Raw genomic sequence first — 72,089 nt, forward strand, 5'->3', positions numbered from 1 at the left:
AATTGGAACTTGATCATTTTGCTCATCTTCACTTTCTTCTCTGTCATTCACAACCAAAGCACTTGAACCATAAACAACATGACCATGGTGTGCTTTCAATGAATTCCTTTGCATCATTTCAATTCATAAGTTTTAAAATTCCATATAGAACTTCTAAAGTTATTCTACTTAAATCTCTTCCTTCTCTAATAGCTGATATTTTCTGTTCAAGATGGTCAGGAAGAGCTAGCAGGAACTTTAGGTTTACCTCCTCAGCTTCATAATATTTATCATGTAGCTGCAAGTAATTTATCAATTTATTGAACCTTTTAAAAACTTCAGTGATTCTTTCTTTTGGTTTAGCCATAAACCCCTCATACTGAGAAACCAGAATCCTCCTTTGATTTGATCTAACCTCCTCTCTTCCTTCACATAAGATCTCTATTTTCTCCCAGATCTATTTTGTTGTGTGACAGTTGACAATGTTGTTGTACATTACATTGTCAAGTGACTCTATTAAGATCAACTACAAGCCACTATCTAGAGAGACTTTTTATTTTTCAATTTCATTATATTCATTAAGCTCCTCTTGCATTGCTGTAACCCATTCAGTATCTTGAAGAGCTTCTTCCACCTTCTTGGGTTTAGTTTGAGATAGAAAAGAATGGTAGAGACATTCATTTTGAGTTGTTTTTCTTGTTCTTACACCACTATCAGGATTTTCAATGATTAAGTCAGGTGTTTGTGACTTAGACAATTTTCTTGCAGATGGTAGTTGACTCCTTGAAAAAGAACCTCCCCCTTGATCCATGAACTCTCTGTTATTTCTTTGACTAGTACCATTATCATGTCCTGATACTGTCCCTGAATCAGTGTTCTCAATTTCATCAGTATTTGACTTATCAGAATTTGACGAATGAGAGTTTGATGATTTATTTACTGATGTTTCTTGAGTTGAATCACTTGTAGTAGTCTCTAGATTAGAATCATGTTGCTCCCCCTCAACATATGCTTCAGTATGTGAAGAATTTCCACTGTCATGTGGATCATCAGAGCTTGATATGATATCAGGATTTGTTAGTAAATCCGGATTTAACAGTTCAGCATAGGGTACTTCATTTTCAAATCTCAACTTGTCATGGTCATCTGCATCTTCTAGACCTGTAATCTTCTTATCATCAAAAGATACATGTATGGATTCCATGACTATTCTTGTTCTCATATTGTAAACTCTGAAGGCTTTTGTAGACAATGGATATCCCACAAAAATGCCTTTATCAGAATTTAGATCAAATTTATTAAGCTGCCCAAAATGAGTTTTGAGAACAAAACACTTGCAACCAAAAATCTGAGAGTATTTCAAATTTGACTTATTTCCCTTCACAATCTCAAATGGAGTTTTTTCATGTCTGTTGATCAATGTTTCATTTTGTGTGAAGCTAGCAGTTTGCACAGCCTCAGCCTAGAAGTAGGCAGGCAATCTTGATTCCTCTAGCATTGTTCTTGCAGCTTCTATGAGAGTTCTATTCTTTCTTTCAACAACTCCATTTTATTGTTGGAGTTCCAGGAGAAGAAAATTCTTGTTTTATCCTCTTCACTTTGCATAACTCTTCCATAGAATTGTTCTTGAATTCAGTTCCATTATCTTTTCTAATTATCTTCACTTTGTATATTGATCCTTTTTCCAGCTCTCTCATATGATCAAAAAGAATGGATGAAGATTCATCCTTGGTGTGTAGAAAATATACCCATGTGTATCTTGTATATTCATCAACAATTACAAGTGCATACATCTTCTTGGAAATTGACATAAGATCGACTGAACCAAAGAGATCAATACGAAGTAGATGATATGGTTCAAGAATGGAGGATTCAGTTTTACTCTTGAAAGATATTTTCCTTTGCTTGGATTTTTTCCATGAGTCACATAAGCCATCAAGAGTAAACACTATATTGGGAAATCCTCTCACAAGATATTTCTTCACAAGTTCATTGATATTGATGAAGTTGAGGTGAGAAAGTCTTTTATGCCAGTTCCAGATGTCTTCCACAGATGCTCTACTAAGTAGACAAACTTCTGACTCATCAGTGCTTGTGGAGACCATGGCTTCATATAAACTACCATGTCTTATAATAGTCATTGCAATCTTGCCATCAGACTTACTGACAATTTCACAATGTTCCACATAGAAGTTCACATGGTAACCTCTGTCACAAATTTGACTCATACTGATCAGATTATGCTTGAGTCCTGCAACCAGAGCTACATTTTCATTGATGACATTCCCAATTTTGATTTTTCCATATCCAAAGATTTTTCCTAAGTTGCCATCTCCAAGAAAAATAATTGGTCTAGCTTTCTCCTCAAATTCTGATAACAGGGATTTATAACCAGTCATGTGTCCTGAGCATCCACTGTCCAAGACTAGAGAATTTCTCTTGTTACCCTGTTATCGGTATTTGAAATCAGTTAGTGTTTTAAGGACCCATACTTGCTTGGATCTTTTGGCCTTTTTAAGTTTATTAACATATGCAGCAGAAGACTTCATATCAGAGTTTATGTTAACATTCTTACTATCAGTATTTACACATGCAGAAACAGATTTAGCTTTCTTTAAAGAGGGTTTCAGTTCATAATAATCATAATATAAACTGTGATACTCTTTACATGTATAAATAAAATTCCAAACACTATCACAATGAAAAAAAGGAATATGCGATTTATATCTAACTCTTCTATTCATAAACTCTGATTTGGAAGGAACAGTGTTTATCTCTTTATTCTTGCTGCAAGAATTAGCAAGATGATTAGTATTACCACAGTTCAAGCATGTCTTTCTAGGTGCATTGGGAGGAGTTGCATAATTACCACTCTTATTAACACCTACCTTGCCATTTCTATCTTTTCTAGGCTTTTTCTCTTTATTTTTCATGTGTAAATCCTTCAACTTTTGCTTAAGCTGTTTCTGAGTCATTAAACCAATATTTACTGACTTGGTGTGAACTTGTTCACTCTTACCAATAATTAAGTCTGATCTAAGTACTGAGGTTGAACCTACCTCATTAACTAATTTAATAACATCAACATTTCGATTAAACTTAATGGCCTTTAACTGAACCTTGTTCAGTTTGACCTTGGTATAAGTATTTACTGGTTTAGTTTTCTCAGTTTTTTTTCCAATTTTCTTATCAGATGTAGATTTAAATTTCCTGAGTTGTTTTTCCTGAGTTAGTCCAGAGTTTAATAACCTCTCTTTCTTTAGCTAACTCTTTTTCTAGATAAGCAAGTTTTTCTAACAATTTTTCTTACATAAACAGCATTATCTCTTTCTTTTTGAATTTCTAGCATGGAAAGCAACTCAATTTCTAGGTGATCATTCATTTTCTTTAACTCAGAGTTTCCACTCTTGATTCTATTATTCTCTAAGGTTTGATCCTTATAACTAACATGCAGATATTTAAGAAACAGTCTTAATCCATGCATATCATCAGTATCAAAAGCAAGGGTGGTCTGAGGTACCTTTAATTCAGCATTGTCAGCCTCAGTATCAGTATTTGCCATGAGAGCATAATTAACCTCATCATCTAAATCTGATGAATCATCCCAGTTTTTCTTCTTTGTGATCAAGGCTTGATTTTTCTCCGCTTTGGGTTTTCTGCAGTCAGCTTCAAATTTTCCAATACCATCACAGTTGTAGCATCTTTCCTTTGACTTGTTAAGTTTTTCAGACTTTGATTCCTTCCAGTCAGTAGTTCTCCTGTTATTCTTCTTGTCAGAGTTTAAGGAACTCAAACCTTTTTTGGAAAATCTTCTCCCTTTCTTGAAGATCTTGTAGACCATCTTCTTGAAGTTTTTAACCAGTAGAGTAGCCATGTGTTCCATGTCTTTATTGTTGTCATATTCACTATCAGCATCCGATTCATTATCAGTATTTGAGTCATCATCAGAGTTTGATGATTCAGTATCTGACTTTGCAATAATAGCTTTTTCTTTGGAGTAGCCATTTCTCCTAGCTCTATCTTTGGGCTTCTCTTCAACTTTGAGTGCAACTGGTCTAGACCTAAATCCTTTTATCTTGCTTCTTTGCTCCATTTCTAGTTCATGAGTTTTCAATATTCCATAAATCTTATCTAGAGTTGTTTTACCAAGTTCATAGTTATCCCCTATTGATGTGACTTTAAAGTCCCACTTTTCAGGGAGTGCAAGAAGAAACTTCAAGTTTGAGTCCTCTAAATCATATTCTTTGTTGACAAGAGATAAGTCATTCAACAGCTTCTGAAACTTGTCATAGATCTCAGTTAAGGACTCATTGTCTCTTGAGTCAAAGTGCTCATATTCTTGAGTAAGTACTGTTCTCCTGTTCTTCTTGATAGCAGTTGTACCTTGACACTTTATCTCTAAAGCATCCAATATCTCTTTTGATGTTTTACATCCAATAACCCTATTGAACATAACACTATTAAGACTGTTGTGCAAGATGTGTCTGACTTTTGCATCATTCAAAATAGATGAAAGATCTTCAGGAGAATAGTCCATCCTGTCTTTGTCAACCATCTTTTCTGGTTCTCCTGCAACTACCTTCATTGGTTTATGAGGACCATCATAAATCTTTCTTAGATATTCCAGATTTGTGGCTTCCAAGCACATGGCCATCCCGACTTTCCAGATTGGATATTCATGTATCTTCAGGATTAGATCCTTGATGGCTTCATACCTACTAATATTGCTGCTAATCTATGATGTCGCTGGGGGTGGTGGTTGTGGATTCTGTGGTGCTTCTTTGTCTGCCATTAAAGATTAATTTTCAGATCTTAAAATGTTTGTATGTCAACAGTAAGCTATTATACCAATTGTTAGGCCCGTAATGAATGGTAAAGGGGACTGAATACAGTTTATGCAACCAATTTGATAAAGCTTGAACATAATCAACAATTTTATATTAACAGATAAAAAATGACAAAAGTACTCTCTCAAAGGATGAACAATTATCCTTGAGAGCTGCTGGGTTATGCAAATGATATAACAATGTCGCAATGCATATAACATAAACCTAATATGTGCATATAACCTATTAGGTTACGCAAATTTTGTCGGCCCATAAGACCCAATAAATGAAGCCCCGACCCCCGCAGGGGACTTTGGGCCGAAGGGCCACACAATTTCTATTGCCGAAGGCCCAATATTCCATCCTACCATTAAGAATCCACATGGATCAAACCCCCCCTTTCCTCCTCTAATATTCATCCTTATCTTCCCCATAACGGACAAACATTAATTGCAGGTTTGGAGGGTATAAATATCCCAAGAAATGTAAGAAACCACACAACTTGACATATACTTTCACAACATTCTCTCTACATTCTTGTATTTGCAAAAACCTACTTTACATCAAGATTACTGATTCTTACAATAGAGGTGAATCGGAGGTAAAATCCCTCACATTCTCTTCCCTTTCAGGTTAAACCAAAAGGCTATTCTTGACCGGCAAAAGACTATTCTTCAAGCCGACAGAATTTGGGCATAAAATTTGACGCCGTCTGTGAGAATTACGAGAATTTTAACGAGATACCGAGAGAACAACACACCCAATCCATGAATAAACACCACCTGGTTTCACTCCTCATGATGGAGGGCAAACGTTCTCCTTACCTGATACTGATGGAGTCCTCAACTTGACTCCTGAAAAAGATACTTTGTTGCTAAAGATCTGGGCGGACAAATTAGTCGCGGAGAAGGGCAAGGCTAAATAAAGCGAATAGGCAGAAAAGGAGGTGGAGGCCAGGGCAAAATGAAGGGAGGTCGATGCACTGCGATTAAAGGTTGTTTAGCTCTAAAGAGAATATATTGAGTCACAAGAGAAGGCACTTCGTGAAGTGTTACAAGCTGATAGGACAGTGATAGTAACCAGGCCAAGGAAAGATCGAAGGGGTTATGGCAAAGAAGATGAGTTTGACTCTAATTCAAACCCCAAAAGGAAGCAAACGAAGCAACGTTGTTCCTATGATTCGGATGAAGAACTTGATGGTTCCCAAATTAGGGTAACTTGGATCGAGAAAGCCATGTTCGGCGACAGGAGGGTCGACTAGAGCCAATTGTGACGAGGAGATTGAGCAATATCGACCTCCTCCGGGCGAGGAAAGACAATTTCCGAAGATGAGTGAGTTTAACGGAAAAGATGATCCGGAGGATCACTGTGAAAAGTACGAACTGCTGATGATAGGGATGGGTCATAACAACATCATTATCTGTAAAATGTTCAAAACTTACCTGAGAGGATCAACTTCGATATGGTACAAGTCCCTCAAACCAAGGTCCATCGGCTCATACGAAGCTTTGGTCCACTGCAGGAAGAGGGGAAATGAATAACTTGGGGATTACCTTGCTCGATTTAAGGAAGAAGCTGGAATGGTCACTAACTTGGACAAGGTCAAAACAATGGGCTTTCTTATGGTAGGGCTAGACCCCTATAAAGGTAAAAAGCTTCGCTTCTCTCTTTATAATTTCCCCCCCAAACCCCTCAATGATATATGTGAGGGGAGAGAATATCCAGAGGAAAATGGTAAGTACTGGAGGATACAAAGATTTCTGAATGAATTACCGTCCGAATCAAACAGAGAAGTATGACAACTCAAGGTCTGGTGGAGACCGAAGGGATAATAGGAATCAAAGCACAAAGAAATAAAACTCCATCAGAGATATATATGTTGGATTTTAATCGCAGCGGGGGCATGGCAAAACACTTTCGCACATATAAAATCCAAATAAAAGCATACAGATCATGAATAAAAATTCGAGGGATCGAATCTAACCTTTAAAATAATTCGGAGACAACGATCAGAGAATCTTAGCAGTTGCTCCTCAAGTGTGAAGCACTCCACCGGTATCCACCAAGAAAACGATGTTAAGGAGGAGGAAGGAGGTGGAGAGAATTGGGTTTTCCAAACTTTTTGGGTTTTGGGGTTCAGATAAAAATAAGGTCTATAATAGTATATTTATAGGAAAAATTTTCAGCTGAAATTTTCCCATAAATATTATTATTATTATCCCATTTATTATTCTCATTAATAATTAAAACACCTTTTAATTATTAATCTTTTTTGTAAACACTTTAGAAATAATTCTCTCTCTTGATTTAATTTCCAAAAATTAAATCCTTAATTAATAATATTAAGAACTTTTCTTAATTAATTTATAATCAATTAAATCTCATTTAATCAATTATTAAATTTGCCAATTAATTATTTATTTCACAAATAAATAATTATTAGTCATTATTAATTAATTCCTCCACCATTAAATCATTCTCTTTTTATGGTGTGACCCTGTAGGTTCAATATTAAGCCGGTAGTAGAAATAAATAATAATAAAACTATTTTATCATTATTTATATAAATTCTCTAATTTATTAAATATGATTAATTAATTAATCACATTTATTATACATCGTGAGGGATACTTCTCAGCATATCGCGACTATCCGGATAATATGAATTTACTGCTTAGAATACCAAGAACCTATTCAGTGAATAGTTACAGTACAATAAACTCCTTCTACCCTACAATGTCCCGATTAAATACAAGGCATGGATCTCGTGTCAAGCCTATCTAATTTAATCACTTGCTTACCATTTACTATGCGTAGTTCTATGCAAATTAGAAACACCTTTCTAATTTCATTCACTCTGGCCAGAGATTCCTGAACTAGCATAAGTGGATCAGCCTTGAACATTCGCTTCCTTCACTGGAAGGGGTAGATCCTTTATTGATCATACACTATCTTCGTGTACAAATTCCTATACCCAGAAGAGCCCTAATAATTATCTCTGGAGACTAAGAACTAAACCAAAGCATAGTTCAGTGTACACAAGATGACTATGATGACCTCAAGTCTAAGGATACTTGTACAACTATCACTATGTGAACAACTGCTGACACGTGAGTGAACTCCATCAGTTGTTCAGCTGTGCGAGTCATGTTTAGTGAACTTATTCCATAATAAGCACCTACATACTAGCTATAGTGTCACCACACAAATGTCTATGAGAACAGACATCCTTCATAATGAAGCAAGCATAGTATGTACCGATCTCTGCGGATTATTATTTACCAGTTAGTAATCCTACGACCAGGAACTATTTAAGTTTAGAGTTATCATCTTTTAGGTCTCACTATTATGATCTCATCATAATCAATAAAAAGCTTTACTCTAAACTATGGTATATCTTATTTAAACACTTAAAGAGATAGAGCCCGTAACAAAACAAGTCTTTTATTAATATCAATGAAATCAAAACAGATTACACAGGAAGTTATTCCTAAATCCTAATTCATGATTGGACTTAGGACATATTCCTTTCAATCTCCCACTTGTACTAAAGCCAATCACTCTGGTATCTAATACCCATCTTATCTTTATGACGATCAAAGTGACTTTCATAAAGTAGCTTTGTGAGTGGGTCTGCTATGTTGTTATGTGTGTCAACTCTAATTCAATACAATATAAGAAATGTTACCGCGCTCCCACTAACCCTTTTGTAGACGCATGGTTCATCTACGTTTTTGATAAAATCAAACTCTTTGATTGTCTCACCAAAACGGATATTCCATCTACGAGAAGCTTGCTTTAAACCACATATGGTTCACAGTAGCTTACACACTAGGTTTTCATTTCCCTCGGAAAGAAAACCATCTGGCTATATGCCAGATCTCATAGTCGTAGTAAGCAGCAATCGCAAGCAAAATCTGAACTGATTTTAACAGGGCTACAGGTAAAAAGTTTCATCAAAGTCAATCCATTGCCTTTGTTTGAATCCTTTTGCCAAAAGCCTGGCCTTAAAGGTCTCCACCTGGCCATCTGCTATAATCTATCTTTTGTATACCGTATACATAGATTCCATTCTGGATTTCATGGCACTATGCCATTTCTCTGAGTCAACACTACTCATAGCCTCATTATAGGTCACAGGGTCGTCATCATCAATGATCGACAACTCATTGTCATTCTCAATGACAAGGCCATATTACCTCTCAGGTTGGCGAGACACTCTCCCTGATCTATGAATGGGCTGTTCCACAAAAGGTTGTTCAGTCAGAACATGTGTTTCCACATGATCCGTAGTAGTTTGTGCTTCTTGAACTTCATCAAGTTCAATTTTTCTCCCACTGTTTCCTTCAAGGATAAACTCCTTTTCCAAGAAGGTAGCATGTCTGGAGACAAACACCCGATGATCGGTGTAAAAGTAATACCCTAAAATCTCTTTAGGATATCCCACAAAACTACATTTTATGGATCGAGATTCCAGCTTATCTGTGTCAACTTTCTTGACATAAGCTGGACATCCCCAAATCTTAACGTGTTTAAGACTCAGTTTCCTTTCTTTCCATATCTCATACGAAGTTTGAGGAACAGATTTGGAAAGCACCTTATTCAGTAAATATGCTGAGGTTTCCAATGCATAACCCCATAGGAATACTGAAAGATTTGCATAGCTCATCATGGACCGAACTATGTCTAACAAAGTTCGATTTCTCCTTTCAGATACCAATCTGGAGGAGTCCACTGGGAGACTATACCATTTACTTTGAGATAATCTAGAAACACTCCATTAAAGTATTCACCACCTCGATCTAATCGAAGAATTATAATACTATGTTTGGTTTGTTTCTCCACTTCATACTTATATTCTTTGAACCTTTCAAAGGCCTCAGACTTGTGTTTCATCAAACACATATCCGAATCCAGATCTATCATCTATGGAAGTAATGAAGTATGAAAATCCACCCATGGCTTGCGTAGACATTGGTCCACATACATCTGTGTGTACCATTCCTAGCAAATTTGCAGTCCTCTCTCCATGTCTACTAAATGGAGACTGCAATGCCACTATAAAGTGAGATTTTCATCATCCCTTTTCTTTTATTAGTTTGTTCAATCTGAAGTAAATTATGTCACATAAATACAGACCATTATTTAAAGCACCACGTCCATAAAGAATATTATTTCTAAGAATAGAAAATTCATTATTCTCAATAATAAATGAAAATCCAGCCAAGTCTAACATGGAATAATATTCCTCACAATCGAGGGAACAAAATAACAATTATTTAAAACAATAGTCTTGCCCGTAGGCATATGTAAATGAAATGATTCTACATCTTCAGCAGCAACTCTTGCTCCACTTCCCATCAGTAGAATCACCTCTTCTTCCTCAAGAGTCCTACTTCTCCTTGGTCCCTGCAACAAATTGCAGATTTGAGAACCACAGGCGGTATCTAATACCCAAGTAGAAATTTGATTTAATGACATATTCACTTCTATCATGAACATACCTGAATCAGAAGCGGTAGTCTCACTACCCTTCTTCTTCTTCAATTCTGCAAGGTAAACCTTGCAGTTACTCTTCCAGTGCCCCACCTTGTTACAGTGAAAGCAAACAACTTTGCTCTTGGGGTCTTCAGCTTTTGGTGGAACCGGCTTTTCTTCACCTACTTTCTTCTTCTTGGAAGAGTTCCTCTTCCTTTTCTTAGGATTGGAACCTTCACCAATTAGAAGAACAGAACTCTTCTTAGGGGGAAAATTTGATTCCGCAGTCTTCAACATGTTGTGGAGTTCAGGCAGGCTGACATCCAACTTATTCATGTGAAAGTTCACAACAAACTGTGAGAACGAACTCGGAAGCGATTGCAAGACCAAGTCTTGGCTCAGCTCCCCATCCATGGCAAAATCAAGTTGTCCAAGACGTTCAATCAAATTGATCATCTTAAGTACATGGTCATTCACAGATGATCCCTCAGACATCCTACAACCGAACAACTCCTTCGATATCTCATATCGAGCTGTCCTTCCCGCCACATCATACAACTCTTATAGATACATTAGGATAGTGTGAGCATCCATATGCTCATGTTGCTTCTGTAGCTCAATGTTCATTGAAGCTAGCATGATGCATTGAGCAACATTTACATCATATATCCACTTACGATACACAATATGTTCATCATTATGTGCATCACTAGCAGGTTCAGTAGGCTTAGGTGAGTCAATCACGTATTCCAGCTTCTCAATCCTGAGAACGATTCTCAAGTTTCGAAGCCAGTCAGCATAATTAGGACCAGTCAATTTGTGAGCATCCAGTATGCTCCTTAGTGATAGTGCAGAAGACATAATATATATTATAAATCTGTAAATGATAAACACATAACAACACTTAGCAAATATTCGATTTCATTTTAAAACACTATATGAATCGGGTCTTTATTCATTAGTGGCTCCCACTAGTTTATCTAATTTATTCAACCCCCTACGTGAAAAATTAAGCATTCATAATGCTAGTGGGAATAGGGATCCTACATTCCATTACACAACCCCGGCTGTAGCACGAACCGCAATGTAATGTTCAATAGGCAGACAACTCTTGTCAATTACATCTTATGTTATTCCCTAATCAAACTTTAGCCTCTTGAATAATTGAGTCTCGGCTGTGGCACGACAAACTCAATATTCTAAGTCAAGTCTAACCCAACATTTCGTACAGTTGAATCAGTCCCCAAAGGCCCACGGCTGTAGCACGTACCGACCTTTAGATTCTTATTCAATGTACACATCTCTATGTAATAGACAAGTATTTCTTATTTCGAAATCAAAGCCCTCGGCTGTAGCACGAACCAACAATGATTCAAAAATAAGAACTACTTTTCTATCATGTTGGAAGGCTATGACCGACACAAGCCCGTTATATCATTGGCCAATTACTACTTGATATTATTTAATTTTAGAGGGATTATATTACGTTATAATCATAATCATATTATAAAGAAATTCTTCCTTTTAAATTAAATATTTCAGATCAATAATCAATAATCAGATGATTCCCAGATCGGGTGGAGCATTGTCAAGAGGCGTCACTTAATAACCCTTTCTTACAGATAGAAATCTGTTGTTGACAGAATCATCCTTTCTCTCATATCGAAAATTCATATTCAATTACGTGTTTCATAAACACAAGAATCTCATGATTGTATTCATAATATTATTATTAAGGTTATGAAATAATTTCACTATACTAGGTTGTCTAACAAACGCCTTATGTTCATTTAAGTTCACCTAAATCTATCATCGCATGATAAACTAAGCATATAGCACATATATAAACATGAATAAACATCAAGTTAGGCATGTTATATCATCTAGCACATTAGTCTAAGCATTATACATCTCTATGTATCACATGAAGCATTTAAAAGCAATTAAAAACAATTAAAACAGCTTTAAAACACTTCCGGAAATATAAACAGTTCAAAAATTTTATATAAACTAAAATTGATCACTCCATTAGATCCGTCTCGGAAAAACGAATCCAACGGTATATTGCACACCTAAAACGGAGTTACGAAACTCCCAGAAAATCAATTTTAATGTAAACAGTCGGGCTGTAACGCATTACAGGAACGCGTTACAAGCCCTGTAACGCATTCCGGTGATGCGTTACAACCCTTTTAAGACATTAAAAGGTGTAACGCATTCCGTGAATGCGCCACAGGTGTGTAACGCATTCCCGGAATGCGCGACACCCTTTTTTTTATTATTTTATACAGCCGCCTGACATGCTCCCGCACGGAATTCCGTGCGCCTGACATTCTCGATCTCTGTGCAGACAGACAAGGAGTAGACAAACAGCAAAGGCAGATGCATAATACAAACATATATATATATATATATACTATATATACATATATTTATACTTATTAAATTACGAATTTAATTGTAAGAACTTCAAAAATTCATAATAAAAAATCTATACATCCTAAAAATATGAAAAAAATACCCAGACGATCTATAACACTTGTAGAACCCAGATCAACATTCAAAATTATTCTGAGAAACGATTTCTCATCAGACAAAATTAATCCATGATATAACTTGTAAAAATCATAATTAATTCATACAAGCACATAAAATTCTGAAATTTTTACCACAGATCTATATGCATACAACCTATGATCTGATACCATTGTTGGATTTTAATCGCAGCGGGGGCATGGCAAAACACTTTCGCACATATAAAATCCAAATAAAAGCATACAGATCATGAATAAAAATTCGAGGGATCGAATCTAACCTTTAAAATAATTCGGAGACAACGATCAGAGATCCTTAGCAGTTGCTCCTCAAGTGTGAAGCACTCCACCGGTATCCACCAAGAAAACGATGTTAAGGAGGAGGAAGGAGGTGGAGAGAATTGGGTTTTCCAAACTTTTTGGGTTTTGGGGTTCAGATAAAAATAGGGTCTATAATAGTATATTTATAGGCAAAATTTTCAGCTGAAATTTTCCCATAAATATTATTATTATTATCCCATTTATTATTCTCATTAATAATTAAAACACCTTTTAATTATTAATCCTTTTTCTAAACACAGAAATAATTCTCTCTCTTGATTTAATTTCCAAAAATTAAATCCTTAATTAATAATATTAAGAACTTTTCTTAATTAATTTATAATCAATTAAATCTCATTTAATCAATTATTAAATTTGCCAATTAATTATTTATTTCATAAATAAATAATTATTAGCCATTATTAATTAATTCCTCCACCATTAAATCATTCTCTTTTTATGGTGTGACCCTGTAGGTTCAATATTAAGCCGGTAGTAGAAATAAATAATAATAAAACTATTTTATCATTATTTATATAAATTCTCTAATTTATTAAATATGATTAATTAATTAATCACATTTATTCTACATCGTGAGGGATACTTCTCAGCATATCGCGACTATCCGGATAATATGAATTCACTGCTTAGAATACCAAGAACCTATTCAGTGAATAGTTACCGTACAATAAACTCCTTCTACCCTATAATGTCCCGATTAAATACAAGGCATGGATCTCGTGTCAAGCCCATCTAATTTAATCACTTGCTTACCATTTACTATGCGTAGTTCTATGCAAATTAGAAACACCTTTCTAATTTCATTCACTTTGGCCAGAGATTCCTGAACTAGCATAAGTGGATCAGCCTTGAACATTCGCTTCCTTCACTGGAAGGGGTAGATCCTTTATGGATCATACACTATCTTCGTGTACAAATTCCTATACCCAGAAGAGCCCTAATAATTGTCCCTGGAGACTAAGAACTAAACCAAAGCATAGTTCAGTGTACACAAGATGACTATGATGACCTCAAGTCTAAGGATACTTGTACAACTATCACTATGTGAACAACTGCTGACACGTGAGTGAACTCCATCAGTTGTTCATCAGTGCGAGTCATGTTCAGTGAACTTATTCCATAATAAGCACCTACATACTAGCTATAGTGTCACCACACAAATGTCTATGAGAAGAGACATCCTTAATAATGAAGCAAGCATAGTATGTACCGATCTCTGCGGATTATTAATTACCAGTTAGTAATCCTACGACCAGGAACTATTTAAGTTTAGAGTTATCATCTTTTAGGTCTCACTATTATGATCTCATCATAATCCATAAAAAAGCTTTACTCTAAACTATGGTATATCTTATTTAAACACTTAAATAGATAGAGCCCGTAACAAAACAAGTCTTTTATTAATATCAATGAAATCAAAACAGATTACATAGGAAGTTATTCCTAAATCTTAATTCAAGATTGGACTTAGGACATATTCCTTTCAATATATCTATAAAGATGAGAACTATGTGATGCTTCAATAGCACACAGTTGCTTACAAGAGAACTTACAAACTTATAGAGAAATTCTTAACAGATATAGCTTTATCTATCTCTCTGAAAATTATGCTTACTTACTTATTTTTGTTCTACTTGCTACATTTGATTTATATCACCAAGTTACATGACAGTAAGACAAGACAATAAGATAAAACAATATCTAGTATAACCTCATGCTACTTCATTACTCTATTCCAACATCTTTGAATATCTTCATAATTGCATGGAAATGGTAATGCTTCTTTGTTCTCTAAAACCTATAATTAGGCTGCCACATTCGATTTGCAAGCATCTGACGCATGTGACTGTGTTGTCACTGTCAACTGCTATTTTGAATATGATCATCCGTCGGGACTAAGTTGGTCATCCGTCGGGAGCCTTGTTGATTATCCGTCGGTAGTCTTTGTAGATCATCCGTTGGTAGCCTTTCTGTCACTTGACTCCATTTCACTTATATAGAATTACAAGACATCTTATATTTACAATTAGCCAACCTATTCTGTATATCAATCTAGTAGTCAACATGACTTAAAGAATCCTACACTATCTACTCAACTAAAACATTGTTGTTCACAGAAATGTGCTACAATACTTATTGTTACATAAGCTACACTCTCGATGGATGTTCAGTTGTCATCCGTCGGGACTATAAAGTTCATCCGTCAGGACTATATTAGAACATCTGCCGAGCGCTACAAAAACACTAAGTTAAATCTACTAAGGTGTTTTGTTTAACTTATCATCAAGTCCACAATATATTCCTAACAATCTCCCCCAATTTATGTCTACTGGAATTGTATCCATAAATTAAGAGAAACTTGATGATAACAAAACACCCTAAATGTACAGATTGAATAATAGTTAATAAAACTTGTAAGTGCTATAATTTATTGAAAATTGAATAAAGTAAAGTGTACAAAGATTTCTTACAATCATTTTTAAGGTGCTCCTCTAGTCTGAGTAGATTTTTTCTATTTCCTTGATGGTCTTGATTTCTTCCCAAGCTTCCAGTTGTTTTCTTCTATTTGATTTTGGAGTTGTCTGTGAAATTTAAATTCTTCAGCTATTGATAGATCCAACTTTTCTTATATTTCCAAAAGAGTCTCATTCCTTGAGATACTCAATTGGTCATCCAATCTGAAGAATCTTCTAACACCTTTGTTATCCATGAATTCCATCAGCGAGTAAGGCCTCAAGTTTACTGTATTTCCTGTGAAAGGAATGGATAGAGTTCTTGGAAGTGCATTTGAGGCTTTTCTGCTCCTTAGCTTTTCTATCTTCTTTAGAACCAATTTCTTGGATGTCACATTGAATCCGAAATTCTTCTTGAAGGATGAGAAGATCTTTATCAAAATAGAATAACTTTCTTTGAGAATTCTGTAAAGGGGCCATATGATTTCTTTACCACCTTTGTATTTGAATACCAGTCTTTTAGGGAGATGTCTGTGAGCATCAATTCCTCTTACTTCTTCTAGTTCATCCAAGTAGGGATTTATATCTGAAAATTCTTTGATGTTATAGATGTCTAGAAGATCTCCCTTGTTGACAGTTGGTTGAGCTTTTGTTAGGGTTTTGGTTCTGAAACTCACAGGCTTGACCTTCTTGATTGCTCTTGTCTTTGTCTTCTTTAGCTTGTTGAAGATTGATAGATTAAGTTCAGGAAGAGGAAAACTTTACCAGTCTATTGGCTCATCCTTAGGAACTATTGGCTCACCATGAAAGTTCTTTGTAGGATCTACCTTAAATTCATCTCGTTTTTCTAAGGGCTTGGATGTTTGAGTTGTAGCTGTAGACTGGTTGGGAATGTAGTTTTCCATCTTATCATCATTGAAATCCAATATTCTTTTGGAAAGTATATTGTATCTCAACTTCCTTCTCTGTTGAGGATCATTTTGCACTTTTTGATCCTAATATTCAGTTATCATAGGTTGCTTTTCAGAAATCTCAGTTGCAGTTTTCATAGCTTGAAGCTTGGCTACTATAGCAGCTTGCTCTTTCTTCTGTTTGAGCTTCTTAGCCTCTAAAGCAGCTTGCTTCTTTTCTTTCTTGATTCTTTGTTTTTCTTCCTTTTTAGCTTCTGCAAACTGAGGGTGTCCAGCCACCACACAGATTTCTTTCCCATTCCTGTAGATTTTGGCAATTCTTTTCTTTTGTACTGAGCTAGTTGGATCTCTGAAGAATCTGGTCTAACCACCAATCTGGTCCATATAAAGAAAACTATCCAATTCTGAAATAATTCAGTGTAATAAACAATGTAATTTAATAAGCAAGATCATAATCAACAGCGATAAAGCATTGGTATAAAAGCGTAATGCGATTCATGAGTATCACAAGGGTATATCAGGGTATGTATAAGAAACGGTTTTCAGTTTGTAAAAGGATCAGGTATTAGACCAGTAATGATTTTTCAAGGTATAGTTCTTTGATGTTATAAAGAATGGTTGGAGTATAAAAGTTTTTGTATTTTTAAACAATTTTATTCCAGTGTTTGGTGTTTGATAGTTATACATTTGGGGAGTAGTATCATATTTGTGTGGTTTGGTATATGAAAATCAACAAAGGATGGTTTACAAAGAATAAGGCTTATGGCTCAAAGATCAAATGATGTGATTCGGGTTCAAAGTTGCATGGTTCAAGGTACTTTCAATATAAAACAGAACTATTTTGAATACTTAACAATATGTCATGAGAGAATTTAAAAATATTTGCATTATATTTCGAAAAAGGTTTAGTTGTACTTGCCTTACATGGCTTTACAACTATCACTGATTGACTCTGAGCCGACTCTATCGCTCGGGATTTATTGTCTATCCACTAGATCATTCTGGATTCGACCTCAACACTTAAGTCCTTTGATCGGAACCTTACTGAGCTTTTCGACCGACCACCAACTATCTTTCGTCCAATGCCAACTCTCGGGCATTCCGACTAGAACCTACAAGGTCGAAACACCCTAACTTAGACATTCGATTATGCTTGACATATCCTCGCTAACAATCTACCCATGCGTTAACAAAACCCGACTCGTAATATATACATTATTGCAATACAGGTACCAGTTAGGGTTCATGTCCTCAAAAATCGGTTCAGTGTTCGTTTCCATAAAATATGCATATTTGTCCTTTTACGAAATTAGGGTTACTGAGTTTTGGACAGAACATTTACCACAACATACAATCAAGTTCGTATAAAGTATAAGTTTATATATATTCACTCGACGTCACGATAATTACCGGATACGCTCCCGCATTTCTATAGCCCGATTTCCCGGAAATCGGGCAGCGTTTTCTTTGTTTATTAGACTACCCGTTGAAACATCATCATCGACGTCAAAATCAACCAATCAATCCAACAAACAGACAATCAATCCAACTCCACGATCAAAATAATCCCGAAATGTATTATTTAACTACAACTTTTTATTTCGACTACAATAATATACGACTAAATTATTTATTTTAAGATATTAGGACTCAGATAACGGTCATCACGGTCCACCGTCCGCTCATCGAAATTCATCGCGGACGGCGGTAAAATTCATGGGTGCCCGTTTATTTCGGGTTTCCAACGCGAACTTCGCAGATTAATAAATTTTTTTTGCATGTAATTGAATTTTATTTCACGAAAGTTAATCAGTAAATTTTCTACATAATATTGTTAGGGCGAAATCACGCACTAATATTCACGCAAGTATACGCGTTCGCAAGTAATATAGAATACTTTCTAGTTCGTTCCCTCAGAGACTCAGACTAAGTTTTGTCTAATTAAACTCACTCACCAATGTATGACTACTTCTCAATGTTAAGATAATAACACTTAAAATCGTTGATTAAATATTAACTATAATTAACTACTTAAATAACCACTTAACTAACACTTCAACTTATCAATAATAAAACACTCATGAGATCACAACTTCATTATTACTTCCTTCTATAACCATTGTTATTACCTTTAGCATGTAACAGTGATGATATTAATCGAATAATACGAAACTGATAAAAGCCAACTTTTATTGTACTAATACCATTCTACCAAACATCCACAATTAAGATAGAAGTTGAATAGTCATCAATTATGTTGAGTTCCTATATGTCTACAGAAATTGACAACACAACGATTTAAGCACAAGTTATTCCTTTTGATTACATAGGGCAAATAAAACTGTTAGAGTTACCCACTAATCATGCACAACGTACATGAACCTATGCTAGCATGGCAAGTTCTAAATCTCAAGATCCACCGTCGCTTCACAAGAGATTAACACCCTATCTTATATGTTCGCGACGCACATAAGACGAATACGCACAACCAATACTAGATATCATGCAATCATCACACACTAAAGTATTAAACAATTAACTAAAGAATTTCATAATAAATCCGTTGCAACCCCATGATCACGATTAGCCCATAATAGAACTTATCGCCATCATGGGTTCATATGAAATCATGATAATCAACACAAGAAAATAATAACTAACTAATTATATTAAAATAGAGTACGTCACAAGAGTAAATAAGCCAAAGCAAGAAAACTAGCATCCAACGTTACAACGAAACAAGAATAACAAGAATATATGCTTCCTCTTCGCTGCAGTGTGCTAAATCGGTCTTCTTCCTTATCTCCTTCACTTCTTGTGCCAACACAATTTAAAACATAATGTCCTTCTTATTCTCTATGAAAACGTCTCAAATCTACTTATATAATAGTCCCATAAAACTCAGATTACATAGAAGTTGGAAGCCAAACAGAAGTAGAAGTCTAAAATAATTCAGCTTTTGTTGCTGCAATCTCTTAGGAAAAGGTGGTGGAGGATAGAGCTGTTTCTCCCCTATATTAGCCTCAGGCAGAGTGTGTTCAACAGTAGTCTTCTTTGGTTCCGCCGCTTTCTCCTTTTGCTTAGATTCTTCATCTCTAACTTCAGCTTCGACTTCTTTTGCCTTTTCAGCATCAGCTACTTTTCCAGACCTTAAGGTAATAGCCTTGACTTGCTCTTTCGCTTCCTTCCTGCCTGGTACTTCCGTGTCACTGGGAAGAGTGCCAGGTTGATGATTGAGCATTGCATTGGCTAATTGACCGATTTGATTTTCCAAGGTCTTGATAGAAACCGCCTGACTCTTGCACAACAGCTTAAGTTCCTCAAAATCAGCACTAGTAGGTGCAGCTGCACTTCCCTATTGAGGATATGATTGCCTTGTAGCATACTGCTGTGGTTGCTGGAATCCAGGTGGGTTAAACTGTTTACTTACTCCTTGCTGATATGGTGGCTGAATAGCATTCTGATTATTCCCCCAGCTGAAATTTGGATGATTTCTGTTGTTAGGATGATAGGTCGCTGGCACAGGCTGCTGTTGTCGCTGATAATTATTCACATACTGAACAGATTCGTTGACAAGAGAACACTGATCCGTAGCATGAGAACCTGCATAAAGCTCACAAACCATAGCTATTTGATTAACTCCATACGTAGACAAATAATCAACCTTCATTGATAGCGCTTGGAGCTGGGCTGCAATAGCGGTGGCTGCATCAACTTCCAGAATACCTGCTACCTTGCCTGACGTCATCCTCTGAGTTGGGTTTTGATGCTCATTTGCAGCCATTGTCTCTATAAGATTATACGCCTCAATATAGCTTTTAGCCCATAAGGCGCCTCCAGCTGCTGCATCGAGCATGGGCCGAGATTGGGCCCCCAAACCATTATAAAAACCAGTGATTACCATCCAATCCGGCATTCCATGATGTGGACATTTTCTCAACATTTCCTTGTAGCGTTCCCAAGCCTCACACATAGATTCTGTAGGTTGCTGCGCAAACTGAGTAAGAGCACTCCTCATAGCAGCAGTCTTTGCCATTGGATAAAACTTCACCAGAAACTTTTGCGCAAGATCTTGCCACGTAGTGATGGACCCAGCTGGTTCAGAATGTAACCAGTCTTTAGCCTTATCCCTCAGTGAGAATGGGAAAAGCCTCAACTTGATAGCCTCATCAGTCACGCCATTATACTTAAAAGTGCTGCAGATCTCGACAAAATTCCTTATGTGCATGTTGGGGTCTTCAGTTGCCGCTCCTCCAAAAGAAACAGAATTCTGCACCATCTGAATAGTGCCCGGCTTGATTTTAAAGGTGTTAGCTTGAATAGCCGGATGAAGGATGCTTGACTGAATGTCATCAATTTTAGGCCGAGAAAAATCCATAAGAGCTGGATCAGCTTGAACAATACGATCTCTCATGTTTACTGGTTCTTTCTGCTCAGTTCCTGAATCCGAATCCTCAAAATCTAACTTCTCCGGAGTATCAAGAACTTCGTCTTTCTCCTCAGCTGTATCTAAGGTCCTCTTGCGAGCACGAGAACGAGTTTGCATAAACGCTTGCTAAAGTACCTGAAACACAACCGAAAAGAGTAATTAACTACTACGTCCTAATCACTGAGTCCTAATGACCAATGATGGTAAGTACATAAACTAAACAAATACGCCGAGTCCCCGTCAACGGCGCCAAAAACTTGTTAGGGCGAAATCACGCACTAATATTCACGCAAGTATACGCGTTCGCAAGTAATATAAAATACTTTCTAGTTCATTCCCTCAGAGACTCAGACTAAGTTTTGTCTTATTAAACTCACTCACCAATGTATGACTACTTCTCAATGTTAAGATAATAACACTTAAAATCGTTGATTAAATATTAACTATAATTAACTACTTAAATAACCACTTAACTAACACTTCAACTTATCAATAATAAAACACTCATGAGATCACAACTTCATTATTACTTCCTTCTATAACCATTGTTATTACCTTTAGCATGTAACAATGATGATATTAATCGAATAATACGAAACTGATAAAAGCCAACTTTCATTGTACTAATACCATTCTACCAAACATCCACAATTAAGATAGAAGTTGAATAGTCATCAATTATGTTGAGTTCCTATATGTCTACAGAAATTGACAACACAACGATTTAAGCACAAGTTATTCCTTTTGATTACATAGGGCAAATAAAACTGTTAGAGTTACCCACTAATCATGCACAACGTACATGAACCTATGCTAGCATGGCAAGTTCTAAATCTCAAGATCCACCGTCGCTTCACAAGAGATTAACACCCTATCTTATATGTTCGCGACGCACATAAGACGAATACGCACAACCAATACTAGATATCATGCAATCATCACACACTAAAGTATTAAACAATTAACTAAAGAATTTCATAATAAATCCGTTGCAACCCCATGATCACGATTAGCCCATAATAGAACTTATCGCCATCATGGGTTCATATGAAATCATGATAATCAACACAAGAAAATAATAACTAACTAATTATATTAAAACAGAGTACGTCACAAGAGTAAATAAGCCAAAGCAAGAAAACTAGCATCCAACGTTACAACAAAACAAGAATAACAAGAATATATGCTTCCTATTCGCTGCAGTGTGCTAAATCGGTCTTCTTCCTTATCTCCTTCGCTTCTTGCGCCAACACAATTTAAAACATAATCTCCTTCTTATTCTCTATGAAAACGTCTCAAATCTACTTATATAATAGTCCCATAAAACTCAGATTACATAGAAGTTGGAAGCCAAACAGAAGTAGAAGTCTAAAATAATTCAGCTTTTTCCCCGACCCTGCGCGGCCGCTCAGCATTTCTGTGCGGGCGCGCAAGGCTGCTGCGCGGCCGCCCAGCATTGCTGCGCGGGCGCGCAGGACCCTACTGGAAAAATTCCCGGTTTGCTCCGTTTCTTTGCCGTAATCTGCCCGTTCTCTTCCTCTCGCAATGGTGAACACATGCCAAGGCTTATTCTTGATGATTCCTCCTCCGAAATGCAACTAATACCCTGAAATGCATAAACACTAGAAAAATGCATCAAATACACAAAATACTTGATTTCAAGACACCAATTTAAGCCATTTTAAGACGTTCTAAGTGGTATAAAATGCCACTTATCAGATATCCGAAAATCCCATTTTAGGATACGCACAACAGTCCAGAAAAACAATCAGAAAAGCAAAGCAACAGGCCAGAAGTATAAGAACAGGCCGAAAAGCAAGGCCAACCAGAGTTAAATACAAGGTACAATCATAGAACACAATAACCGAACAAAAACCATACCCTCCACTGCGATATACACACACGTGTGTGTATATATATTGCGGAACCACTAACCATGCCGATACTAGGGCGGCAGAACCCACCGGACTACCGCTGACAACGAAACCAAGAAACAGAGGCGGGGGTCGCCGGAAAAGAGAGTACAGCGCCGCCAGTACAAGAAAGAGAAAGGGAGAATTAGAAAGAAATAAGTAGAGAGAGGGAAGACATGAGAGGGATAAAGAAGAGATATTGGGGAAGAAATGAGAACAAGGGAGGGTAGTATAATTTATTATTATTATATATTTTTATTCCTCTACAATCCTGTATTGACACGCGTATATAAAATGTTGTCAAACCTCTTATTTGTGTGCCACGTACTAAAAATTAGTACAGCCTTCCTGTAGCTCGACGCTGATCCGTATATTAATTTAACGACCTAAATTGCGGGTGAAACTAACCTGAAAATTACCAAGATAGTTTTAAAATATCACAAATAATCCCAAGTTATTAAAAATAAATTTTTCATAAATTTTAAGGTATTTTTAAAATGCGACTTATACCCGCATTTGACAACTAACGAACCGAGCTACACTTAGAACAAATGCAGAAAATTACGAAAATAGTTTTGAAATGTTGCAAATATCCCGGAGTTTATAAAAACTTAAATTTTCGAAATTTTAAGATAATTTCTGAAATGCAATTTATACCCGCTTTTTAATAATTAACGAAACAATGCGCCGGTGAAATTAATCCTGAAAATTTCTAAAATAATTTTAAAATTCCCGGAATATTCCAAACATAAATAAATATGAGTTCATAATTTTTGAAGAATTCTAGAATTAAATATGGATTTTATAAATAAAAGTAATCAGAAAATCATTTAAAGATAAATAATCAATAAAATATTGATTTCTCAATTTTATAAAATCCTAAAAATAATTATTGTAATTATAAAATCATAAAAACAATTTTAGAGACACTTCAAATATTTATACAAATAAATTTGCATTAAATCCACTTTAAAAGTGAAACAATTCAATACAATTCCTTAATTAATCACGCGGACAACCCGATACATCATAAATCACACATAGATAATAATCAAACAACACATAGCGGTCAAAACCCATACACATATTTTATTTAATAATTTCCATAATAATCACATATTTAAATAATTCAAAAATACACGAGTCGTTATATCCTTCCCCCTTAAAAAGATTCTGTCCTCAGAATCTGGTCAAATTACACAAGTGAGGATATTTGTCAAGCATATCTGACTCTAGTTTCAAGTAGACTCTTCTACTCGAGGATTTCAAACGTACTTACTATAGATATACACTCATTTCCAATGACTCGCCTTTAACGACCAAGAATTTGGATTGATCACTATATGCAAAACAAACTTGGACAAGAGCCCCATTGGCTCCTGATCAATCACTTAATTCAAATCAAGTACTTATCGCTTTAACTTTAACAGGCCAAACACATTATATGTACACACTGTTGTGACGGTAACATCAACTCATGAACAACTTTATCTATATTTATCAATACCTCGAATGGTTCACTAATTTTAGGACTTAACCTGTCCCTTCTACTTAGACTTATCCAGTTTCTTTCAAGATGAAACTTGTAGTAACACTACTGATCCTATTTCTATACTCTGATTCTCTCTCGATACAATTTTTCCTTCTTTCTTTGTCTACTCCGAGCTGCTTCAATCAATATCCCTACGCTCTTGGTGTGCTGAATTAACTTAGAATTTGACAACTTTCTTTCTCCCATTTTATCTCAATAAAAATGGGGACCTACATTTGCGTTCACATGAAGCTTGATGAAGTGGCATTCCAAAGCTGACATCGATGATAATTGATCATTCCAGTGTTTCCTTATTACTCAACCTCTCAACATATCTTACATTTCCTGAAGCACTTTCGTACTTTGACTCTCCGTTTAAGGATGATAGGCGGTGCTCGTTTTCAACTTGGTTTCTAAACATTTAAACATCTCTTACTCTTTTTCATCAGTTAAGACTGAAAAGTAATCTCATATATTCACGTATTATCACCTTTAAGTATTTGAACTTTAGATTCCACTTTTTCCAATTCGTTTATTAACTCCTCGGTGGTCTTAATTACATCCAATCATTTCTGTCGGCATAAGGCATCTGTTACCATACGGCTTTGCTCAGGTAGTTGTTAATGGATTAATCAGAGTCTTTTATTAACCTATGTTGAAATTTCATCATTAAAGACTCAACGTATAGCTGTTCTCATTCTAATCTTTGGAGGAAAATCCTTGGGCATTTCACGCAGACTTTCTTATTATTTAAGTAGTTGAGGCTGTTATCAATAAATACGGTTTCTTTATCTAAGTACTCCTTATACACCATGATCCTTAATTCCTTATAGTCAACTGATACACTTGTTATTTCACATAATATCACCAGAGCTTGCAATGCTCATAACTCATTTTACTCGTAATCTCTGATAAGTTCTCAAGTCGGATCTTATGTTAAACCCCGAAGCATAACACACTTTTTGAATTAGGTTTCGTAAGTATTCAATTTTTTTATAGGGGTCACTTATTCTTACTCGTTGTTTGTTAAATTCCCGATAATCAGTATATAATCTCATAATTTCATCTGTAATAACCCCCAAAATTTTAAACTTTTTGTAACCCTTGTGAATAGTGTTTTTGCTGAATGAGAAAACTTTTCATGCCACACTATGTAGGGGTTCTGTTATGGATATTCTAAGATTTTATTAGTACTCTATATGGTATATAAGTGTATGTAAAGATCGTCAGAATCCAATTCCGAACACTTTGATTTTTCCCGGAAATCCACTAGATACGGAAAGAATTGAGTATAAGGTAACAGGATAAAAAGGATTTAAATTAAAGGATTATAAGAGAGGATCATAAAAGGAATATAATATATTAAGAAAGGTTAAGGGAACCTAAGTAATAAGATCCCGGGTATGATCCCTCAAACGATAAACGAAAACGAAAGTTAAGCGAACCGTATAACGGATCAGCGGTCATTAGGCAAACAATTAGGAAGTTAATCAAAGGGATTAGAGAGGATGATGTCACCCAACCAATGAGAAGAGGAAAAAGAGGGGAGGATGACATCATGAGCATGACATAAGCATGACATAAGGGAAGGAGATGTGGTTGAATTAAAACCACACAAAGTTTAAGGCTAAAAAGGTAATTAACCAAAACAAAAAAAAAACTACATCCACCAAGCCAAAACAAATCATTTTCACCAAAACAAAATTCTATTTCTCATCACCAAGAACATTGCTCTCGGCTTTTTGCATTTTCAAAGGGAAAATTTTCAAAATCCAAGTTCCAAGCTTCCTAAATTGGTAAGATAATTCCCTAGTATTCCTTATGCATAGTTATGGCTATATTATGAGTTTAAGCATCCCATTCATTCTCTATCTTCTCTAATAAATCAATGAAGAAGACAATGAATAGTGATTTCAAGGTTTTTAACTTGATTTTTCTTGCTTTTCCTTTAAGATCCAAGCATTCCTAAGACTCCTCAAGGCTTCCTAAGGCTTCCTAGCTACTCACACCACTTCAAGGAAGGTATATCATCTCCAAACCCTAGCTTTACTTTGTATATTAGGATGATTTTGGTTGATATGGTATTATAGTAGCTTAGTGATTGTTGGTTTAAGAGTTGGGTTGGAATGGTGGTGAATGGATTGTTGAAATCTTATGATTTGGTTAAAGAATGTAGTATAGTTTAAATTCAAGTTTTAGGATTAAGTAAATTGATTATAATGAGTTGATTTGGGGCTGTTGTAATGTAGTTTGGATGGAGTTTTGATTGGGTTGTGAATTGGGGTTGAATTGTGGTGGATTTGGAATGGTTTAAATTTGGGAAATCGCGTAAACATAGTCGTCCTAATGTCCGATTTACTTTAGACTGCTATTGTTCATAACATTAGGACCCGAGAACTCCCTGCTAGATTTTGACCATTGCCATGTTTAGATAGTTCATGTTACGAGCTTCGTTTTGATATGTAGTTCGTTTGATTCCGATGTACGGTTTAGGAGAAACGACCGTTTTAAGTAACGGCGTTTCGCGAACAAAACATTTCCCCTCTCCTTACTTTGAAACATAGGTTAAAGACCAAAAAGGGTTAATTAATGTATGAAACAATTATGGTAAGAGTGTTAGGCAGTTGGTAAGACACTCGCGAAGGAATCGCCTTAAAACTCATAATGGTTAAATTATTAAAAATGGTGGAGCCGAGGGTACTCGAGTGACTTAAGAGAATCAGTAAGCGCAAAGCGAGCGTTAGAGTCTAAGTTGGTTAATGTATAGATTTACAAGTGACTTTGGTTAAATTAGCAAATTCTTGCGATATATTGTAGCATGTGATATGGTACGTATGCATTCCTGTTTCGTATTCTTGCCATATATATCTGTTGGTTCAGTTGATAATACCTATGCTAGAGAATAGCGGTAATTTGCATATACCCTTAGTATAGGGACCCAAAGGAGAAAACATTTTCTAAAACCGGGAGTCGAGGGTCCCGAGTAGATTTTATATATATATATTTATATATATATGGTTATAGTTTTCAAAACTATTAATCGAATAAGGTTTATTTGATAACTTTATTTTATTTAATGAATATTATTTCGAATATTCATTCGAGGGCTTATGACTCAGCTTATTTATTTATTGAGTATTATTTCGAATATTCATTCGAGGGCTTATGACTCAGCTTATTTTATTTATTGAATATTATTTGAATATTCATTTGAGGATCTATGACTCCGATTATTTGTTGAGATTTATTCTTTATTTTATTAAAGAATAAGGCGTCGATAATCAAACTTATCTTTGGTTATTTAATACTCATTTCAAGTATAAGTTTTACAACATCTACTTCAATTATTTTTATAAAGATTATTCTTTATGGGAATATTGTTTAAATAATAATATTCAGATATTTTTATATATTGGGACTGATTTATTTTATTAAATCAGCATCACTCCGAACATTCTTAAAAATGTTTTGCGAGTCTTCAAAATGATTTTTAAAACTTAGAGCGGATCCCAAAACTCATTTTTTATATTTAAGATCCTCCTTTCGAAGGGGATTTAAATACTCGCTCAAAACCTGAGGGATCCGGCTCTGTGGTGTGTTTTATATTCGCAACAAGGTTGTTGTTTTGATAAATGAATTGATTACTTACCCAACACTCGGGAAGTAAAATTCTTGGAACAAGTTAATCCATTAACAGGCATCGCCTGGAAAATATCGGTGAGTTCTCCTTTCCAAATAGATACGACTTCTTGGTGGAGCCGTATCAACAAGTTTCTACTTGGGGAAAGTGGGGACGAGCTTTACGTTTCAGAGTCATGGATTTCATCTGAACTAGGAGTGGCGTAAGTGGTCGAGTAGCGCCGGCCCAGCCGTATTATATTGGCCCAAATGGCCTGGAAGTTCCTCTAAGGCGGTCCATTCCTTAGGAGTTCAGTGTTCGGTTGACAAGTAAATCCGACAGGTTCTCCTCTATATGTAGAAAATGGTGGGGTTGTACTACTACGACTGATCATCGTAAGTGGTCTTCCTGGCGCGGCAAACTCCCGTAATGAGTTCATCATCCAGTTGGATAATTCTGCAACACTACCCGTAGCATTTCGATCGAAAGGCTACGAATGGGTGGTTGCCGAAGCATTGACAGGGTCAAACAGTTTTATTGGTGTTTCCATTGAATGAAGTATCTCGTAACTTCATTTCTTTTAAAAATATTTCAAAGATTGAATATATTCAAGTTTTAATTTATGGTCTCATCTATGGGATGACCTCTTGAATCTTATTATACTTTGAACAGTAGTAGTTCAAGTAGATTTCTAAAAATGGTATAAGTATAGTGAAGTAATTGGTAACTTCATCCTCTTTTAAACTTATATCCAGTAAGTAATTACCTTACACATGATAAAGGATTCTAGTAAGTATCCTTTTAGATACTTGTATTATTGTTATCACTATATATTATCTTGCGAGCTGTAATGCTCACTCTTGCTTCATTTCTTCATCACACAAATCTCCTCATCACTAAAGTCCAATTTTCTTTTGGAATGGAGCTTGTATCTGAATCTTCTTTTCTGTTGTGGTTCATCTTGAACTTTTTGTTCTTGAGGTTCAACAATTACAGATGGTTGTGCAGAAATTTCAGTTGTGGTCTTTATAGCTTGAAGTTTGGCCAAGATAGCAGCTTGCTTCTTCTTTTGTTTGAGTTTCTTAGCATCCAGGGCAGCTTGCTTCTTTTCTTGCCTAATTCTTTCCTTCTCTTCCCTTTTAGCTTCCACAAACATAGGGTGTCCAGCCACCACACAAATTTCCTTACCATTTATGTAAATCTTGGCTAATCTTCTTTTGAGTGCTGAATCTGCTAGATCTTTGTAAAATGTAATTGACCTAGCCAACAGCTTCTTCTCATCTGGCCTAGGTGTCCAATACTCAATATCCATAGGATTTTTGTCTGAGAACTTTGAGTAGTTCCTTTTAGGCTTCATGATCATATTTTCCTTTAGAGATTTGATACAAGATGTTTGGCCTCTTTTCAGATAATTCATACTCATTTCATTCACAGAAATATTCTTGACTTGAGAGTGATGAATGAATGTTTTGTCTGGCTTCTGAATTGGCCCAAACTTTTATTGAATTTTTGTATCTATCTTTCTCCATTTATCATCTAGTTCCTTCTCCACAACTGCAACATCAAGTATCTTGGGAATTGACTTTGACTCAAGCTTAGAAGCTGCTATGTGGATCAGATCAATGTTGTCCAATACTAGTGGCTTTGGCAGAGTAATTTCTGGAACAATTACTTGGCTGATTTGTACATTTACCACTTTATCCCTCTCACTAGATGGCTCTGCTTGACTAACTTGAGATAATGATTTCTCCCCCTTTTTGTTATCATCAAGTAGAGTGGAGGAAGAAGATTGTGCAGCCACCAATCGTTGCAACAGTTGAGTTTGTTGTGTTTGGTATAGATGTATAGCTATGAGAGAAGGTTCCATAGTAGTCATCCTTTTGTCCAAGGACTCCACCTTTGTGGCAAGATCAGAGTTCTTCCTTAGCTGCCTCTTAATATCAATCATTGTTACTTCTGGAAGTTTAGCATCCAATCTTTCAGAAATATCCTTCTTCATTTGATCAACCTTATTTTTGATAGAAGTGACATTCTGACTGTGTTGAAAGCCTTGGATTTGTTGTAACTGAAGAGAAGTAAGGTGTTCTTGTAGGAGCTTCTTGGTGCTGGCATTTTTTATTAATTGAAGAGCAGATTGTGTCTGACTGATGAGTTGAATGAGGGTGGTCTTGAAATAATATTCATCACATTTCTTTGAAAATGCCCAAGTTGGCATACCAGATCTGGAATTAGGGCCTACTTTTCCCCTATGTTCAGTGACTTCCCTTCACTATCATCATCCTCATTATCAAAGAATTCTTCTAACCCACCAGCCTCATAATCTATGTCATCACAGCTGTAAAGGGCATAGCTGTGATGGCATCCTTTGCTCTTTGCATGGATTGGGTGGTGTGCACAAAATTTAGCATCCTTTCTGCATTTTCATTGTCCTGTCCAACCAAAAGTTGATATGCTGGAACAGGATGAGTAAATGCCTCAACATCCAAAGAGGTGGAATCTATAATAGCTTGACTATGCTGAGATAGTTCCTCTCTGTTTACTTTATTGACATTCATTGACTCACTAACAATGATGTCCACCCTTATTTCTCTTGTACCTGCATTTCTCTCATGATCTCTCTGTGATTGCATCAAGGGCTCCCCTTGGCTTCCCACCCTCACACCCTCACCTTCACCATCTAAGGTGGGACTCCTCTCTCACTTTTGCCAGACCTGAAAAAATGGTCTGCATTTGATCACTCATTTTCTCTCCTTTTTCCTGGGAGCAACCCAGACCCTCACTCAATTCACTCCCTTCCCTTGGATTTTTGGCAAGTTAGCCAACAAATCATCTAAAAGATGATGCTCACTTGCTTGGATTTTTGGCTTCTCCAAGATAGTTAAAGATGAAGAATTTGGAAGTGATGTATTGATCATGTCAACATCCAGTGAGTGTATGGGTGAATTTAGTGTTTCAGGTGCTTCAATTGTTAAGGATTTTGGTTGTGACTCCACATTTATTAGAGTCACATCAATCTGACTTTAAGATGGTGCAGTGACTGGGTCTTTAGCTCCAGTTTGCATTGTGTGTGGTCCCTGTGCATCCCCAGTTGGTTTAGATTTCTTCTTTCTGGCATAATTTTGGGGTGAGCTAGTGTCCCTTACCCTCTTGGCCTGTGCTCTTGGCTGAGAGTTTTGTTCAATAGTCACATCCTTTTGGGAGGATGCAATTAGTAATGAGCTTAAGTCCTTTTTAAGCACTACAGCTTGTTGAGAAGCTGCAATTTGGCTAGGCTGGGAAACACTCACCTCTCCAACCTTATTCTTAGGGCTTCTTTGATTTTCACCCCGTCCCTCACCTTTATTACCCTCCTTCACACTCCCCTCTTTGGTTTTAGTGGATTTTGCAACTGATTTATTTTGAAAGAAACCTGAGGGGGCTTTCTTAGATTTGGGTTTAGAAATTGTTGTCTTGGTAGCTTAGGTAGGCATCTGTTGGGTCGTTGACACAGATGCCATTGCTACACTTGAAGACAAAGAAATGTGTGAGGTTGGAAGGGTGGAGACAGTAGAACTTACCTCACTTACCTGAGGTCCCTCCATGATTGGAAAATAAATGAAAGGTGCCTCTTTGTGGTGATTTGTCCTGTTGAGATCTGCAATAATCCTCCTTTCTTGAACCCAACAATTCAGCTTGTTGGTTGGGTTCTCAATTACAATGTTCTCAATGAGATGGTTAGCAAGCATCATAAAGAATCTAGCATAGTAGACACTTTTACCTCTCTTATTAAGTTCTCCTAACTTATAGCCTAACTCAAACAAGACCAAGTCACTGAAATTAAAGTGCTTATCAGTAAATAGCATGTAAAGCATGTTAAGCATAGAAATGTTAACAGAATTAAAGTTACTAATCTTACCAGAAAATACCTTTGTTACCACATCACACAAAAAGCTCCATTCCTTTTTAAGACCTAACCTTCTAATTTCACTTAACTTAGAAGTGGAAAGTGCATAGCCCATGGAATTTAGCATGTTAACTATATCTGTGTCTGTGTGTGGAACTGAAGTAGTATTATGAGGAATTCTAAAGCATGCTTTGACAATGTCACTATTAATGCAGAACTGTTTACCTTTGAGAGTGAAAGTGATGGTCTTGTCAATAGAGTTGTACACTGCAGTTGTCCATATCTCCTCTACAACCTCACAGTAGATTGTGGGAGATTTCAGCATCGCATAGTTGAGTTTACAGCTTTTCACAAAGTCCATCATTTTGTGAAACTCTCCAGACTGTTGAATCTCCTTGTTTACAAGAGTTGTGAAGTTGTTCTTTTCGTAGATATATCCAGTTTGAGATATGATTTTGATGACTAGTGCCATTGTTAGAGACTGAGTAATTTGCAGAGGAAGTATTTGTTTGGAGAAGAAAGGAAGTTAGAGCAATTGAATTGAGAAAGATAAAAAAAGTAGAATTAAAATGAATTCTGCTTCTATACTATCTCATAAATAAATTGTCAAAAATAATAAAGTGAAATAAAGTGACCAATCAAAATAGCCCAAAATAGTCGTTTAAAAATAAATAAACTGTAAAAAATCTATCACTTTTCCATCGTGTCATGCTTACAAACTGTAAGTATACTTGATGGATAATGAGCAGAGAATTAACGGCTAAGATTGAGACAATTCCACGGATGAGGATAAATCAGTTATCCGTCGAGTTTTAAAATAATCCAATAAAGTAATTGATTTTTATTAGCAAATAATATCCCAACGGATGATTAAACTCGATGGATAATGAACATCCGTTGGGATGTAAATTTTGACTTAGCCAAAATTTCATTCAAAGCAAAAAAATCAATTAAGTTTATGGTTGCATTATAACTTGCAAAGATATCTGAAATAATTCAAGAATAATTAAGCATACCTAACTCACTTACCAACCTTGAAAAGGTGGATTCATCAAGTGGCTTGGTTAAGATATCTGCAAGCTGTTTTTCACTTGGAACAAAATGAAGCTTCATCACATGTTCCTTTATGAAGTGGTACTTGATGTCTATGTGATTTGTTCTTGAATGCTGCACTAGATTTTCAGTGATGGCAATTGCACTTGTATTATCACAAAAAATGGGAATTCTATCCACTTGTAGACTATAGTCCAATAATTGGTTTTTCATCCACAAAATCTGTGCACATCAACTACCAGCAGCAATATATTCAGCTTCAGTTGTGGAAGTAGAAACTGAATTTTGCTTTTTACTGAACTAGGACACAAGCTTGTTCCCTAGAAATGGACAAGTTCCTGTTGTGCTTTTTCTGTCTATTTTACAACCTGCATAATCTGCATCTGAATAACCAGTTAGATCAAAACCAGAATCTCTAGGGTACCAAATGCCAAGTTTTGGTGTTTCCTTGAGATATCTAAAAATTCTCTTAATAGCTACTAGGTGAGATTCTCTAGGATAAGCCTGAAATCTAGCACGAAGACAAGTCTCAAATATTATATATGGCCTACTAGCAGTTAAGTACAGAAGTGAGCCAACCATGCCCCTGTAGCTTGAAATATCCACAGACATTTTAGTAGTGTTTAATTCAAGCTTAGTTGCAATGGCCATAGGAGTTTTTACAGATGTATAATCCATTAGATCAAACTTCTTTAAAAGATCATGAATATATTTAGTTTGACTAATGAATATTCCATCACTAACTTGCTTAACTTGTAAACCAAGAAAGTAAGTTATTTCTCCCATCATGTTCATTTCATACTTACTTTGCATCAATTTGGCAAACTTTTTGCAAAATTTTTCATCTGTATAGCCAAATATAATATCATCTACATAAATTTGAACAAGTATACTAAAGCCATTAAAATTTCTGAAAAATAAAGTTTTATCAACAGTACCTCTTGTGAAGTGATTTTCCAAAAAAAAACTTTGATAAAGTGTCATACCAGGCTCTAGGTGCTTGCTTTAATCCATAAAATGCCTTCAAAAGATAGTAGACATAATCTGGAAAATTTGGATCTTCAAAACCAGGAGGTTGACTAACATACACTTTCTCCTCCAAATTTCCATTAAGAAAAGCACTTTTGACATCCATTTGATAGACCTTAAAATTGGCATGGGCTGCATAGGCGAAGAAGATTCTGATGGCTTCAAGTCTTGCAACAGGAGCAAAGGTTTCATCAAAATCTATTCCTTCTTGTTGACAGTTTCCCTTAGCAACCAATCTAGCTTTAATCCTGACCACTATGACATTTTCATCCATCTTGTTTCTGAATACCCACTTGGTATCAATTGGATTCTTTCCTTTAGGTTTGGGTACCAGCTTCCATACCTTATTCCTTTCAAATTGGTATAGCTCCTCCTGCATAGATAAAATCCAATCAAGATCCAACAAAGCTTCTTCTACTTTCTTTGGTTCTTCCTTAGAGAGGAAGCTGGTATATAGATACTCTTCTTGAGTTACTTTCCTAGTTTGAACTCTAGAAGATGCATCACCAATAATAAGCTCAAAATGGTGATCTTTAGTCCACTTTCTCTGTTGTGGTAGATTAGCTCTAGATGAAGAGGCCTCATTGTTGTCCTGATGTGTGACTGAGTTTTGATTATGAGAAACTCCCCCCTGAGTTTGTGAATCTTTGATTTGAGGAAGGGGTGCTATATGTAGGTGATCTCTTTTGAATCTCAGCTTCTCTCATTGTTCCGATGGATGATGCACTTTGTATTTCGATGGATGAAGCTGATTGTCTATCGACGGATGAGGCAGATTGTCTACCGACGGATGAAGCATTTTATAACTCGACAGATGTTGAATTACGTGCTTTATTTGTTGTAGATTTTTCTGCATTATCCTTAACCACTGTTTCTTGATCACTTTCATCATCACTGTCATCACTAACCATCTCAATATTATTAATCTTGAGGCTTTCATGGAAATCTCCATCTTGCAGTCCTTCAATCTTTTTATCATCAAACACAACATGTATTGGTTCTTAGATTGTAGACTCTATATGCTTTTCCAACAGCATATCCAACAAAAATTCCTTCATCTACTTTGGCATCAAATTTTTCATGTTGATCAGTTTGATTCTTTAAGATATAGCATTTGCAGCCAAAGGTATGTAGGAAATTTAGAGTTGGCTTCCTATTCTTGAACAACTGATAAGGGGTCATACATTTGGCTTGATTAACCAAAGAAATATTCTGAGTGTAGCATGCAGTATTCACAGCTTCAGCCCAAAAATATGTTAGTAAATTTGATTCTTCAAGCATTATTTTTGCAGCTTCAAAAAGAGATCTATTTTTCCTTTCGACCACTCCATTTTGTTGTGGAGTTCTAGCAGCAGAAAACTCGTGCATATGCCCATTCTCTTCACAAAATGATCTCATCACAGAATTCTTGAACTCAGTTCCATATGTCCATTTTATTTATTGAGGTAGATTAGCTCTAGATGAAGAGGCCTCATTGTTGTCTTGATGTGTAACTGAGTTTTGATTATTAGAAACCCCCTGAGTTTGTGAATCTTTGATTTGATAAAGGGGAACTTTCTGTAAGTGATCTATTCTGACTTTCAGCTTCTCTTAATGACCCGACGGATGATGTACTTTGTGTCTCGACGGATGAAACTGACTGTCTCCCGACGGATAAGAAAGATTATCTCCCGACGGATGAAGCATTTTACAAGTCGACAGATGTTGAATTATGTGCTTCATTAGTTGTAGATTTTTCTGCATTATCCTTATTCACTGTTTCTTGATCAGTTTTATCATCACTGTCATCAGTAACCATCTCCACATTATCAAACTTGAGGATTTTATGGAAATCTCTATCTTGTAGTCCTTCAATCTTTTTGTCATCAAACATAACATGTATTGATTCCATAACAATGTTGGTTCTTAGATTATAGACCCTATATGCCTTTCCCACAGCATATCCAACAAAAATTCCTTCATCTGCTTTAGCATCAAACTTCCCATTTTGATCAGTTTGATTTCTCAAGATAAAACATTTGCAGCCAAAGACATGAAGAAAATTTAGAGTTGGCTTCCTATTCTTGACCAATTTGTAGGGGATCATGCACTTTGCTTGATTAACCAAAGAGATATTCTGAGTGTAGCAGGCAGTATTCACAGCTTCAGCCCAAAAATATATTGGCAACTTTGATTCTTCAAGCATTGTCCTTGCAGCTTCAATAAGAGATCTGTTCTTTCTTTCCACTACTTCATTTTGTTGGGGAGTTCTTGCTGTAGAAAACTCATGCATAATCCCATTCTCTTCACAAAATGATATCATCACAGAATTCTTGAACTCGGTTCCATTGTCACTCCTGATTCTTCTTACTTTAAAGTTAGGATGATTATTGACTTGCCTTACGTGATTGATGATGATTTCACTAGCTTCATCTTTAGACTTTAGGAAATATGTCCAAGAGAACTTTGAGAAATTATCCATAATTACTAGGCAAAATCTTTTCCTTGAGATGGACAACACATTGACTGGTCCAAATAAATCCATATGTAGCAATTGCAAAGGTTCTTCAATTGTTGAATCAAGCTTCCATTTCTGAATGATGCTTTGATCTGCTTTCCTTTTTGGCAGGCATCACATAATCCATCCTTAGAAAACTCCACTTGAGGAATGCCTCAAACCAGTTCTTTCTTGACAAGCTCATTCATGGTCTTGAAGTTTAGATGGGACAGATTCTTGTGCCATATCCAACTTTCATCTTGACTTGCTTTACTGAGAAGACAAGTGACGGATTCTGTATTAGATGAGTTGAAGTCAGCTAGATAGACATTTCCTTTTCTCACTCCAGTGAGAACCACTTTGTTGCTTCTTTTGTTTATCACAACACAGGCTTCTGAATTGAAGGTTACTGAATTACCCTTATCACAAAGCTTAATGATACTCAACAAATTATGCTTGAGACCATCCACTAGGGCAACCTATTCAATGATGAAATTATCTTTTGAAATCAAGCCATATCCCACAGTATAACCCTTTCTGTCATCTCCAAAAGTAATACTTGGACCAGCTCTTTTCTTGAACTCTGTGAGCAGGGTAGAATCTCCAGTCACGTGCCTTGAACAACCACTATCCAGATACCAAAGATTCTTTTTGTTTCCCTGATTACTTGAAGAATTTGTTTCCGTTTCATCAGATTTGGCCATCAGGGCTAGGTTGACATAGCTTGTATCTTCATCTTCATCCAATCCATCAGCTACCCAGTCATTTTCTTGTGTAATGAAAGCCCTTTCCTTTTGCTTGAGCAACTCAAAGTATTTCTGTTTATAATCAACAGGTTCAAACTTCTTCTTGCTAGAATCAGACTTTCTACACTCACTGGCAAAATTCCCAGCCAAGCCACATTTGAAATATTTGAATTTGGATTTATCCACCATATTTCCACTTGGCTTGGCTGCTCCAAAGTTCTTTTTGAACTTGAGCTTGGAAAATCTTCTGGAAAGGAATACTAAATGCTCATCAATATCATCTGTATCATCTTAGCTTAAATGATCTTAATTTTCAGCTACCAGCCATTTGCCCTTGCTTTCACATGCCTTTGATGTAGACTCAACGGCTTCTACCTTCATCTCTTTCTCCTTCTCTAACTCAGCAACCAGTGCTATGGACCCTCCTTTCTTCCTTCCTTCCTCCATCCTCTCATCTTGCACTATTTCAAGCTCATAAGTTTTTAGAATTCCATACAACCTCTCTAAGGTGAACTCCTTATAATCCTGAGAATTTCCCAATGAGACTGTAATTGGTTTCCACTCATTTGGAAAAGATCTAAGGAACTTGAGGTTAGAGTCTTTTGTTTGATAGACTCTTCCATGCAACTTCAGAGAATTTAGTAGTTTTTGAAATCTACTAAAAATATCAGTGAGAGACTCACTGTCTTCGCAATGGAAGTGCTCATATTGCTGAATTAGCAGCTGCATCTTATTTTCCCTTACTTGCTCAGTACCTTCACAAATAATCTGGATAGTGTCCCAAACCTTTTTGGTTGTTTTGAAATTAATAATGTTCTCAAACATATCACCATCAACTCCATTGAACAATATATTCATGGCCTTCTTGTCTTTCCTGACTTGCTCAATATTAGGATCTGACCATTCATGCCTTGGTTTTGTAATAGATGGTTCATTGCCAGTTGTAGCTTTCATTGGTACATGAGGACGTCTCTCTATGCAATCCACATAGGCCTCATCTTGGGAAAGATGATGTAGGTGCATCTTCACCTTCCAGTGGTGATAATTGTCTTTGTCTAGAAAAGGAAATTTAACTCCAACATCCTTCTTGTTCATCTTGCTGTTTTGTTGTGATCTTTACACTCTTTGTACTTCAAGAGTTTGCTCTGATACCAATTGTTAATCCCTAACAATACAACAATAATTATAGAAGGGGGGTTTAATGTAATTCTGGCTTCTTTTTCAAGATTTTTAAAACAGTTCTTACTTGATAATATATATAAGTGTTTGATTTGCAGAATGTGGAATGAATACTTTATATGAATCAAAACACAAAGTAATAAAAACACAAGTTTTTAAAACTTTCTGGTGGATTTAAAAATATCCACCAGATATATATATATATATATATCGAATGAGAACTCTGTGAAGCTTGAATAGCTCACAGCTGCTTACAAGTATGAACAACTAAACTTACAGAGAAATGCTACAGAATACAGCTTGAAAATATTTCTCTGAAAATGTGTGTGCTTAGTTCGATAATTGTTCTACTTGCTACACTTGGTTTATATATCACCAAGTTTACATGACAATAATACAAGATAATAAAACAAAATATATCTAGTCTAACTCCATGTTACTTCACTACTCTATTCCAGCATCTTTGAATATCTTCATTTGTTCTCAAATTCCTGCTTAACATGCTGCCACATTCCTTTTGAAAACACCCAACGCATGTGACTGTGTTGTCACTGTCAACAGATATTTGAATTTGATCATCCGTCGGGTACATGCTTGTCATCCGTCGGGTAGCTTTGTTGATCATCTGTCGGGTAGCTTTGTTTATCATCTGTCGGGTAGCTATTTATCACTTGACTCTATTTCACTTATACAGAATTACAAGACATCTCTTATTTACAATTAATCAACCTATTCTGCATATCTACTAGTAGTCAACATGACTCATATGCTCCTACAGAATCTACATAAAGTTATTTACAGAAATGTGCTACAATACTTATTATTACATAAGCTACTCACTCGATGGATATCAAATCATCATCCGTCGGGACTATATTGAATCATCCGTCAGGACAATATTTGGTCATCCGTCGAGTGCTACAAAATTCACTAAGTTAAATCTACTAAAGTATTTTGTTTAATTTATCATCAAGTTCACAACATATTCCTAACAAGAACGCTTCGTAAAGGCTCACATTGGTGTTTTGTACTCGAGTTGTTGGTGTTTTTGATGTGTTTTCGTAGTGTTTTGTGTTTCAGGGCATAATCGAAAGAAGGATTAGAAAGTGCATAATTTATGCTTAAAAGAGTGTTATGATGGAGCCTCGGTCGAATGTGCAAAAGAAACCAGCAATTGAGGTCAAGAAAATAAGAAAATCAAGTTTTTCCAGAAGGTCGGGGTGGCCGCGCTACACTTGGGAGCGGCTGTGCTCGTTTGGTAGAAGCTCAGGGCGGCCACGCTGGATATTGGGGCGGCCGCGCTAGGTCGAATTTCCAGAATCCTGTTTCTACTTGAATTTTGAGCGTTTGAAGGCCCAGGTCATCCGGAAGCCTATTTGTATAAATAAAAAGGCATTTTTTATATACGAGAGCAAGGAGATAGCTAAGGATGGCAGTTTTACCCGACCCGACGAATACCCGACCCATTTCGATCCGATTGGGTCTACCCGAACCCGATTTTTTGGATCTGGATCTGGATTTGGATCTTATTTTTGGACCCAAAGTTTGGATTTGGATGTGGATCTTAGGTGTTCCGAACCGAGACCCGACCCGAAAACCGAAACCCGATTCAGACCCGATCCAAACCCGAGACCCGATAAAAACCCGATACAATATATATATATATATAAATGAAATATGTATATATAGACATATTATATATATAATATATTAGATAGATATATATGTTATATTGTATTGTATATTATATATATAACATACAATTGTTATGGATAAAAAACTAAGGTTTATTATTTGCTGTATTTATTACTAAGATTCGGGAGCTCAAGGCCTTTAATGGCTGCTCTCGTGTTTCGTGGCTCGATCTGCCTTTACGAGATGCCTACGTATCTCTGTGAATTAGAGAATCAAGCCAAAAAAACGTAGTTCTGAGCTGTGGGGTGAGGCCCCTTATATAGATGTTGGGAGTCCTTGAATTGGACTTGATATAGGAGACTTGGTGGGCAAGTCTCATAATTAGAATGGACTTTGGAGTCCTAGATAGTAGGAAACTGATTCCTTATCCTTTTAGGTCCCCTTGAGGCTAATCTCTAAGGATTTATATCCTTATCGGGACTCTTCTCAACATCTGATTTTTCCCTTATTAATTAATTACGAAATTAATTAATAATCAGGGCTTTTGGGCCTTTTTTATTCCATCAGGTCTGATCTGGTCCATCAGGCTTAACCTTTCTGGTCTGAGTATCATATATCTTTTTATTGGGCCTAGCAGCTCACAGCTTGCAGTATTTAATTATACAATCATAATTTATTTATCCCTATCATTTGCCCCCCAACTTTTGGGAAACATTGATTAGGTTTCGCAGAAGTTAAGTCTATTTGTTCCCTTACAGGGTTTCATTTCTCCGTAAAGTGTGGAGCGACCTACACATTTACAATGAATTTTTCCTTTTATTCAGGAATTATCTTAATTTCCAGGAATTTTTCCCTTATTTCCGGGATTTTTCCCTTATTTTCTGGATTTTTCCCTAATTTTCTGGGATTTTCCCTAATTTTCTGGGATTTTTCCCTAATTTTCTGGGATTTTACCTAATTTCCGGGATTTTTCCCTAATTTTCTGGGATTTTTCCCTAATTTTCTGGGTTTTCCCTAATTTTCTGGGATTTTCCCTAATTTTCTGGATTTTTCAGATTTCCAGCCCTTTTTCGACCAGGATCCTAGTCGAAATTTCGACCTGAATCCTAGTCGAAAATAGGGGTCAGCCTTGCCATCCTGGTCGAAGGAATTCGACTAGGATCCACGACCTGGAATTCGACCAGGATCCTAGTCAAAATTATGACCTGGATCTAGGACCTGGAATTCGACCAGGATCCTAGTCGAAAATTCGACCTGGATTTAGGTCAAAAATTCCATCTTTTTTTAGCTTCTTGTCATGAGCCTATCGACTAGGATTTCGACTAGGATTCTAGTCGATATTTCGACCTGAATCCTGTTCAAAAATTCTTTGGTTTTCTTGCTTCCTGGTCGAAGGATTTCGACTAGGATCCACGACCTGGAATTCGACCAGGATCCTAGTCGAACTTCGACCTGGGTTTTTAATCCCCATTTTTTGAAAGATGCTTGGTTTATTCGACCTCATTCCTGGTCGAAGCTTCAACCTCAATTCAGTCCCGTTATTCCAGCTATTTTCGGGTGTCTGGTCGAAAGATTTCGGGCAGGATTCACGACCTGGAATTCGACCTGAATTCTGGTCTTTTTTACCCGTTATTTTCGGGTGTCTGCTCGAAAGATTTCGGGCAGGATTCACGACCTGGATTTCGACCTGGTTCCTGGTCTTCCACTAGCCTTCTTTATTTAGCTTTAATTTAGGGTATTGTATTTTCCAAATCCTAATTGGATTTGGGCCTGGCCTTTTTTGTTGGGCCTTATTAAATTTTACTGAGCCTCTATTATTGGGCTTTTCCAAATCTTATTGGGCCTCTTTAATTGATCCGGGCTTAATGCACCCTGTTTAGAATGCTCTAGAATTCCTAGGAATATTCTGGAATATTCTTTTTTCTGGGCTTTTTCCTATGGGCTTTTGTTCTCAATTGGCTTTTCGTCCCTTCAACTTCCTTTTCCTCTTATATAAAGGAATGAGGAAAGGCTATTACTCCTCACTTTCTCATTTCTTAGTTTTCTTCTTTATCTTCCTACTAAGATTCTCAGAGGAATAACAGCAAGTCGGAGCTCAAAGCCTTTTTCAGGAGCGCTTCTTCAGGTAATATTCCTCCCTTTGCTTTTCGTGCTATTTTTCCATTGTGTGCCATTTTAAGATAGCCTATTTACGTGCCCCTTACTTTTTTCAGATGGCTGACAAAAGAATGACTCGCTTGTCCAAGATGAACGTGGCTAGAAAGTCCAACGATTTTCCTATTCGATCGAGGTATACTTCCTTAATCGACATGATCAACACTCGAGGGGACGAGTATCCATCTGATGCGCATCTGGATGCGTACGATCATATTAGTGCTTTACGGGATCCCAAGGAGCTGGAAAAGTTGAGCAGCTGCTTCAAAATCAAGGAGCCTTTTAAGCTGGTTCTTGCGGGTCCGGCCGACAGGGCCTGTCAGTGGAAGAAGGACGCGCTATGCGTCTATAGGGATACTCTAAGGGCAGGTATTAGACTCCCTTTTCATCCATTCATTCCTTTGCTACTGGCTGATGTGGGCATCAGCCCTTGCCAACTTCCCCCTAATTCCTGGAGGTTGATTCTGTGCTATCTGTCGCAATGCGCCAAGCACAACGTCCCCACATCTGTTGCTGTCTTCAGGAAGATTTTTCAGTTCAAAAACAGCCCTGATAAAAGTCCGGGTTGGGTTTCTATCAACCAGAGCCCCACTATCCCTCATATCGTGAATGGGAAGTCCATCCCTGACAACAACTTGGGGTGGAAGAAAGATTTTTTGTTTGTTATTTGGGAAGGTGGAGATTGGGGCTCCCTGTTTCGATCATCCTTTGGGCTGGCCGTGGACGGGAGCCCAAATGACATAACTTTGTCTGAGGAGGAGGCTAGAGGTTTCAACCTCCTTACGCAAGACAACGGTACTTCCCATTCTTGGGACCTTATCTGGGAGACCGTCCTGGTAGAACGCGGCCTTTCGCCCGTTAATAAGAAAAGTAAGTTCTCTTTCTTACCTCCTTTATTTCCTGCACTTTTATTTCATTGGTTTTCAACTGACTTTGTTTGTTGCAGTGGCTGAGAAGATTGAGGAGGCTACCAAGCCGAAGGACCTGGAGACAACCAGGATGAAGAGGGCCGGGAAGATCTTTAAAGACCCTCGACTGGGTGACCGCTTCCCCGAGTTCCTTCTTCAGGCAACGGGGCCAGATGAGGAAGGCCCCAACCAAGTTCTGCACACCAAGCAGAGGCCAGGGGCCTATTTTCAACCTGCTTGGGGGATCCGGGGCAAGGACTCAATTATGGGCAGCACGGTGCTGTCCAAGGAATGGTCTAAGCATTCCATCTCCCCGGTGGATTATCAAGATTTTGTCCTTCAACAGGACTTAGAGGGGAATGAGCTATTTGGAGCCCAGGCTCTGGCGACGGTACGTCCTTTACTTATGCCCTTCGTATTTATCTTCCCATGTTTCTTTTCTAAACTTTCGTTGTTTCTCTTGCAGGCTAACTCCCATTTCCAAGGGGCCATTCACCAAGCTAAGGCTTGGAAGGTTGGCCTGGAAGATGCCAACAAGAAGTTGGAGGAGGCCAACCAAAAAATAGAGGCCCTTGAAGCTCAACTGGCCTCTTCCACTTCTGACCTGGAGACGGCCCGGGACGAAAATGTCATTCTGAAGGCGTAGAAGGACAAAGCCTTTGATGGCTGGATGGACACCCAAGAATTTAAGGACTTGATGGTGGAGCATGATGCCCTTCTTCACCCAGTTAGCTATAAAGAGGGCTGGGATGCTGCTGTGGAGGCCATCCAGGATGAGTTTCCAGAGGTCCTTGAGCAGTCCCCCTTTCCTTGCCCTGTGCGGGTTCCAGAGCTTGGAGGTGTTACTGAGAAGCTTGCTGTTATGATCAAGGATGGAGAGGAGGAAGATTCTTCCGAAGAGGAGTTTGAGCCTGTCGCTAAGAAGGCCAGGGTGGAAGAGCCTCCAAAAGCAGCGCCTCAACAGCCAACATCTCCTGCAGAGGGAACTTCTACAGGGACTTCGGAGGGGACAACCGAGACGTCCGAAGGAACGACTGAGACTTCCGAGGAGACTTCGGATAGTGGTTCTGAGGAATCTCAGCCTTCTAAGGCCTAACTTTTTGTATATCTTCTTTTTGAACTTTATTCATATCTAAACTTGTTACCCTTCAGGGTTATATTCCATATGTTGCTTTTCTTGCCTCTTTCTGTTTTAACTTTACAATCTTAATACGTATTTGAACTTTAAACATCCTTAGATAGAAATAATTTCAAACTCTTTAATATGAAGTCTGGTTTTCCAAAACCTTACACAGCATGGGTTCGACCCTAATCAACAATAACTAGACAATGTAAAGTCTACTGGAATATAAAATCCTATGCAAGCAAAGCTTCAAGGTGCTTTTAAACCAATTTGTCACAATGACAAGTGAGAATCGTACTTCGCCTATCTTACACGTAGTAAACCTTCAGGTTTTGTGCGTGCCAGGTCCTCGGGACTTCAAAACCTTCCATAGTTTCCAGCTTTTAGGTTCCTCTACCCTGAACGCTCTTGACTCTGTACGGCCCTTCCCAATTCGGGGCAAGCTTTCCTTTCTGTCCGACACCAGAAGCCTCTATTTTTCTCAAGACTAGGTCACCTTGTTTGAAAAACCTCTCTTTAACCCTTAGGTTGTAGTAGAATGAAGCCTTTTTCTAATATTCTACTATCTTTGCATGTGCTTTATCTCGCACTTCATCGATTAAATCCAGGGCTAACCTCTGCCCTTCCTCATTTTCTTCTGCATTGAAAGCCTGAATCCTTGGAGAGGAATGTGATATCTCTACTGGAACTACTGCTTCTGCCCCATATGCCAACATGAAGGGAGTTGCTCCTGTCGTGACTCTACAGGTAGTCCTGTAGGCCCATAATATTGGAAGTATCTCATCCACCCAATTATTTCTTGACTTCTCGATCCTCTTCTTTAGTCCATCCAGGATTATCCGATTTGCTACCTCTGCTTGCCCATTGGCTTGCGGGTGAGCCACAGAGGTGAATCGTAACTCAATTTCATTTTCTTCACAATACTTCTTGAATTCCTCATTGTTGAATTGTGTTCCGTTGTCAGTGACGAGGATACGGGGAATTCCATATCGGCACATAATGTTTTCCCACAGGAATTGTGCAACCTGCTTAGTTGTGATTTTGGCCAAGGGTTTGGCTTCGATCCACTTGGTGAAATAATCAATGGCTACAATCAGAAATTTCCTTTGTGTTGTGGCCATAGGAAAAGGCCCTAGAATATCCATCCCCCACATGGCAAAGGGAATAGGTGAGTTGATAGAGGTCAGCATCTCGGGGGGTTGTCTAACAACTGGTGCATGCTTCTGACAGCGATCATACTTCTTCACATATTCTTTGGCATCAGCCATCATTTTTGGCCAATAGAAGCCTAAACGAGTTATCTTATGAGCCAAGGCCCTGCCCCCCAAGTGTTGTCCACAAATACCTTCACGCACTTCTTCAAGAGCCAAGCGTGCCTCATCGGGCCTGAGACACCTCAAGTAGGGAACCACGAAAGATCTTTTGTAAAGAATCCCATCTATCAAAGAGGACCTTAGTGCCCGAACAGTTAACTTCCGTGCTTCAGTTGCATCACTTGGCAACCAACCGGTCTGAATGTGAGCCTTGATGGGATCAATCCATGACGTCCCCAAGCCTATGGGAGCCACTAGCTTAACATCTATGCTTCGTGTCTTCAAAACACGGAAGTACACACTTCCTGAACTTTCTTCAATCTCAGACGAAGCGAACTTTGATAGCGCATCTGCCTTAACATTTTCTTCCCTTGGAATGTGTTCAACATGACATTCATTAAATTGGGTCATCACAGCCCTTACTAGGCGGACATACTTAGCCATCGTATCATCCCTTGTCTCAAATTCTCCCTTTACCTGGGATATGATCAGCTTCGAGTCTCTACGGACCTTTAAGTTTTTGACTCTAAGTGTCCCAGCTAGACCAAGGCCAGCTATCAGGGCTTCATACTCTGCCTCATTGTTTGTGGTTGGAAAATCTAGCTTCATAGCATACTCAATTAAGAACCCATCAGGGCTTTGCAAAACCAACCCTGCTCCACTGGAATTTGTTTTTGATGCTCCATCAAAATAGAGAACACAATATTCTTTCTCCTTATCATCCTTCTCCCTGTCCCTATTGTCGACTCCCTTGTCTTGAGGTATGGTATCTTCCTGCCCCCCGACTTCTTGGTTGGGTATGGTACATTCCACCACGAAGTCAGCTAGTGTCTGGGCTTTTATAGCCATACGTGGCTTATACGTGAGATCAAACTCTCCCAACTCTATTGCCCACTTAATCAGTCTCCCACTTGCCTTGGGACTGTGAATGATATTTCTCAGTGGCTGATTTGTTAGCACTTCAATCTGGTGAGCTTGAAAATAAGGACGCAGCTTTCTTGAAGCCATTACCAAGGCTAAAGCGAATTTCTCAATAGTTGAATAATTCAACTCAGCACCATGCAAAATTTTGCTGACATAGTATACGGGTTTCTGGACTTTTAGTTCTTCCTTAACCAATACCGCGCTCAAGGCACTCTCTAAAACAGCCAAGTACAAGAATAAAATTTCACTCAGAACTGGCTTGGCCAACAACGGGGCCTGGGCCATATACTTCTTTAACTCTTCAAATGCCTTTTAGTTTTCCTCACTCCATACAAAGTCTTTGATGCTCTTTAGCGACTTGAAGAATGACAAACACTTGTCCCCCGACTTGGAGATGAATCGTCCTAGCGCAGCAACCCTTCCTGTAAGCTTCTGAACATCCTTAACAGTTTTTGGTGGTTCCATATCCAGGATCACCTTTATCTTATCCGGGTTAGCCTCAATTCCCCTCTTTGAGACCATCAGTCCCAAGAATTTTCCAGATCCTACTCCGAAAGCACACTTCGTAGGATTCAACATCATCTTGTGGTACCTCAGGACCTCAAAAGCTTCCCTTAAATGGGCTATATGATCAGTCTTTACTAGACTCTTGACTAACATGTCATCAACATAGACTTCCATAGTCTTACCAATAAGATCCTTAAAAATTCTATTCACCAACCTTTGATATGTGGCTCCTGCATTCTTGAGACCAAACGCCATAACAAGATAACAATAAACACCAAAGTCAGTGATAAATGATACCTTTGGAATGTCATCCTTATGCATTTTGATCTGGTTGTATCCGCTAAATCCATCCATGAAACTCAGCATCTCATGTCCAGCAGTGGCATCAATCAAAGTATCAATTCTAGGCAGCGGAAAATAGTCTTTGGGGGATGCATCATTCAGATCAGTGAAGTCTATACACATCCTCCACTTTCCATTAGCTTTCTTCACCATTACAGGGTTTGCTAACCACTCCGGAAATTGAATTTCCTCAATGAAACCAGCCTCTAAGAGCTTTTCTACTTCCTGTTTTATAGCCTCTTGTCTTTCCGGGGCAAAAATTCTTTTCTTTTGTTTCACTGTCTTCCGGCTTGGATCCACGTTTAGCTTGTGAGTAATTAACTCCGGGTCTATGCCTGGCATATCAGCTGCTGACCATGTAAACACATCACTATTTTTTTGCAAAAATTTCACTAACTTCCCTCTAAGGGGCTCCTCTAATGTGGCTCCAATGAAAGTCGTCCTCTCAGGATTCTTGGGGTCTAAAGGAACCGAAACCAATTCTTCTACTGGCCTTCCTCTATTCTCATCATTTTCTCGAACATCCATATCTTCAATAGGAAGAACCTGCCCCCCGACTCCATCTGCCCTCAAAGAGGCCACATAACAGCTTCTAGCCATTTTTTGATCTCCTCTCTCTTCTCCAATCCCGTTTCGGGTGGGAAACTTCATGACTGAATGGTAGGAAGAGGGGACTGCCTTGAAGGCATGTATCCCTGTTCTTCCCATGATAGCATTATAAGTTGAACTAGCCTTTACCACCACGAAATCCAGCATCTGCGTTGCTTGCCTTGGCTCCGTACCTATGGTGGTTGGCAATTTGATTATCCCTTCCACAGGACATTCTACTCCAGCAAATCCATATATCGGCATGTCGGTTGGTGTCAACTGGGAGTCATTATACCCCATCCTTAGAAAGGTGTCATGGAGCAAGATATCCACAGAAGCACCATTATCCACAAGGACCCTTTTAACCGGGCTATTTCCTATTATTGGTGTTATGACCAGCGGGTCGTCATGGGGAAACTTCATACCCTCAAGGTCGGAATCATCAAAAGCCAATGTTACTTCTGTCCTGGCGCTCTTCGGGGCTTCTCCAACAATATGCATAACCTCTCTAGTATATGCCTTTCTGGAATTTTTGGACAATCCAGCAGCAGTTGGACCTCCAAAGATCGTGTTTATCACAGGCCCTCGAGGTCTCGGCCCTCCATAAATGGTGTTTATAACTGGTCCTCTAGGCTGGGGGTTTCGCCCCTGATCGTCTTGGTCCCTCCTACGATCCTCAAAGTTCTTCCTTCCATTATTATTCCTATCCCCTCCTTCTCCAGTATATTTGTTCAATCTTCCTTTTCGAATGAGGAACTCAATTTCATCTTTCAATTGCCTACACTCATCGGTGTCATGGCCAACATCTTTGTGAAACCTGCAATACTTGCTCTTATCTAGCTTGGCGGGATCAGCCTTCAAGGGCTTAGGCCAGCGAAAATCTCTGTCTTTCTCAATCTCCATCAAAATCTGACTTCTAGGAGCATTCAGCTTAGCGTATTCAGTGAACTTTTGCCCAGGTCCTCCCTTCTTGGGGGTTGAATCAGGGTTTTGTTCGGTTCTAGGATATTTGTCCTTTGCAATATATTCTAAATCAGTTTTTCGCTTCTTGCCTCCAGTGGGCTCATTACTTACTACGGTCTTCCTCATGCTTTCTTCAACCTTGATATACTTCCCTGCCCTCTCTTGGAGTTGCAACATGTTTTCAGGGGGACGTTTGGCCAAGGACATCTTGAAAAACTCATCCCTGGTTCCTTGTTGCAGTGCTATCATGGCTACCTTATCATCAAGGTCTGGGACTTTTAAAGCCTCCTTTGTAAAACGATTCAGGTAATCTCTCAAGGATTCCTTAGCTCCCTGCACAAGACTCATAAGAGATGCTGAACTTTTCTCATGGACTCTTCCACTGATGAATTGCTTAATAAAAGCCTGACTTAATTCTCTGAACGATCCAATAGAATTTGGGGGCAGGCGACTGTACCATCTTTGAGCCATACCCGACAGGGTTTGAGGGAAGGCCCGACACTTTATAGCATCATTCACGGGTTGCAGCAGCAGTGCATTAGAGAATGTCCTAACATGATTAGCGGGGTCTCCCGTGCCATCATAGGCTTTGATAGTGGACATCTTGAATTTCCTCGAGATATGGGCATTCATTATCTCTTCTGTGAAGGGTGGAGTTGGATCATCAGGATCTCCAAGGGGAAGGAGATTGCTTGGATCAGTTCTTGGGACAGCAGCCCTTCTTCTTACCGGACCATCCAGGTCTATGACAGGAGGAGGATTTCTCCCCCTAGGAGGTATCTGGGGTCTGGTGGCCTGGTGAGCCTCCAAATCACGCCTCAACCTTTGGATTTCAGCCTCATGAGCCCTGATCCTTTCCTGCACTTCTTGGGGATTCGCCCCTGGGGTGCTTTGGGGGCGTTGCCTTCCATCAGCCATTGGCTCTTTTCCAGGACGCCTCCTTCTCGGGGCCACTTCATCATCCGAAGATTCGGAGTCTCTTTCACTGTAAGGACCAGAAAATTCCCGATCCTCAGGGATAGGACCCAAACCTCGTATATAGGGGGGCGACTGCCCTCGTGCTTCACTTCGCCCAGCATATCCGCTTCCTCCAACCTCAGGGTGAAGGGGCATCCCATAAGGGGGGTTAGTAGTAACAATAGTTGAATATTCATACCCGACGGGTCGAGAATTCACAGGTATATGTACTTGTTGAACTTGAGGATTCGTACCTTGAATAGTCGGGGGAGTTGTTCCTTGTGGCTGAGGATGAGTTGCCCCTGTCTGGGCTTCCCCCTGAGTAGATGCATAAGTTGAATGGGGAGGAACCTCCACGGTTGATGAAATCACCTGGGTTGTCTCTGATGGTGTTTCTTCCTCTAGAGCTCCAATTGTTCTCCGTGTTCTCGCCATGGTTGTTGTTGCGTGTCCCACAGACGGCGCCAAATGTTATGGATAAAAAACTAAGGTTTATTATTTGCTGTATTTATTACTAAGATTCGGGAGCTCAAGGCCTTTAATGGCTGCTCTCGTGTTTCGTGGCTCGATCTGCCTTTACGAGATGCCTACGTATCTCTGTGAATTAGAGAATCAAGCCAAAAAATGTAGTTCTGAGCTGTGGGGTGAGGCCCCTTATATAGATGTTGGGAGTCCTTGAATTGGACTTGGTATAGGAGACTTGGTGGGCAAGTCTCATAATTAGAATGGACTTTGGAGTCCTAGATAGTAGGAAACTGATTCCTTATCCTTTTAGGTCCCCTTGAGGCTAATCTCTAAGGATTTATATCCTTATCGGGACTCTTCTCAACATCTGATTTTTCCCTTATTAATTAATTACAAAATTAATTAATAATCAGGGCTTTTGGGCCTTTTTTATTCCATCAGGCCTGATCTGGTCCATCAGGCTTAACCTTTCTGGTCTAAGTATCATATATCTTTTTATTGGGCCTAGCAGCTCACAGCTTGCAATATTTAATTATACAATCATAATTTATTTATCCCTATCAACAATATATATATATTGAAATATTTTGAAATATTAAATATATATATATTAACATTTTACTTGATTATATATATGCGATAAAAAATTTACATTCATGTTATCGATATTGTATTTTTCTGAAATATTACGCATTAAATAACTAAAACGAATGATTGTAAATAATTAAATTAGGAACGTTACACACGTTTATTGCGCTAAATAAAACATGTGAAACCCTTTTACATTCCTAAATTTTAAAAAAATATCAATATTCATGTTTTTGATAGGAAGATAATTTTTTTTTAAGTTTTTATTTTTAAGTATCTGAATTAGATCCGAACCCGAACCGAAACCCGAAAAAACCCGACGGATCTGATCTGGATCATCATTTTAGATATCTGCATCTGAACCCGAACTGAACCTGAATATAATGGATCGGATCTGGATCTTCAGAAACCCGATCCGATCCGACTTGTTGCCATCCCTAGAGATAGCAGCGAGATGACCTAATAGCACAATACAACGAAGGAGAAGAAGATCTTGTTTTTACTTATGATTCTTTGCTTAAGTTTTAATCTTGGATGCTCATTTTCTTTGTTGTTTGAACCTAATACTCTTGTTAACGTACTTTGATATATTTATTCAGTTATTCCAGACCTAGTTTATCTTAGTTTAATTACCATGCTTTCATTGGAACCCATGGTGACGATGAGTTCGGTTATAAACTAATCGTCATCGTGGGATTTTAACGGATTTACTTATGTATTTCTACAGTTAATTTGTTCCAATATCTTGGTGTTTGGTGATTGTATGATATACTAGTATTGGTTGTGCTTATTCGTCTTATGTGTGTCCCGAACATATAAGATAGTTAGTTAATCTCTATTGAAGCGAAAGTGAATATAGAGCTTTAGAATTTGCTATGCTATCATAAGTTCATGTATTAGTTATGCATGATTTGTAGGTAATTTTAACCATCTTACTTTCCCTATGTAATCACGATAGATAACTTGTTCATTAAACCTTTATGTTGTCAAATTCTATAGACATATAGGGTCTCAACATAATTGGTGTTTATTCAGCTTCTATATATTTTGTGGATGTCTGGTAGTAAGGTATTAGTACAACGACAGTTGGCAATTACTAGTTTTGTGTTATCTGATTAGTTATCATCACCATTGCATGGTAAAGTTTGAAAGAGATGTGTCCTAAGTCCAATCATGTATGATGATTTAGGAATAACTTTTATGCAATCTGTTTTGATTTCATTGATATTAATAAAAGACTTGTTTTGGTTTTATTGTGGGCTTTATCTATTTAAGTGTTTAAATAAGATATACCATAGTTTAGAGTAAAGCTTTTTTGGATTATGATGAGATCATAATAATGAGACCTAAAAGATGATAACTCTGAACTTAAATATTTCCTGGTCGTAGGATTACTAACTGGTAATTAGTAATCCGTAAAGATCGGTACAACTATGTTTGCTTCATTATGAAGGATGTCTGTTCTCATAGACATTTGTGTGGTGACACTATAGCTAGTATGTAGGTGCTTATTATAGAATAAGTTCACTGAACATGACTCACACAGCTGAACAACTGATGAAGTTCACTCACGTGTCAGTAGATGTTCACATAGTGATAGTTGTACAAGTATCCTTAGACTTGAGGTCATCATAGTCATCTTGTGTACACTGAACTATACTTTGGTTTAGTTCTTAGTCTCTAGGGACAATAATAAGGGCTCTACTGGGTGTAGGAATTTATACACGAAGATAGTGTATGATCAATAAAGGATCTACCCCTTCCAGTGAAGGAAGAGAATGCTCAATGCTGATCCACTTATGCTAGTTCAGGAATCTCTGGCCAGAGTGAATGAAATTAGAAATGAGTTTCTAATTCACATTAATTAGAACTAAGCATTGTAAATGGGAAAGCATATGATTAAATAAGATAGGCTTGACACGAGTTCCATGCCTTGTATTTAATCATGACATTGCAGGGTAGAAGGAATTAATTGTACGGTAACTATTCACTGAATAGGTTCTTGGTATTCTAAGCAGTGAATTCATATTATCCAGATAGTCGCGATATGCTGAGAAGTATCCCTCACGATGTAGAATAAACATGATTAACTAATAATTAATCATATTTAATAAATTAGAGAATTTATATAAATAATGATAAAATAGTTTTATTATTATTTATTTCTACTACCGGCTTAATATTAAACCTACAGGGTCACACCATAAAAGAGAATGATTTAATGGTGGAGGAATTAATTAATAATGGCGGGTAATTATTTATTTGTGAAATAAATAATTAATTAGCAAATTTAATAATTGATTAAATGAGATTTAATTAATTATAAATTAATTAAGAAAAGTTCTTAATATTATTAATTAAGAATTTAATTTTGGAAATTAAATCAAGTGAGAAATTATTTTTCTAAAGTGTTTAGAAAAAGGGGTTAATGATTAAAAGGTATTTTAATTATTAGTTAATTGGTTAATAAGAATAATCAATTAAAGGGTTAATAATAATAATATTTTATGGGAAAATTTTCAGCTACAAATTTTGCCTATAAATATACTATTATAAACCCTATTTGCCTCAACCCAAATAATAAACCCTAATTCTAAAGTAGAAAAGAAAAGGAGGCAACTAATTCTCTTAACCTCTTCCTCCCTCCATTACATTGATCTCTTGGTGGATACCGGTGGAGTGCTTTACACTTGAGGAGCAGCTGCTAGGGATCTCCGCTCATCGTTCTTGGATCGCTTTTAAAGATTAGAAATCGATCCCATATGATTTAATCACGATTTGTATGCCTTTATTTGGATTTTATATCAAGAAAATTGTTTTATCATGCTTCTATGATGTATAAAATCCTACAATGGTATCAGAGCTTAGGTTGTATGCATATATATCTGTGATAAAAATTTCTGAATTTTCTGATCTTGTATGAATTTATTATGATTTTTGCAAGTTATATCATCGATTAATTATGTTTGATTTGAAATCGTTTCTCAGAATTGTTTTGACTTTAGATCTGGGTTCTACAAGTATTGTAGATCGTCTGGGTATTTTTTTCATAATTTTCTGATGTGTGGATTAATTATTATGAATTTTTGAAGTTGTTTTAATTAAAATTCGTAATTAAATATGTATATATATATGTAATCTGTTATGTATATATATATATATGTTATATCCTGCTGTATTAAAGAAAAGGTGGGTGGCACGACATTTAGTGTAAGACAGGCGGCGGCAGTTGATTAATAAAAAAAAGGCGGTTGAAGTCTGAAACGGGCAAAGGGCCGCGCGACTGGCTAGCGCGCGTGGGGCTCACGCGCTCGTGTGTCACGCGCGATGCGTGTCAGACACACGCGGTCAACTGGTCAGCGTTGATGCTGACGTCAGCACAGCTGTCAGGGTGCGTGGGGCGCGTGTGGGGGCGAGTGGCTGAATGTCAGTCACGCGCCTGACAGCGCGTGGGCGCGTATAGGCGCGTCAGATTTCTTCCTGCAGTGCGTGAGGGTGCGTGGTAGATCCGTTTGGGGCGTGCTTGGTGCCCGTTGGATTCGTCTTTTCGAGACGCATCTAATGGTATATTATATTATATTTTCTGAAATTGTTTCGGACTATTTATAGCTAACAGTAGTATATTAAAGCTGTTTTTAATTGTTTTAATTACCTTTAAATGCTTCATGTGATACATAGAGATGTATAATGCTTAGAGTAATATGTTACATGATTTAACATGCGTACCTTTACGTTTATTCATGCTTATATATGTGATATATGCTTAACTTATCATGTGATGATAGATTTAGGTGAACTTAATTAACATAAGGCGTATATTAGACAATCTAGTATAGTGAAATTGTTTCATGACCTTAATATAAATATTATGAATACAATCATGACATTTTTATGTTTATGAAACACGTAATTAAATATGAATTTTCAATATTGAGAGAAAGGATGATTCTGTCAAAAGCAGATTTCTATCTATAAGAAAGGGGTATTAAGTGACGCCTATTGACAATGCTCCCCCCGATCTGGGAATCATCTGATTATCGATTATTGATTTGACATATTTAATTTAAAAGAAAGAATCTCTTTATAATATGATTATGATTGTAACATAATATAATCCCTCAAATTAAATAATATCAAGTAGTAATTGGCCAATGATACAACGGGTTTGTGTCGGTCAAAGCCTTCCAACATGGTAGAAAGTAGTTCTTATTTTTAAATCATTATCATTTCGTGCTACAGCCGAGGGCTTTGATTTCGAAATAATAAATACTTGTCTATTACATAGAGATGTGTACATTGAATTAGAATCTAAAGGTCGTTACGTGCTGCAGCCGTGGGCCATTGGAGACTGATTCAATTGTACGAAATGTTGGGTTAGACTTGACTTAGAATATTGAGTCTTTCGTGCTACATCCGTGACTCAATTATTCAAGAGGCTAAGGTTTTATTAGGGAATAACATAAGATGTAATTGACAAGAGTTGTCTGCCTATTGAACATCACATGACGTTTTGTGCTACAGCCGAGGTTGTGTGATGGAATGTAGGATCTCTATTCCCACTAGCATTATGAATGCTTAATTTTTCACTTAAGGGGGTTATATAATTTAGATAAACTAGTGGGAGCCACTTATGAATAAAGACCCGATTCATATAGTATTTTGAAATGAAATTGAATATTTTCTAAGTGTTGTTATGTGTTCATCATTTACAGATTTACTATATACGTTATATCTTCTGCACTATCACTCTGGAGTATACTAGATGCTCACAAGTTGACTGGTCCTAATTTTGCCGACTGGCTTCAAAACTTGAGAATTGTTCTCAGGGTTGAGAAGCTGGAATATGTGCTTGACTCACCTAAGCCTATTGAACCTGCTAGCGATGCACATAATGATGAACATGTTGTGGATCGTAAGTGGATAGATGATGCAAATGGTGCTCAATACATCATGCTAGCTTCCATGAACATTGAGCTACAGAAGCAGCATGAGCATATGGATGCTCACACTATCCTTATGCATCTACAAGAGTTGTATGATGTGGCAGGGAGGACAGCTCGATATGAGATATCGAAGGAGCTGTTCGGTTGTAGGATGTCTGAGGGATAATTTGTGAATGACCATGTACTTAAGATGATCAATTTGATTGAACGTCTTGGACAACTTGGTTTTGCCATGGATGGGGAGCTGAACCAAGACTTGGTCTTGCAATCACTTTCGGGTTCGTTCTTGCAGTTTGTTGTGAACTTTTACATGAATAAGCTGGATGTCAGCCTACCTAAACTCCACAACATGTTGAAGACTGCGGAATCGAATTTTCCCCCTAAGAAGAGTTCTGTTCTTCTAATTAGTGAAGGTTATAATCCTAAGAAAAGGAAGAAGAACCCTTCCAAGAAGAAGAAAGTAGGTGAGAAAAATCCGGTTCCACCAAAAGCTGAAGACCCCAAAAGCAAAGTTGTTTGCTTTCACTATAACAAAGTGGGGCACTGGAAGAGGAACTGCAAGGTTTACCTTGCAGAATTGAAGAAGAAGAAGAAGGGTAGTAAGACTACCGCTTCTGTTTCAGGTATGTTCATGATTGAATTGAATATGTCATTAAATCAAATTTCTACTTGGTTATTAGATACCGCCTGTGGTTCTCATATTTGCAATTCGTTGCAGGGATTAAGGAGAAGTAGGACTCTTGAAGAAGAGAAGGTGATTCTACGGATGGGAAATAGAGCAAGAGTTGCTGCTGAAGCTGTAGGATCATTACATTTACATATGCCTACGGGCAAGACTATTGTTTTAAAAATTTGTTATTTTGTTCCCTCGATTGTGAGGAATATTATTTCTATTCCCATGTTAGACTTGGATGTATTTTCGTTTGTTATTCAGAATAATAAATGTTCAATTCTTAGAGATAATGTTCTTTATGGAAGTGGTATTTTAAACAATGGTCTGTATGTATGTGACGTAGATCATAATTTACTACAAATTGAACATACTAATAAAAGAAAAAGGGATGATGAAAATCTCACTTTCTTGTGGCACTGTAGACTTGGTCATATTAGTGAAAATAGACTGCGGACATTGCATAAGGAAGGGTTACTTGACGCCTTTGATTTTGAATCATATCCTACATGCGAGTCTTGTCTATTGGGTAAAATGACCAAATCTCCATTTAGTGGACATGGAGAGAGGGCTGCAGATTTTCTAGGATTGGTACACACAGATGTATGTGGACCAATGTCTACGCAAGCCATGCGTGGATTTTCATACTTCGTTACTTTCATAGATGATCGATCTAGATTCGGATATGTGTATTTGATGAAACACAAGTCTGAAGCCTTTGAAAAGTTCAAAGAATATAAGTATGAAGTGGAGAAACAAACCAAACATAGTATTATAACTCTTCGATCAGATCGAGGTGGTGAATACTTGAATGGAGAGTTTCTAGCTTATCTCAAAGAAAATGGTATAGTCTCCTAGTGGACTCCTCCACATACTCCACAGTTGAATGGGGTATCTGAAAGGAGAAATCGAACTTTGTTAGACATGGTTCAGTCCATGATGAGCTATGCAAATCTTCCAGTATTCCTGTGGGGTTATGCATTGGAAACCTCAGCATATTTACTGAATAAGGTGCCTTCCAAATCTGTTCCTCAAACTCCATATGAGATATGGAAAGAAAGGAAACTGAGTCTTAAACACGTTAAGATTAGGGTATTACTTTTACACCGATCATAGAGTGTTTGTCTCCAGACATGCTACCTTCTTCGAAAAGCAGTTTATCCTTGAAGGAAACAGTGGGAGCAAGATTGAACTTGATGAAGTTCAATAAGCACAAACTACTACGGCTCAAGTGGAAACACCTGTTCAGACCGAACAACCTTCTGTGGAACAGCCCATTCGTAGGTCAGGGAGAGCGTCTCGCCAACCTGAGAGGTATTATGGCCTTATCATTGAGAATGACAATGAGTTGTCAATCATTGATGATGACAACCCTATGACCTATAATGAGGCTATGAGTAGTGTTGACTCAGAGAAATGGCAAAGTGCCATGAAATCCGAAATGGAATCTATGTATACCAACCAAGTATGGACTTTGGTTGAAGCACCTGAGGGTGTGAAGCCAATTGAGTGCAAATGGGTATACAAAATAAAGATTGGAGCAGATGGCCAGGTGGAGACCTATAAGGCCAGGCTCGTGGCAAAAGGATTCAAACAAAAGCAAGGGATTGACTTTGATGAAACATTTTCACCTATAGCCCTGTTAAAATCAATTCAGATTTTGCTTGCGATTGCTTCTTACTACGACTATGAGATCTGGCAAATGGACGTGAAAACGGCCTTCCTCAATGGGAAACTTGAATAGGAAGTGTATATGACACAGCCAGAGGGTTTTCTTTCCAAGGGAAATGAACACCTAGTGTGTAAGATGCTACGAACCATATATGGTTTAAAGCAAGCTTCTCGTAGATGGAACATCCGTTTTGATGAGACAATCAAAGAGTTTGGTTTTATCAAAAACATAGATGAACCATGTGTCTACAAGAAGGTTAGTGGGAGCGCGGTAACATTTCTTGTATTGTATGTGGATGACATACTTCTTATAGGAAATGTTTTGCGACGCTTTCATCTGATTAGGGAGATTGTTGAAAGAGGAGATGTCAACGTCAAGAGAGTTGACACACATAACAACATAGCAGACCCTTTGTAACGACCGAGGAATTACGCTTGTATTATATTATAATAATAATAAATTATGTGTATTATTATGTGATTAAATGTGTTAAGTCGTTGAACCCTAACTGCTATGTGTTATGTGTTGGTTGTTTTGATCCAAACGTGTTTTGGATATTTATTGAGCGTTCTATCGTCAGTTATATATATTATATCAAAACCTGTACAGCTCAAAACTATATTTTAAAAGCCCGTATTTCAAACAAAATCATTGGCCCTATTTTGCCAAAAATGCCCTATACCGTATCGCTATTCTGAACCCCTAGACGTTTTACAAATTGACCTTTTTCGCGAAAAACGACTTTTCCGGACCCCTTCGGGTACCAAAAACCCCACAAAAATCACATTCTTATTTTTATATGATTATGAAATTATCATATATCATTTTTCTTTGTATTTTTGTATTTTTCACAATTTTTGGGAATTTTTAGTATTTATTTTGTATTTATTGGATATTTAAAAATTCATTATTAATACCCAAAAATTATAAAAATTGGGGCCAAATATTTTTATTAGGAGTGTAATTAGACCCTTAATTTTACTTAGGGGTATTATTTTCATAAATATAAATACCTGAATTATTATTAATTAAATCAGTTAATTACAATTAAAAATCAGAAAAAAAAGAAAAAGAAAAAGAAAGGGAATTAGGGTTAGGGTTTGTGAAGAACAGAGCAGGAGGATCAAATGTGATTTTGATCGTGATTCCGAAGTCCAAATCGAGCGTGTGAGTATTCGTTTTGAAGCTTATGATCTGTAGTTTTCAATTATGTGATTCTTTTTAACGTTTGATTGATCGAATTGAAAGTTGTTATTTTCGGGTTTTAATCGCGAATTCGGGTTTGATTTTCTGTGTGTTGTTTGATGTTTTGGTTGTTAGAGTCGTTTAGATCGTTGATTTTGGAGTCGATTGACACCAGTTTCGTCAAATTTGGTTAACGTTTGGAGGAACTCGGTTTTCCGATGAAGTTCATCGGAGAACTTCGACTTGTGGTCGGAGATGGCGGAGGGGGGATTATCTGATGGTGGTGACGCTGTGGGTCGACGGCTGAAACTCTAGGGTATCGAACGGAGTCAAAAAGAAGGAGAAACGATGATCAGGAGGCTCGTTTTTCGCCTCGCCGGAACCCGTCGCCGTCGCCGGATTCTGGGACGGTGACGGCTGTTCTTCATGACCCGATAACCCGAGGTCGACCCGGTTTGCAACCCGGAAACGACCCGGGTTTGATCCCCTCAACCCTGAAACCATTTCCAGATTTTTGTTTCTGGATTTTCTATTATTTAATTTATATTTTATAAATCAGAAAATCATTTTATTAATTCTAATAATTAATTAAAAATTAGTTTTATATTCTGAAAAATAGTATTATTAATTTCTAAATTATTTTATTGATTTATAAATTCGAATTTAATTATTTAATTATTTATCTAATTATTTATTAGTTATCTAATTAATTAATAATTAGGTAATTAATTAATAATTAGGTAATTAATTAATAAATAAGGATTAAAAATAATTAAATAATATGATTAATAATTCGATAATTAGTTATTATTACGAATAATGATTCGATAATGAGAATTACTATTCGAGCGATAGTTATTCGAATAATATTGTAGTGATTATTTGTATCGTATAATTAAGTACCGATAATTAATTGATTAATGAATCGTTTAAATTCCAATAATAATATATTAGTTCGGTAATATTCGAGAATAGTGTGTAGCTCGTATTTATACGAGTAATTAATCGTTGAGTTAGATTATAATTCGAGCACATAGTAGATATTCGATAAATAGTGTATCTGTTAATAGAATCGATTGATTATTTGTAAATAATCGATCTAATCGAATAAATATCGATAAGTTATAAATATTATAATAAATTGTAATTAATCCTGATAATTAGAGATTTATTATTTTAGATTATTAAATAAGCAATTATTAATTATTTATTAGTTATTTATTTATTCAATATTTAAAAAGTGATTAATTATTTCGATAATTAATCACATAATTTTCTATAAATCGTAACTTCTTCGTTTTAACTCCAAAAATTATAAAAAAATTATTTTTGACTTTGATTTTTCTTAAATAATTATTTAAAAATTATTTTAGGATTTAAAAGGTTGTAATAATTATCTATATTGAATAATAAATTGAATTATCAGTGTTTAATTCATAACAATTCAACCGTTAGTCCGATTTAAGTGAAACGAAGACCTCTAGACTCAGAAAAATGAGACGAATCCAATAAAAATAGTTGTAAGTTATAATTTCTTCTGAAAAAGAGTGGTTTGGTGATAATTGATAGTTCGAAGGTCCTAGTAGGGATATAATTGAGCCGAATAAATCCCGAAAAATTATAATAAAATCAGATAAGACTAGTAATGCAGGTATAAGCCTAGAATTGATTCTAAAAATAATTATAAATCTAGAAATTAATTGTGTGCTTTACGTGTTACGTGTTATATGTGATTATGTGCATAAATGTGTTGTGTAAATATATGTATATATATGCGAGTCAGATAGAAATGCATGGGTAGACTGATAAGGTTGCGTGATATCAATTAAAGATACATGTATGTAGTAAATTATCTAAACACCTATCTTTCCATGATTTGTTCAGTGTTAGCAAGGTAGAGCAAGCTAGGGTCAGAAGGCAGTAAGTTAAACCAGGTTAAGTACGCGCAAGGCAAGTTTTTCCCCTATTCTAAATTCAGAATTGTGATTTATATTTCCTTTCTATCGTATCAATTCTCTTTGATAATTATTGTTCATATACACTGTTACCCATTCATTATCACTTGTTCCATTTCATTTCAATTCTTGATTTACCCAATTTATTGAATTCCCTGTTAATATTTCAATTCCTTTACCCTATATATATTCTGGTATATCCTGGTGTTGGGATATATCAATAGCATACCGATTGTTCCGGATGCTCAGCCTTGGACTGGATGGTTACTATAAAGGCTGGGTTTTTCCCAGACCATTAATTAATAGGCCATAGTTGCCTGAGTACTCCTTATGTTGGTTGGGTCTATGCAGTTGGGTATAGATCCGCACTATATTCTGACTGATCAGCAGATTATAGTGCATATGTTGGTTCTTGTTTCCAGTCTTGTTCATTTGGCACTCGCCATCATTGGCAAATTATTATCATATACAGATACAGATGGTTGTCTAAACCAGCAGCTTATTGGTTCATTTATTTCTCTCTCTTTATAATATATATATATAAATATTGTTGCAGGCTTGTTGAGCAATTTTGGCTCATTTCTTTTATTGTCACTCCTATTGTTTTACAGTTAAGGTAGAGAATGAAACCCATCAGGACCCGCATAGTCAAGAAGCGAGTCAAGCAGCGGGACCCTCTTATACCAAGAGTGTTCCTTCCTATTCCCGAAGAGAGCTTTGAATTGCCAGATCAGGTGTAGCAGGATAAGTAGAAATGTTGGGTTGAATAAGAGTTTTGTGTAGTTTGAATAAAAGATTGCGTAGTGAAACTGTAGATAGAATAAAGTTTTATAATAAAGAGAGTTCTTGAGACAGGTTTTATTTAGTTGGGTTTGTAATAAAGTCTAGTGCATGATTCTTATTTCCAAACTCAACCCTTAAAAGATCCTGAGTAGTGATAGTTCGGGGTAATTATTATATTAATATTCCGCTTGTGCAGGTATAGTTGGTAATTGTTGTTAATAATGCCCCAAATCTATACCCCGGATTTGGAGGGTGTTATAGTTGGCATCAGAGCTTAGGATTGACCTTGGAAAACAAGAATGTTAGGGTTAAGATAAGATAGGAAAATAAGATAGGATGAGGGTAAGAGTGTTAGGATTGTTTGTCTATGTGATTAGAAGTTATGAGTTATAGGATTGTGATTTGATTGTTTTGTGTTATTATTTTTATGTATATTAGATGGCTTCTTTATCATCATCTACGGAGAGGACCGAGGCAGATCCAGTGGATGCACAGGTAGTAGCCCCAGTGTCAGAGCAGATATTACCTCCATTACCACCTGAGCCAGCACCAGAGATACCACTTCCCCCGGAGGTACCAGGTTTTGCAGATTATTTTCCATATTTTGAGCCAGAGATACCAGATTTTCCACCATTAGAGTTTCCGATGTTCGATATTCCTGATATGGTTGATCTTCCGCAGTGGGAGGATTTAGAGCCTCAGATTCCTATGCCACCAGTTGAGATTCCAGAGATGCCACCGATGGAGCCAGAGGCAGAGCCGCCTGTGTATGCGCCTATGGAGCAGCCTGTCTTATTTCCTGCCCCATTAGCCATTTATGCACCTGTTCCAGGAGTGTATCAGTTTCCTCAGCCAGAGTTTATGGATGAGATCGTGGTAGATGGACCATTACCTTCTCGAGGTTCCAGCACTGATCTTCATGAGCATCATACCGTGACTTACCAGTGCTTTCAGGCAGAGAGGGAAGAGAGGATCAGATGGCAGAACCAGTGTAGAGAGATCCTTGGATTGTATGAGACACAGACGGATGGTCCTGTCAGAGCATTACGACCGGATTATATACTGAGAGAGAGACTACATCATATTCACCGGGTTAGTTCGCAGCAGCTTACTGATTTGAGATAGCAGGATCTTAGTGCGGAGACAGCATATCGCAGAGCATTGGGACTTACCGAGGCAGTGCTAGAGGCAGTGCGGGAGGAGTTGAGCCACGTACCACCAGGATTTTGAGACCAGCAGATCGATGAGTGTTGTATTATGTATATTTTATAGATAGAGGCAGCATAGTATTGTATGACTAGTTTGTATGAGTATAGCTACTGACTCTGACTGATAGTAGTAGCAGTACGACTGTTATATCATAGGATTTTGTATCAAGCACTGACACCTGTAGCTGGTGTTCTACCTATATATATATATGAGATAATCTTTTGCACATTTTCTTTATTTTATTTCCAGTCATTTAAGCATTTACATTTATTTCAGTACCATTGCATATTTACAAATGTAGTTTTATTCACGATCATGTTGTAAAAAAAAAAAAAAAATATTTTTAAAACATATCATACTGTTTTATCTATTCAGTTATTTAATAAGTTATTTTATTTTCTCGAATCGACTGTTTTAATATATGTTTAATATTGTTATGGATTAAAACTACTATATATAATTGCTATATTTAATACTAAGGAACGTGAGCTCCAAGGCTCAATTTGACTGCTCTTGTGTTTCGTGACTCAATCTGCCTTAACAAGATGCCTACGTACCTTGCTGATTGCCAAGGATCAAGTCAAAAAACGTAGTTCTGATTGGTGGGGGTGAGACCCCTTATATAGATGTTGGTGGTCCTTGAATTGGACTTGGTATAGGAGACTTGGTGGGCAAGTCTCATAATTAGAATGGACTTTGGAGTCCTAGATAGTAGGAAACTGATTCCTTATCCTTTTAGGTCCCCTTGAGGCTTATCTATAAGGATTTATATCCTTATCAGGACTCTTCTCAACAGCTGATTTTTCCCTTATTAATTAATTATGAAATTAATTAATAATCAGGGCTTTTGGGCCATTTTTATTCGACCAGACCTGATCTGATCCATCAGGCTTAACCTTTCTGGTCTGAATATCATACATCTTTATATTGGGCCTAGCAGCCCATTAATTATAAAATTAGGACTTATTTATCCCTATCATTTGCCCCCCAACTTTTGGGAAACATTGATTAGGTTTCGCAGAAGTTAAATCTATTCGTTCCCTTACAGGGTTTCGTTTTTGCATAAAGTATGGAGCGACCTACACATTTACAACGAATCTTCCTTTTATTCAGAAATTATCTTAATTTCCAGGAATTTTTCCCTAATTTTCTGGAATTTTCCCTAATTTTCTGGGATTTTTCCCTAATTTCTGGGATTTATCCTAATCTTCTGGATTTTTCCCTAATTTTCTGGATTTTTCCCTTAATTTCTGGGATTTATCCTAATTTTTCTGGATTTTTCCCTTAATTTCTGGGATTTATCCTAATTTTCTGGATTTTTCCCTTAATTTCTGGGATTTATCCTAATTTTTCTGGATTTTTCCCTTAATTTCTGGGATTTATCCTAATTTTTCTGGATTTATTCCTTATTTCTGAAAATATTAATATTTTTCAGAAATTATTTAAGGAATTTCCTTATTTTTTCTGGATTTTTCCCTTAATTTCTGGGATTTATCCTAATTTTCTGGATTTATTCCTTATTTCTGAAAATATTAATATTTTTCAGAAATTATTTAAGGAATTTCCTTATTTTTTCTGGATTTTTCCCTTAATTTCTGGGATTTATCCTAATTTTCTGGATTTATTCCTTATTTCTGAAAATATTAATATTTTTCAGAAATTATTTAAGGAATTTCCTTATTTTTTTTGTGATTTTCCAGGATTTTTCTTCCTTTTCTTTCTTTTTTTTTTTTTTTTTTATATAATTTTCGACCAGGAATCCATTCGACCAGGATCCTGGTCGAATTAACCCCCATATTGCCCTGGTCGACAGCTTTTCGAGCAGGAGTGTTTCGAGCAGAAGTCCTGGTCGAATTTCGGCCAGGATTTTTCCCCTTTTTTTTTTTTTTTTCTTTTGAACAGAAATCTTCGACTAGGATTTTCGGTCAGAATACATTTTTTGACCGATTTAGTCTTTCTTTTAAGCCCAGATCGACAAAAATTCGGGCAGGTTCTATTCGACCAGGTTTTTACCTTGCTTCCTGGTCGACAGGGTCAGGAAAAAAGGTCAGAAATCATTCAGGCATTCTGGTCGAATGAAACAAAATATTCTTTTCTTCCTTTTTCGATCAGGAATTTTTGGTCAGGATTCTTTTCTTGACCGAATTAACCTCCATATTGTGCCTTGATCGAAGCTTTTTTGAGCAGGATTGATTCGACCAGGGTTTTCATTTGATTTCTAGTCGAATGAGTAAGAAATGATCATTTTCATATCCTTTTATCTTGAAGTTGGGCCATATGTTTGGGCTGGACTCTCTCTTTTTTTGATTTGGGCCTAGATTCTTTTGGGCCAACCATTCAGTGGGTTTTTCCTTTTTGGGCCTTTGATTTTCAACTATTTGGGCCCTTTTCTGGGCTGGTTTTATTGGGCTAATCTTTGGGCCCATTCAAAAAGATATTAGGGCCTCAAACAGGGCTTTTATACCTGGGCCTTAGCTCTGGGCCTTTTTCTGAATCTGGGCTTCTTGTACCCACAGGCCCAATAATTCTGGGGCTGGTCTAAAAAAATTTTAGAACCTTCTGGAATTTTCGAGGTTTTTATGGAATTTCCAAATGTTTCTGGATTTTTCTAGAAAGTTTCCCTTAATTCTTTCAATTCCTTGTAGAACATTCCAGAATATTCCTTACTTTGGGCCAAAATGGGCTTTTTAAGGCCCATTATCCACTTATTTCTCCTATATATAGGTGGGATGAGAGTGTGCTTCTTCACACCTCTCATTTCATTTCTCTTCATCTCAAAACTTCCTAATCTTCTCCTCTCTCAAATCCACTCCTTCCTCCTCCCAAGTCTTTTCCAGTCTTTACTAGATGGCTGACAAGAGTTCCGAGAGGGCGGCCAAGATAGCCTCGGCTTCAAAACGAGGTAAGGATATCGAGATCCGCTCTTCATATATGTCTTTAATTGATATGATTAATACTAGGGGGGATGAATATCCTTCCACTGCACATCTCGACTCCTTTAATCACTGTAATACTTGGCATAACATAGATTTCAATAAACTAAATGCTCGTTATAACGTCCCTCCCCCCTTTAGACTAGTTCCAGTCTCTGGTGGTGACCGTACTTGCCACTGGAGGCCCGATACTTTCTTAATCTACACCGACGCCCTTAATGCTGGGCTTAGGTTCCCTTTCCATCCTTTTATCCCTCATCTTTTGGCTGACTTACAAATCAACCCGTGTCAGCTTCCTCCAAACGCCTGGGGGAATATTCTATGTTTTATGGTTTGTTGTCTTAGGGAGGGCTTTCCTCTTTCTGTAGCCATTTTTAGGAAAGTCTTTCAATGTTACAATAGTTCTTCCAATATTTGTGGCTGGGTTTATGTCAAACAAAGGCCCAAAAGCAAACATATCTTTAATAGCGCCTCTATTCCTGATAATAATCCAAATTGGAGGAATAGTTTCGTTGGGTTACGTTGGGAGAATGGCGACTGGGGCACGCTCTTTCGATCTTCCTTCGGGAAGGTCAGTGATGGTAGCCTCAAATCCATTCACTTAACTCCTGAAGAAACTATCATTTACAATGGGCTCACTCAGGATGATGGCACCACCACCAGCTGGACTCTTTTAGAAGAGTTTTCCCTGATTCATGTGGGACTATCCTCTGTTTCTCAACAGGGTATTTCTCTTCCCTTCTCAATTTTTCTTTATTTCACGCATTATTAACATCACTTATTTTGTCTTTTGCTTTGTTTCAGCTGCTAAGGAGATTAACGAGGATAATGTCCCCTTGGTCGAGGAAACAGCTAGGATGAAGAAAGCTCGGTTAGCAGGCCTAGACACCCGAGGAAAGGCGACAGAGCCTATCTTCTTGAGAAAGCACAAGGAGCCTATGGGGGAGGCTTCAACTGAAGGAGCTGAGGGCCATAATGCTCCTATCACTGCTGCTGCCCCTGCTGCTGCTGCTACAGGCGCCTTTCAGCCTCTCTGGGGATTCCGCCGAGGGGATACCGTGGTTGGTTCCACGAAGCATGCTTGGGATTGGTCCTACCATAGCGTGACTCCAAAGGACTTTACTGATGTGGTGGCCACCCCTGACCTTGAGAGGATTAAGCTCATAGGAGCCCAATCTCTGGCTTCGGTATGCCTTCTCTTTTTTAAACTTATTTCTCATTCTTGTAGCACTTTCTTGCCTTATACTTTGTTAATTGTTTTATTTCAGTCTAACGCCTACTTTCAAGGCGCTGTGAGGCAAGCCGAATCATGGAAGCGGGCTTCTGATAAGGCCGATAATGCCCTCAGGAGGCAGCAGAAGAAGTATGCTACCCTGGAGAAGAAGCTCAAGCGCAAGGAGGAAGAACTCGGAGAGTCTAACGCCGAGCTGGTGGTACTTCGGGCGGATAAGGATAAGGCTATAGACAACTATCTAGACTCGGAGGAGTTTGCCCAATCTATGAGGACTAGGGATGATTCAGTCTTTCCCGAGTTTTTTAGGACTGGTTGGGACACGGCCCTTGGGACCGTGAACGGGGCTTGTCCTGATATTAACCCGGCGGACTATATCTGCCCTGATGACGAGGCTTTGCTACAGAGGTTTCGTACCCGAGTAGTTGTCTCAGACCATGTTCCTCAGGATCCACTCCTTCCTCCTCCCGAGTCTTCTTCCAGACCTGCTGAGGATGACAGCTCTTCCTCCTCCTCCGAGACGACAGAGACATCCAGCGAGAGTGGAGAGGACGATGATATGGATGCCGAGGGTACTTCAGCTCCTTAGAGCTTTTTCAGCCCTGCGTGGCTTTTTTTATTTTCGAGACTTTATTTATCAAACTTTTGTAACATCTATCAGATCTATTTCATTTATCACCTTTTATGCTTGCATCCATGCATTTGATTTTTATTTGTTAGGCCACAAACATACTTTGAAGAACTTATGAATTTCATAAAATTGTCTGGGATTCGTCCCTTACACAAGTCTTAATAAATTTCGTAATAAAACTAAAACATATAAATCCTAAGCAAGCAAAGCTTCAAGGTGCTTTTCAACCTACTCGCCATCCTGACGAGTGAGAATCGTACTTCGATCATCTCACACGTAGTAAACCTTCAGGTTTTGTGCGTGCCAGGTTCTCGGGACTTCAAAACCATCCATAGTCTCCAGCTTGTAGGTTCCTCTACCCTGAACGCTCTTGACTCTATACGGCCCTTCCCAATTTGGGGCAAGCTTTCCTTTCTGTCCGACACCAGAAGCCTCTATTTTTCTCAAGACTAGGTCACCTTGTTTGAAAAACCTCTCTTTAACCCTTAGGTTGTAGTAGAATGAAGCCTTTTTCTGATATTCTACTATCTTTGCGTGTGCTTTATCTCGCACTTCATCGATTAAATCCAGGGCTAACTTCTGCCCTTCCTCATTTTCTTTTTCATCAAAAGCCTGAATCCTTGGAGAAGAATGTGATATCTCCACGGGAACTACTGCTTCCGCCCCATATGCCAACATGAAAGGAGTTGCATTTGTCGTGACTCTACAGGTAGTCCTATAGGCCCACAATATGGGAAGTATCTCATCCACCCAGTTATTTCTTGACTTTTCGATCCTCTTCTTTAGTCCATCCAGGATTATCCGATTTGCTACCTCCGCTTGCCCATTAGCTTGCGGGTGAGCCACAGAGGTGAACCGTAACTCAATTTCATTTTCTTCGCAATACTTCTTGAATTCCTCGTTATTGAATTGTGTTCCATTGTCAGTGACGAGGATACGGGGAATTCCATATCGGCACATAATGTTTTCCCACAGGAATTGTGCAACCTGCTTAGTTGTGATTTTGGCCAAAGGTTTGGCTTCGATCCACTTGGTGAAATAATCAATGGCTACAATCAGAAACTTCCTTTGTACTGTGGCCATAGGAAAAGGCCCTAGAATATCCATCCCCCACATAGCAAAGGGAATAGGTGAGTTGATTAAGGTCAGCATCTCGGGGGGTTGTCTGGCGACTGGTGCATGCTTCTGACAACGATCACACTTCTTTACATATTCTTTGGCATCAGCCATCATTTCTGGCCAATAGAAGCCTAAACGAGTTATCTTATGAGCCAAGGCCCTGCCCCCCAAGTGTTGCCCACAAATACCTCCATGCACTTCCTCAAGAGCTAAGCGTGCCTCATCGGGCCTGAGACACCTCAAGTAAGGAACCACGAAAGATCTTTTATATAGAATCCCATCTATCAAAGAGTACCTTAGTGCTCGAACAGTTAACTTCCGTGCCTCAATTGTATCGCTTGGCAACCAACCGGTCTGAATGTGAGCCTTGATGGGATCAATCCATGACGTCCCCAAGCCTACGGGAGCCACAAGCTTAACATCTATGCTTCGTGTCTTCAAAACACGGAAGTACACACTTCCTGAACTTTCTTCAATCTCAGATGAAGCAAACTTTGATAGCGCATCTGCTTTAGCATTTTCTTCCCTTGGAATGTGTTCAACATGGCATTCATTAAATTGGGTCATCACAGCCCTTACTAGGCGAACATACTTTGCCATCGTATCATCCCTTGCTTCAAATTCTCCCTTTACCTGGGATATGATCAACTTCGAGTCTCCACGGACCTTTAAGTTTTTGACTCTAAGTGTCCCAGCTAGACCAAGGCCAGCAATCAGGGCTTCATACTCTGCCTCATTGTTTGTGGTTGGGAAGTCTAGCTTCATGGCATACTCAATTAAGAATCCATCAGGGCTTTGCAAAACCAACCCTGCTCCACTGGAATTTGTTTTTGATGCTCCATCAAAATAGAGAACCCAATATTCTTTCTCCTTGTCCCCATTGTCGACTCCCTTGTCTTGAGGTGTGGTATCTTCCTGCCCCCCGACTTCTTGGTTGGGTATGGTACATTCCACCACGAAGTCAGCTAGTGCCTGGGCTTTTATGGCCATACGTGGCTTATACTTGAGATCGAACTCTCCCAACTCTATTGCCCACTTAATCAGTCTCCCACTTGCCTTGGGACTGTGAATGATATTTCTCAGTGGCTGATTTGTTAGCACTTCAATTTGGTGAGCTTGAAAATAAGGACGCAGCTTTCTTGAAGCCATTACCAAGGCTAAAGCGAATTTCTCAATGGCTGAATAATTCAACTCAGCACCATGCAAAATTTTGCTGACATAGTATACGGGTTTCTGGACTTTCAGTTCCTCCTTAACCAACACCGCGCTCAAGGCGCTTTCTGAAACAGCCAAGTACAAGAATAAAACTTCACCCAGAACTGGCTTGGCCAACAACGGGGCCTGGCCCATATACTTTTTTAACTCTTCAAATGCCTTCTGATTTTCCTCACTCCATACAAAGTCTTTAATGTTCTTTAATGACTTGAAGAATGACAAGCACTTGTCTCCTGACTTGGAGATGAATCGTCCTAGCGCAGCAACCCTTCCTGTGAGTTTCTGAACATCCTTGACAGTTTTTGGGGGTTCCATGTCCAGGATTGCCTTTATTTTATCGGGGTTAGCCTCAATTCCCCTCTTTGAGACCATCAATCCCAAGAATTTTCCAGATCCTACTCCGAAAGCACACTTCGTGGGATTCAACATCATCTTGTGGTACCTCAGGACCTCAAAAGCTTCCCTCAAATGAGTTATATGATCAGTCTTTACTAGACTCTTGACTAGCATGTCATCAACATAGACTTCCATAGTCTTCCCAATAAGATCCTTAAAAATTTTATTCACCAACCTTTGATAGGTGACTCCTGCATTCTTGAGACCAAACGCCATAACAAGATAACAATAAACACCAAAGTCAGTGATAAATGATACCTTTGGAATGTCATCCTTATGCATTTTGATCTGGTTGTATCCGCTAAACCCATCCATGAAACTCAGCATCTCATGTCCAGCGGTGGCATCAATCAAAGTATCAATTCTAGGCAGCGGAAAACAGTCTTTGGGGCATGCATCATTCAGATCGGTGAAGTCTATACACATCCTCCACTTTCCATTAGCCTTCTTCACCATTACAGGGTTTGCTAACCACTCCGGAAATTGAATCTCCTCAATGAAACCAGCCTCTAAGAGCTTTTCCACTTCCTGCTTTATAGCCTCTTGTCTTTCCGGGGCAAAATTTCTTTTCTTTTGTTTCACTGTCTTCCGGCTTGGATCCATGTTTAACTTGTGGGTAATTAACTCCGGGTCTATGCCTGGCATATCAGCTGCTGACCATGCAAACACATCACTATTTTCTTGCAAAAATTTCACTAACTTCCCTCTAAGGGGCTCCTCTAATGTAGCTCCAATGAAAGTCATCCTCTCAGGATTCTTGGGATCTAAAGGAACCGAAACCAATTCTTCTGCTGGCCTTCCTCTATTCTCATCATTTTCTCGAACATCCATATCTTCAATAGGAAGAACCTGCCCCCCGACTCCATCTGCCCTCAAAGAGGCCACATAACAGCTTCTAGCCATTTTTTGATCTCCTCTCTCTTCTCCAATCCCGTTTCGGGTGGGAAACTTCATGACTGAATGGTAGGAAGAGGGGACTGCCTTGAAGGCATGTATCCCTGTTCTCCCCATGATAGCATTATAAGTTGAACTAGCCTTTACCACCACAAAATCCAGCATCTGCGTTGCTTGCCTTGGCTCCGTACCTATGGTGGTTGGCAATTTAATTATCCCTTCCACAGGACATTCTACTCCAGCAAATCCATATATCGGCATGTCGGTTGGTGTCAACTGGGAGTCGTTATACCCCATCCTTAGAAAGGTGTCGTGGAGCAAGATATCCACAGAAGCACCATTATCCACAAGGACCCTCTTAACCGGGCTATTTCCTATTATCGGCGTTATGACCAGCGGGTCGTC

The 72,089-nt window shown here is 37.7% G+C and overlaps 1 non-coding gene across 1 annotated transcript; it reads left to right on the forward strand.

The window, feature by feature from the left end:
* Positions 1 to 20,437: 20,437 nt before the first annotated feature.
* On the forward strand, positions 20,438 to 20,544 carry LOC141681276 (small nucleolar RNA R71). Its single transcript, XR_012558716.1, has one exon. It is a non-coding gene; the product is annotated as a small nucleolar RNA R71 (small nucleolar RNA).
* Positions 20,545 to 72,089: the final 51,545 nt, after the last annotated feature.

Source organism: Apium graveolens, chromosome 8, assembly GCF_009905375.1.
Source record: "Apium graveolens cultivar Ventura chromosome 8, ASM990537v1, whole genome shotgun sequence".
Classification (NCBI taxonomy): domain Eukaryota; kingdom Viridiplantae; phylum Streptophyta; class Magnoliopsida; order Apiales; family Apiaceae; genus Apium; species Apium graveolens.